Raw genomic sequence first — 72089 nt, 5'->3', positions numbered from 1 at the left:
CAGTAACATCTTAAAGAGGGGGTGAATTAGAACAACTTAGAACTATTTCGGCTCTAAAAATAATACAAGATAAATTTATATCAAATTCTATCTAGATGTGTTCTAAATTTATCTAATATGTCTACTCTACCGATTAAAGTGCTTACAACCTATCTAAGAAGGTAAATTGCAATAATGTAAATACAAAAACGTAAATAAGGTAGAGAGAGCGAACTCGGCATAAAAAAAAATTTGTGGTATCAATGGCATGAATGCCACCCTAGTCCATGTTGGAACCTCACAAAAGATATGCTCCCAGTCACGGCTCTTGAGCCACCAAGTCACAAAGATAAGGCCTCCACCCGGATGAGCCACCAAGCCACCAAGGCAAGATCTCACCACTAGCCTCTCTTCTGGTTCGTTGCCGCCGTGATCATTTCGGAGCTTAAGCCACCAAGGCAAATATCTCCACGTCCCTACACAATCGCCTTGCCGCCGCTCCACACCAAGTCGAAAGGTCAATAAGCTTGCTGACGTGTCACTAAGACTCTAAGGTACTGGCGTACCACTTGGTACAAGGTTGGATCACTCCTTAATCCACTCTTTAGATATTAATCACCTAGCAACACTCTCTCTAGGCCTATAAGCACTAAACACTCTCTAATCTTATGCTTAATCGCCATGGATAATCACTTTAAGCATTTTGATGGCTTGGATACCTTCTCAGGTTTATATGAACTTCTCTGGACTCCAGTAGCATGCCACACCTTCAAATGACTAGGTGAAAGGGTATTTATAGCCTCAAACCCGTGCACTAGCTATTAACCCAATGACTCAGAAAAGTTGTTAACACCGGATGATCCGGTGAGAACACTAGTACTAACACCGGATCATCTGGTGAGTACACTCTCACAAGCTAGCCGTTGGAACCCCACTTAAGCCTATGTGAACTCCAGATATTTTGGTGTATACTTTATCTCTATCACCAGACTATCCAGTGAGTTATCCTGAGCCATCTAAGTCTTTCCTTCTTCTCTGTGTAAATTACTCTGGTGAAAGTATCTGGTGCACATCACTTCATTACCGAACTATCTGGTGAGTTGACTTCAGTCAATCGAGTCAATGCAACCCTCTCTAGAAATAATGCTCCGGTGTGCATAGCCTTCATCACCAGACCTTTCAATGCGTTGAACTTTGTTCTACCTCTTTTTACTGTTCATTATCCGGTGTGTGCAACACACTGATCTCCAGACCATCCGGTGCTTTCATCTTCAACTTCAATTCTCTGGACAAAATGCTCTAGTTTGTATCTTCTCTTATCACTAGACCTTCCGGTGATGTTTTCAGCCCTTTTTCCTCTTTGTCAAATATGCTCCGGTGAGTACAACATCCAGGACACCGAACCATCCGGGAGGCAAATGTTTCTGTGACTTCTCCAATTCAGTCCAACTTTGTCCCAGCTGCGGTGACTTCTTCATGTATTGCAGCTATGAGACCTACTAATATATATTCTTGACAAATATATTAGTCTCATTGACTATATTGTCATTAATCACCAAAATCATAATCATGATCTAATAGGATCATTTTCGCTACAATCTCCCTAATTTTTGTGATTGATGACAACACAACCAAAGCAATTGGTAAATAATAGATTATACCAAATATAAAGATCATAAGTAAGCACAAAGTCTTACCACATTCCTTGGATGCATGTTCTTACCACTTAGCCCTTCTTTGTTGTTCAACATGTGTTTATAGCCTTTGTTGCATAAGAAGCTCATCATTCTCTTTGTGCAATACGGTTGTTAGATGATTCTACAACAATATTCTAAACACAAATCTCATTGCAAAAAGATGAGCATGATATATCAATTAAATCATTGCAAGAAGTAGAGGTAGATTGAAATTAAATAGAGAGGTAGATTGCTTCAAAGGGACCTTAGTTCGAGATTTAATGCACTCAAATTTAGCTTTAACTTCTTCATGCTCCTTATTTAGTAAATTGAATTTGCACAATAATTGTTCATAATTAGAAACAAAGGTAGGATGAATGTCATTAAGTGCATTGAATTTCTTAAGCGCTTTAGATTGTTTCTCAAGGGCTCTTTGTTGGTTATTGATCAAATGAAGGAGTTTATTATAGAAAAGAGAATCCTTATCAGATTCATCATCACTTATATTGCTATCCACATCTTTGGCCATAAGGCACTTGTGAGATGACTTACGCGATGACAACTTGTGTGATGACGACTTTGAGAAAGAGCTTCTCTTGGAGAAATGGATGATAATACTCTCATAACTTGAGCTTGAATCTTCATTATCACTCACCTATCTTCCTATGCTAGTAAGTTCCTTAGCTCTCCCCCTTATATCACTCTTCTTGATCTTAGTCTTCTTCTCCTTCTTGATGTGATCAATTGTGTTGACCAAATCTTCAATGAAGATAGGATGATCAACCTTGGTATTGATCATTTTCATGTTCTTCTATAACTTTGAGAAGAGCTTGACCATCTTATGATCAATTTCTTCATCACTTTATGTGCTTTGATCATCCTCTTTATAGCCCTCTTCATCTTCATCTCTATCATCTTCACTTAAGCTTGACTCTTGCTCTTGTCTCCTCATCTTTGTCTTCATGTGCTGGCATTGAGCTTGCTTGCTTTTGAGATCAAGGTTCTTGGTGTCGGATGAGAAGAAGCTTCTACCCCCATGTTCATTGTCATCTTATGGGCGGTGATCTTATCAAGCACTTGTTTTGGAGTCATTTTCTTGATGTCATTGTTGTCGTAGATGATGGAGACTGTCAACTTGTATTTTGGAAGAAGAGCTTGAAGTATTCTTCTCACCACTTGATCATCTTCAATTGGCGTTAAACCTAACCCATTGATATCATTGACAAGAATATTCAAACGTAAGTACATGTCATTAGCATTTTAACGGGGTAATTGCTTAATGCCATTGAGCTTAGTAACAAACACATAATATTTCTCATTGCGCATATCCTTTGTACCTTCATGTATTTCAATGAAACTAGTCCAAATATCATGTACATTGGTAAGAGAATAAACACGATTAAATATATCAACACATATAGATAATAAAATGATACTCTTTGCTAATGCATCCAATTGCCTCTCCTTATTGGTGATGTGAGGTCTCATCCCATCCTTGGTAACTCTCTAAACATCCAACTCTCGAGCTTATAAATAACAAGTTATTAGAATTTTTCACGGGGGGAAGTTTGTACCATCAAAAGGTGGAGCACTATAGGAATTCATCCTAACCCCCACATCACAACTCACTAGACGGTGAAGCCTAACCGATCACAATAAGACTAAGGCTCAAATTTCACTTGAATTGGCGAAACCTTATAAAAGGTGTGAAGTTCTAATACAAATTGTTGAGCTAGATTTGAGACCTAGCTCTGATACTAATTGAAGGGATCGGTGACATCATAAGAAGGGGTGAATTATGACACTTAGAACTATTTTGGCTCCAAAAACAACACAAGATAAATCTATATCAAATTCTATCTAGATGTGCTCTATATTTATCTAGTGTGTCTATTCTACCGATCAAAACGCTTGCAACCTATCTAAGAAGGTAAATTGTAATAATGTAAATACGGAAATGTAGGTAGAGAGAGCAAACTCGGCATAAGGATTTTTTCTGTTATATCGATGGCATGAATACCACCCCTAGTCCACATTAAAGCTTCACAAAGGATATGCTCCCGGTCGGCACCCGGTCATGACTTTTGGGCCACCAAGTTACAAAGACAAAGCCTCCACCCAGATGAGCCACCAAGTCACCAAGATAAAGTCTCACCACTAGCCTCTCTTCCGGTTACTTGCCGCCATGATCACTTCGGAGCTTGAGCCACCAAGACAATGGTCTCCGTGTCCCCACACAATCACTTTGTTGCCGCTCCACACCAAGTCGGAAGGTCAATAAGCTTGCCGGCGAGTCACTAAAACTCCAAGGTGCTGGCATACCACTTAGTGCAATGTTGGATAACTCTTTAATCCACTCTCTAGGCAGCAATCATCTAGCAACACTCTCTCTAGGCCTATAAGCACTAAACACTCTCTAATCTTATGCTTAATCACCTTGAATAATCACTTTAAACACTTTGGTGGCTTGGATGTCTTCTCAGGTGTACATGAACTTCTTTGGACTCCAGCAGCATGCCACACCTTCAAATAACCGAGTGGAGGGGTATTTATAGTCTCAAACCCGCGCACTAGTCGTTAACCAAACGGCTCAAAAAAGTTGTTAACACCGGATGATCTAATGAGAACACTAGTACTAACACCGGTTTATCCGGTGAGTACACTCTCACAAACTATCCATTAGAATCCTACTCAAGTCTCTCTGAACACCAGGCATCCCGTTGTACACTTTATCTCCATCATCGAACTATCCAGTGAATTATCGTGAGCCATCCGAGTCTTTCCTTTTTCTCTGTGTAAATTGCTACGGTAAAAGCATCGGATGCACATCACTTCATCACCAGACTATCTGGTGAGTTGACTTTAGTCAATCAAGCCAATGTAACCCTCCCTAGAAATAATGCTCCAGTGTGCACAGCATTCATCACCGGACCATTCAATATGTTGAACTTCGTTCTGCCTCTTTACACTGTTCATTATCCGATATGTGCAACACATTGATCACCGGACCATCCGATGCTTTGATTTTCAATTTAAGTGGCTACAACCTTCTCTGGACAAAATATTTCGATGTGTATCTTCTCTGATCATCGGACCTTCTGGTGAGGTCTTTAGGCCTCTTTCCTCTTTCTCAAATATACTCCAGTGAGTTTAACATTCAAAGCACTGGACTATCCAGTAAGGCAAATCTTTCTGAGACTTGTTCAATTTAGTCCAACTTTATCCCGACTACGATGACTTCTACATATATTGTATCCATAAGACCTACTAACATATATTCTTAATAAATATGTTAGTCCCATTGAATATGTTATTATTAATCACTAAAATCACAATTATAACCTAATAAGACTATTTTCGCTACACACTAATATCAATTGTTGGTCATGTTGTTCTTAAGTACACAGTGTTGCATAGGAATAATATTATTTGAAATCTGAGATCTGTGAGAAGCGTCTGAGCTTAATCTGAGCTGATTTTATCATTGGGGATTAAAACACAAATGCCATATACATTTGATAATCGCTGGGACCAGTAGGAAATTATTGTGCAATGCTCTTTTGAAAAATTGTGCCCGTAACTGTCGTTTCTATAGCCTCCTCTGAGTCCTCTATCCTTATTGCAGGCCTATCGCAATTTGCGACTGAAGACAGCCTAGCAGAAGCTTTCTCACTGTACGGCCAAGAAATCGAAGGTCTATCTTATTACTTGCCGGAATAAACTTTGATACTTGATGTGCCTGACGTGATTACCCAAGTTGGAGCTTCTTGTTTGAGTGCAGCTACGGCTATCATGGATAAGGCGACCAGCACACCAAAAGGATTCGGCTTTGTGAAATTTGCCTCCGAGGAAGAAGCCAATAGCGCAAGGGAAGAGATGAACGGCTCTGCAGGTATTGTTGGTGCAAAGTGCCGTTCCTATGATGAATTCAGTTTATGAAATCAAAGTTGAGAGACTATGTACTTTTGCTCTTGAAAGCAAGAAAAAGAATAGAACAGCATTTGGTCATGTGCATGTGGGAAGCACCCTGGACAGAGGTAGAGTTAGTTATAATTTCCAAATTAAAATAATGTGAATTTAGGACTCTTGACATCATCATAAAAGTGCTGTGATTGTTCTAAAATAATAGAAACTGGAAATCATAGCAAAAATCCCTATTATATGTTTTCTATTTAGAGAGTTACTGCATCTACCATCCCACCATATATAATTGCATCTACCATCTCACCATACTTAATTAGATAAGAATAGATCTTTAGTTTATTTTTTTAGTTTTGGATCAATCCAATAATAAAAATACAAAATTTACATCCTACCTACAACCGCCACTGTGAAAATGCGTGTCACCATCTGCAGCGGTGCGGCACGGTGGGCGCATCTATCTTTCTTTCACCCTTTGACATGCAGATGAGAAACTCGAAGGCTCACCTCACCTCACCACCCTCACGGGCTCTTGCACGGTTGCGTTGCACCGTGACCTTGCACGTCGCGTTCCGGCCACCGGGCAAAGAGCCGGCCGGCCCGGAGGAAGTCAGCTGCTGCGCGTTCCGCGGTGGTGCAGCCGGACGAATCTCCCGTCCCGATAGGGATATATCTGGGCGCGGTTCTGGGGCGGCGGCGACGTGCCAGCGAGCTGCACCGCTGTTGACGCATAAAGCAAAGCTGCCGAAAGTTGGCATGGTAGTAGCATTGCGATTTCACGTCTGAAGCGATGCAAGGACGTAAATGGAGGTTCTTCGAGTCGATCGGTATTCTTTCTCTGTGCAGATGAAACACCATTTCGCTTTCGCGAGTCTGACTGTGCTTATTAGGCATGATCAGAGAAAGAACCAACTACGGTCCTCAGTACTTTGTGTAGTCGTTGTATTGTGCCGACCTTGGTATGCTTCTGCTCTATATCATCTGACAATATTTACATATTTATTTTTTATTATCTTATATTTATATCTTTTATGTGCACTTACGCTTCATATCATCTGATAATCCTTATATATTTATATCTTACTATCTCACACTTGTCTCTCATACTTATATATCTCACGTTTTGTATTAGAAAGATAAAAAGATAAATACGAAAAATAGTCATACAAATTATATTATATCATTTTCGTGTTGTACGGGTACACCCACCGTATCAAAATCCTAGATATGGTATGACTGTCGTATTCATATCGTACCGATCCAGTTAAAAATATTTTATACCGTGCCGTGTTTTACGACGTACCAAAACTTATACCATAGGCGATCCAAAAACTACATGTATGCGGACAAAGGGATCGAGCATCGATCGTCCCGAGGATGGTTCTTTCCCTCTAAGAAAAAAAGGAGAAAATTCTCTCGCACGAACCTTGATCTATGTACCTTTAGTCACTGAATTATCATAGATTTCGATTACATCAACTAGCAATACCTCTGCGGTTTTCATGGGCATGTTTGGTACGGAGAGAATGCTGGTTGCTGAAATTCTGACGAGCAGTAGTTCACTCTGCCATCTGAAAGGTGGGGTACGCAGCTAGCCCATGCGTGTGCGTGGAGTGCGTGGTCTGCGGACGTTGAATAGTCGCGGGTAACTCTTGGCGAGAGGGTCGCCGGCCGGCCGGCAAGCCGTGCCTAGCCTGGCCCAGTGGCGCTCGATGACCCTTGCATCATGAAAAATGTGTTTTGTTGGTAGAATCTCTTTAGGCTCGTTCGTTAGATATTTATAATCTTATTAAGAAACGAGAAACATATTTTGTTGTTCATATCTACTATTCTAATATGATTCGGTGAATGTAAATATACAGTCTTATTCTGATCCGAGAGTGGAACTTGATTCGAGTTTCATTCTCTAGCATGACTCGACGGATGCAAACTCTGCATCTGCTCATATAGGTGAGTCTACTTATCGGTATCACAAAATTATCTTTATACGAGTAATCAATCACAATCTCAACTCTTATATTTGCCCATACAGATTCAAATTCAATCAATCAAACAGAAATCTAGCTCAACTCATACAGACTCAAATTCAGTCATTCAAACAGAAATCTAGCTCAACTTATCTAGACAGATACTACCAACCAGACACTATTCTTTTTAACCAATATAACTTCACTTAATATGCTTATACAATACAACTCTATAAAACTCCGTTCAAAGAACCAAAAACACCCTAACTGATTTGATGCCAGATCTGCGGGCTGGGCTCAGGCCTTGCATGCCCTACATATCAAACTAATTGGAGGGTGTTTTTTTAGGAGCTTTACACCGATCCTTAACGAGACGCGCTAAGAAGAAGAAAATCCTAAAAAAACACAAACACACCCTAACCGATTTGATGCCAGATCTGCGGGCTGGGCTCAGGCCTTGCATGCCCTACATATCAAACTAATTGGAGGGGTTTTTTAGGAGCTTTACACCGATCCTTAACGAGACGCGCTAAGAAGAAGCAAATCCTAAAAAAACAAAACATCTGACCCTTAATTTTGAAGGTCCAATTAGATCTATGGCTGATATTCCTCATCCGTATACTATCTCTGGCTGTAGATTATTCAAACTCCAATACTCCATGTGCTACAAGTTATACGTATCCTTTTACATGTATATTTCTGATCCGTATCAATCCAATCTCGGACGGCCGCGCTCACCAGGATCAGTTACGATGCATTCTAAGTTTGCTATCAACACGGACCTCTCGCTCATGATGTCAGCGCAGTAAGGTCGCGGGCTTGCTTTGCATGTAGCAACAATAAAGACGATAATTCCTGGGATTATTGGTCGAAACTCAAACGGGTCAAGGCCATGCTCATGCATCATGATTTGTTTTTCTTTTCCGGTGCAAAATAGTATCATGCAAAAAACCGACAAGCCATGCAAACATGGCCGCGGTTGTCTTGCCGGCAGCCGGGGCGGTGCTCCCGCGTACATGCTCCTTTCATCTATCTCACCTCGGATACGTTCGCTTGCCCTCACCACGGCAAATGCAGCGTCGTCACCTGTGCGTCCAGCGCCACGGGCTCCATGTCGTTGGCGAGCTCCGCGAACACAGGGCTGAACCGCAGCAGGCAGGGCTCGCGGCACATCGTGCCCTCAGGGCAGACCGCGAGGTCGTCGTGCACCAGCAGCCGTGACATCATCTCGGCATCCCGCGCGCGGTCGCACGTCAGCCGCGCTGTCTTGATGGGCGCGATGATCTGGGACAGCAGGCTGAGGCTGTACGTCACCGCCGCTGCCGCCGTACCATCCAGTCCAGTCGTCAGCCATACGCACAGATTCTACATCGCCATGACGTACTCATGCCCCGACTATGATTAACAGTTTTAACGTCATTGATTAGTTCGTCTTTCAACCTCATTAGTGGTGTGACTAATTATGCGATCTGCCGGGGAGAAAGATCGAATGCAGGAACGAATGCATGATCGAGGATCAATGTAGTTGTACATCTATGAACTTGCAAAGAGCTACCGCTAAGATCAACAATCTTGAGTCCCTTTCAAAAAGCAGTGAGTAATTCCATCTCTTTAAGGTCATTTTGTCAAATGTCACAGTTGTTAATTGTTGAGGCCTATAGACATCACTAACGAGACGTTATAAAGAGTCTATCCAGAGCCCTTGGCTCTGGACTCTCTGAAGAAGTTAAAAATTTTCGGAGGCTGTGGACCTCTCCAGACACCGTCTCTCGAGACAGGAGAAGTAGCTAGCCTCCGAGGGATATCTGCAAAAGAGAACACCAACTGCAATTGGCCTGACACAAAGTGACTGATAGTTAAGACTGGCGCAAGTGGTGGCTGCCCTAACATCCCGATGCAAGTGGATGTCACTCTGACACGGGACCGTTTGGCGCCGCAATTTACGACCGGCCAAGCCCCACTCTTTGGACCAGTTTACACTACTGTATTTTGCCATGTTAGATAATATCTTTAGGTTAGGAGTAAAAGTATTCTACCTAGACCCACACTGTGTGATTCAACAAGTCTAGGTCTTTGTGATATAGTGATGGCTTATGTTACTATCTCTGTAAGGGGCATACTTATATACTTACAGCCGATATAGCACTATAAATACAAACCCGTGACCATCAGACCTAGAGACCAATCTTTTGGTGATGAACACATCGGTATTTTTTCTCTCCACTTCTTCTCCAAGCTTGAGTCTCCTCTCTAGGGGAGACTTTCACCGCACTTATTCGTGGAAGAGATTTTCTTTCGCCAACAGCATACCCTCCGTGGGGACTCAAACATAGAAATACAAAGAGAGGTAGGATGCCAGCAAAAAAAAAAGACTATTAAAGTCGTAGCACAGGCGGCCGACTCCCAGACCATGCCTGTGCGAGGGTCCGCATGACCACCACAACCATACAAGCTATGTACACCCACTAGTTCTGCCACTGGATGGAATAGTAACGCTCCAGCCACCACCGACTCGGCGGTGGCCCGGGCACGAACTAGCGTGGAGGCCTTCCAATAATGATGTAGCGAGGACCTCACAACACCCTAAGGGGTTACGGCCGAGGCCGCGAGCGTGCAGGCTGCCCTTCAGTGGTTCTGGGCGCTCGAGCCTAGGGGCACTTATGCTTGGGCCCACCCTTTGCGGCGTCTCTTGTGAAAGTGCCCAGGATACCTTTGTCGAGCCGACGTCTTCTGAGAATTTGGCTGTTGGGTAGTCTCCTCTACCTCCCTTAATGGAGGGGGGCTCTGGAGAGACCACATGCTCTGGTGCACGTAGATCCCCCAACACCTTCAATGCCTACCACAGGCTCTGGTACCATAGGAAGGGTGCTGGTGCATCCTGCACGGAGCCGGGCGTGGCCATAATACCGAGAATTGCCAAAACCTTATAGCCTTTCGAACGGAGTACCTCGAGAGGTAGACGGGACGTCTAGCAGGGGAAAGAGCTGGCGATAGGCGGTCCAGGGGTCATAAAACCAGAACAGGCTGCTGGGTAGGTCTCGGGACCTTACCGAGCCCCCTTCGGCCTGCCCTACCTCCTCCTACTCCACCACCAATGGTACAACACCCCAACAACAAGATTGAGTCACACCAACAACCGTAGCCATAAATGGAGTCTAGCATGCCCTCGGCGTAGGGGGCCCCGCCTGAACCATTGAAATAGTTGGGGCCTTTGGAGTGCGTCCCACGTCAAGTTCAATACTAGGTGAGTTGCTCATGACAAAAGATGAGGGCTCCAATAGGAGGGCCCTAGATGTCCAGAAGGCCCGCGAGGTCAAGACCCTTCGGTGGATGACACTGGCCAACCTGATCACTGCCCATGCATATATTTGACCAGTGCCGGTTCGTAACCTAGTATCAGTACCGGCATTGATGACCCGGCTCAAATGACCATTTTTGTTGTAGTGCATATATTTGATGCTAATCTTTCAGTTTGCACCGTGTTTAAGGATTGGGCCTTTGAAATGTGCTCACGTGTCGAGCAGCTCTATGGATTCAACTAGGAGGGTGAACTATTATTTTCAACCCAAGTTTTCTTCCTCTTGGTTCATTTTTCATTGCATGCTTCCTATTTGGTCTCAAATTGTTAGAGTCGTCTCTCCATATCGGGCATCTGAAGTCCAAATGCCACCGCTCACAGACTTCATCATCTACTTCTATTCCTCACTGATGTTGCCACCTCAAGTTGCTGCTTGCACGACTACTCCTCTTCAGCCATGTCTACCTTGTCGATGCCACTCCTCAAGTCACCACCTGCACCGGACAACCCTAGCCATGTCTACCTCACCACAGGGCCGACGCCTATCTTCGCAATGCTAGAGAACATGTAATCATAGGGTTAGATTACATATAGGATGTTGACCTTTTGGATCATCAGCAACAACATAAACTTGATACTATCCTACGCGATATGGAAAGGTGGCCACTACCACAGGAAGGGTCATCTGCGCCCCCTCTTCACTACCAGTTCGAAAGCTTCAGTTTCATATCAAAAGCCAAGACAACAAGAATCGATAGTGATGGTGATTAACTCTACCAGTTAATAACACGAACCGACAGTGATATTATCTCATCAAAAGATGTGCCTTTTATAACCGATAGTTATAATGGCTAGCACTGCTAGTTGTGTATACGAACCGGTAGTGATACATAAAAATCCGTACGTCTTCACGCGCGTGACTGCTCAGCTTCACGCGCCCTGCTACTCAACTTCCCAACAATTTTAATGCCATTGCTCTCTCTCTCTCTCTCTCTCTCTCTCTCTCTCTCTCTCTCTCTCTCGCGCGCGCGCGCGCCCACCACCGGCCGCCTCCACCTCCACGCGATCCATGGATCCACTACCGCTAAGAAGGTAATGGAGGTGGCAGCGGATCCATGGATTGCACGGAGGTGGAGGCGGCTATAAGGCAAGATCGGTAGTCTGTGGCTTTAATCAAACACCAGGTGTTGATGATGATGAAACATTCAATCTTGTGGTCAAGCAAATGACAATATGAGTTGTTCCGATGTTGGTAGTTTCTTATTCATGGTCCATTCATCAGCTCGACGTTAAAAACACATTTCTTCATGGCGTGAACGAGATTGTTTACTGTGAGGAACTCTCTGGGTTTTGAGATGCCACTTATCCAGATCATGTTTGTCGCTTGCATAAAGCTTTCTATGGACTTAAACAGACACCTCGCGTCCGGTTTCAACATTTTGCTTTCTATATCCACTTACTTGGCTTCCTCAACCCTAGGGGCGGACTCTTCATTATTTGTATATAGACGTGGTGCATACACAACATATTTATTATTGTACTTCTATGATATTATCCCAACTGCCTCGTCCCCTGGTTTGCTACGTTATATCATCTCCATGCTCAATGTTGAGTTTGTCATGACAGATCTTGGTCCACTTCAATACTTTTTTGGTATCAAAGTTGCCAAATTGGCCGCCGGTATCTCTCTGACACAACATAAATATATTACAGAAAATCTGGATTGTGCAGGGATGAATGAGCTCATGTAATCCATGTGTTATTCCGATCAACACCAAGTCTAAGGTCTCGGCTAATGATGAACCACCTGTACTAGATCCAACCTTATATGATAGTCTAGTTGGTGCCCTTCAGTACATCATCATCACTTGTCAGGAGATCACCTACATTATTCAATAGGCATGACTTTACATGCATGATCCCTAGATATCACACATGAATATTATCAAGCACATTCTACGATATTTGAAAGGTACTAGCACTTCACTTGTCGCATATTCTGATGCCGACTGGGCAGGTTGCCTTGATTCTCGGTGATCCACGTTTGGCTATTATATTTTTTTTGGACGACAAGTTGTTGTCTTGGTTCTCCAAGCGGCAACCAACTGTGTCTCGCTCCAGTGCTGAAACCGAGTACAGAGGGGTTGTTAATGCTGTATCAGAGGCATGTTGGATCTGCAGCCCTAGGAGTTGCACCATTCTCTTCAGACCATGATCATAGTCTACTATGACAACATGAATGCAATCTATAAGTCATCCAACCTAGTGCATCATCGATGTATGAAGTATATTAAGATTGATATGCATTTTGTCCGCGAGAAGGTGGCTATTGGTCATGTCCATGATCTTCACATACCATCAAGTTTGCAGTATGCTAATATCTTCGCCAAGGGTCTGTCGACGCAAATATTTCAGGAGTTTCAATCCAGTACGTGTGTTCGCTCTGCTGCCGCTACGGTTGCCGGAGGGTGATAACATAAGATCCCGTTTGGATACAAACTGGCGGAGTGCTCTCTTTACTAAAAGGATAGCATCTTGCTGTATACTGCTGTGACTAGTAGTTGAATTCGGATTGTAATACGAGTCCAGCCTTCTCTGTTTGTTCTATATAAAGAAATACAAACCAACCGAACAAGGTACAGTGATCAAAATCAGATCTTTATGATTTTATAATAAATAATTAGTCTACACATCATCGCTTACGTTTCTCGCCCAACTTGGTTGTCCCTGACTGCCAGGACAATCAAGCCAAGCACGTCATTTCGATCAGATCGGGAGAGTGACTCGGCACCACTAGGCCAATCGAAGCCACCAAACAAGATGATAACTGAAAGACATGGAGGAGCACCAGGAGGCAGCAGCTGAACACAAGTGCAGAAATCTTGTCGAGAGCCTGCAAAAAGCAGGATTGCTTTGAGTTACATTTGTTCTTATAAAAAATAAATTCTGCACAGGAGACTCGATCGCGCTACAGGTAAGGGCTGGCTGAGCTGTGTCAGTACGTGAGTCTGGAGAAGAAGAAAGTGAAGAGAGTTGCAAAATGGATGACGGAGTTCAGTTTGTGGACGTTCACGTCCACATCTGGACGTCCTACAAACTCACGGTGAAAGCCGATGCATGAACCCAACCAGCACGGCGGAGGATAGCTGTGGCTAAGGAGGTCATGTCCCTTATGTCAATAAATTTTATATATTTATATTGTATTTTGAGTCTTATTTCTTATATTTTATTGATTCAGCTCGCCTATGATTTAGTTGAAACTCATTTGACTTCACCGATCTTAATTTAGATCTAAGCTCCACTACTGATAACCCAACCAGTAGTCATTCTTCAGAGTTCAAGCTAGGAGGTACGGGAACACGTAATGTACTGATAATAATTGAAGTGTACAGTTTATCGTTTTCTTCGTAAGCCCTCGGCAACTACCGCAAACACATGGCTGCGGATCGCCCATCCCGGCCGTCGTAGCCAGGTTTGTTTGTCCCACACGCGAGGTGTCATCGGGGACCAATCGATGATAAGCCACTAGGATAAGTAAGCAATCGATGCTTCTAGAATGGACAGTCATCTTATCATACTGCAGACACACTGAGAGCAAAATAAAGGTGCTTGCTCTTGCATTAACTTCCTGAAATTTTGCTTCTGAAAACTGATCAAAATTTCAAACACACGGAAGACGAGCGAGAGTGGTTCATATATGGTACGGCATCTAATCTAAATTGCTAAAGGAAAGAGTAGAGAAGTCAGCTGATATTTTGGGAGAAATTTGTTCACTTGCTGAACCAGGAGGTCGTGAGCAACTTCCCTTGCGGCACATGTAGCTAGTCCGCCAGTTTTGCCAGGCCAGGATGAGCAGCACCGTTCATTCATGCAGACCCGTGAACGGTTCGTCCATGACACCCACCCACAGGCCACAGCACATGGTGTTGATTCTACTGCATGGGACAGAGGTGCTAGTTGGCAGTAGCCAATGCTGAAACGCACCAACCACACGGACAACCTAGGATTGACTCGTCGGCCATTGTTTCTCCGAGCTGAACTGGCTATGTGATCTGCGGAACACTGATGTAACCAGGATGTAGTAGTAGATTGAGCATCTCTCTTTCTCTTCCTCTTCTTCTCATACTTTTCTTCCACGCTACTCCTTCCATTTCGTAATATTTATCTACGTTCACCATTACGTACAAACTAAGAAATACTGAAATCGAATAAAAAAATATAGTTAGATGATCATGTTACTCCTAATTAATATAAAGATGAGAGTAAATAACTCATTAACGTTGGAGTAAATGCATGCATACACTTAAGAACATAGTAGAAAAATAGATCATAAAATATCATTAGTTACCGTAATAGATAAATAATTTGAGACAGATACTCTGAAATTATAAATAAATATTACGAAACGGAGAGAATAAAAAATTAGATGCACTCGAGGTAGGAGGCTTGCCCTCTCCGTTCCTTGGATCCGCCTCTGCTAAGATGATAAGTATACCCTATGCGTCTATTGATGTGACTTGTTGATAATTTGTCCAAGGATCAAAAAAATAAATGTATAAGAAATAGTTTTACTATTTTCCAGTGTTTAAAACCAACTTGTTTTTTCCGTCACTATTTTAGGCCCTTGATCAACATCCAACTTTTCTTTTCAAACCATGGCATTTATTTTTCAATCAGCGTCCTATATATATGTCATTGGATCAACACCAACCCCCGCTCTACCTCCTCTATATAGGACTGTGATGGTGTGAAATAGAGGCGCGCAAGAGTCAGGTAACCTTGGGAAGCAATAGTTAGGAGTGATGGACTGGAGGAGGCACGTATAAGCGAAGAGAGAGATCGGAGAAACTTAGTGGCTTATTGAATGGTTACCTTTTGACGGAAATTATTTAATAGTTACTTAGCGATTTAGTATCATTTGTGCGTAGTTGTTGCAAATGTCCTACCAACTGGAGAGTTCGAATTCCTCCTTTTTTTTATCTCCTTTATGGTTGTATGTACTACATACACGATCGGACTTACGAGTGATAGATAATTGATCAAAAACTTTACAAAAATGAGGCTGAATGCAATATTCCCAAAACTTCAAAATATGTATTAGAATGCATGCTCAAACACATAAACTTTTCTTTAACTTGCTAATTATCTGTGCGTTGCAATAAAAATATAAATATTTGGCATAGTACAATCTCAATGTACGATAACATGGATGCGCCATAGAAATACTGCTAAACAAATATGTCAAGAGTAATACTGTAGTTTGATTTCAGACGAGATTCGAAAAGAAAAAAAATGAGACTATCCGCTAACTTTTTTCTATTTTCTATTTATTTTTATTAGTAAAATAGATCATTTATCTGTAATCGGTAACGAGATGGAGAGACTGAAGGACGATAGTGGATAATAAAAATAGATAAATTATTTAAATTTTAGAAGTTTTTATTAGATACGAAGAGAACAGAGAGAAGGGTGACTATCAGCTGAAATTGAACTGTTTGTCGTGAAACACCCGAAAAATCCATGGGAAGCGAACGTGCGCGTAAAATTTTCTTTTCGGTGGGCTTCCCCGGATAATACCCCGCCACCACACCAAACAAACCCGCGCCGAGAGAGATGAGGGAAGGGCAAACTCGTCATTTACACACCGTCGTCCTCCCTCGTCCCACTCCCACCTCCAAGGTCCAAACCCATCTATTTATAGGCGTCGCCCCGAGAATGCAGTAACCAGCTCACATACACGCGCCGCTACGGGAGCCCCCACCAGCAGAGAGAGAACCAGAGCCGGACATGCAGCGCCTCGCCTCCTCCCGGAGGCTCCTCCAGGCCGCGCTCGCCCCCGGCCGGGCCAACTCTAGCCTATCCGCCGCCGCAGCCTCCGTCGCCGCGCCCGCGCCGGAGAATGACGCCGCCCCGAAGATGCCGCGCTTCGACTACACGCCGCCGCCGTACGACGGGCCGCGGGCGGAGGAGATCTTCCGGAAGCGGGCCGAGTTCCTCAGCCCTTCCCTCTTCCACTTCTACGACCGCCCGGTACGTTTGCCACCCTCCTCACCACCACCACTCCAGTTTCTTGGGAAGGAACCAGATTGATAGAAAAAAAAAAGGGGGGAAGACTGTGATTTCACCTTCGATTTCCGTCTTTTTCGCGGGGAAACTGCACCGATTGGACAGTGGATCAGTTAGATGAACTATCGAACTGCAACATTTTTCGGAACTGCTGCAGTTTTGTGCTAATTCTGCAACAACCATTAATTTTTTAAATGATCAAGGCATACGCATCTTTAATTTTTTTAAAATTCGTAAAGTTTGCTGCTTTTGCTATCGATCTCTTGCTGGTCGCTTTTAGTCGTCTTTTCATTAGTCATTTTGCACAGTACTGTAGCGATTTCTGTCGTTTTCCGGTAGGTTTGGTAGGAATGCTGCCATATGCTCAAACCTGACCTTATCGGAAGTCAGGTGAGATCTGATAATCACGAAGCTAAAGCTCTGTCTCAAGGTATCATTCAGAATCTTCAAGATGCTACTAGCCACAAATTCTGCATTGCTGGCAGTACCACTAGAATTCGGATCATCTAACCTCCCTACTACACACTATGCTGCCATGGGACTTGAGTGTGAATCAAGCACAGAAATTTTAGTTGATAGTCCCTGTCTCTAGAGGACCATGATTTTTTTATGTGTAATAGCAGAATGTTTCCAGTCTGATAAGTATAGATGATAAGTGATCTTGCATTTCTGAAAAGAAATGAGAAGTGATAGGTGACCTTTGGAAATAGGCTTTCCTGGGTTGTTGCAAGTTCGAGGCTTTCTGATGGTTTGTGAAAATACAGAGCTTGAAAATACAGAGCTGCACAGCTGTGCCTGCAAACATGTAATGAAGTAAATCAGGGTTTTATATGCCTCTACAGACTAATTTGCGCAACTACATCTTGTGTCAGATCTCACACATCTGTGTCGGCGCCACTTGTTTCTCTGTTTCTAAAAATACATTGTTACTGACAGCACAGCATTATAAAACTGCACACGCATTGCCAAAGTACATAAACAAGGTTTACGGTTGGATTCCTGACCAAACAGTGTACCTAACTTGCTGACTCCGATCGCACGGGAGCTCATGTGCCGTACTCAGAGAAACACGTTTGTCATGCATCAAATACTTTCAAAGTGGATACTTTTCTTATTTGATATAGTTGGACGAAAAGGAAGAGAAAACAATCAGCTAGCTCTTTGAGATCCACTTGCATCCCTGAAAAGAAGGAAACAGCAAAGTTAGCACTGCATGTTGTCATTCTGCCATTAGTTATTAATATGTGAAACTGTCTGAGTGCTTCTTGTAGGATTTGATGTGATAATCCGATCAGGTATAGCATTTTGCCAGTTAAGCAATACAAGCTGATGTTGTGGGAAGTGGTATAACATTATTGCATTTTTTGAGAAGTTCCGGTCCTGAAATTTGACCATTTTAGCATGCAATAATTATTGCAGTTGAACATAGTCGATGGAAAGATGCAGTACCTGTTCGACGAGGATGGCCGCCGTTACCTGGATTCTTTCGGTGGCATCGCAACAGTTTGTTGTGGGCACTGCCATCCTGATGTGGTGGAAGCCATAATCAAGCAGTCAAAGAGGATACAGCATTCCACAGTTCTATATCTCAATCATGCCATTGCGGATTTTGCCGAGGCATTGGCATCCAAAATGCCTGGTGATCTGAAGGTATTCTTAGCCTTGGAAAAAGTTTGCATATTTCTGTATCCGAAGTTAATTTAGAAATACACATTCTTTTGGGTGATTGAGCCTCACGTGAAGCTGTTGTTGTTCTTTTCAGGTTGTTTTCTTTACAAATTCTGGCACGGAGGCAAATGAGCTTGCACTGATGATTGCACGGCTTTACACTGGCTGCAATGACATCATCTCGCTTAGGAATGGATACCACGGGAATGCTAGTGGAACAATGGGTGTTACCGCTCAATCCAACTGGAAATTCAATGTTGTTCAGGTACGTGCCTGTTTCGTTTCCAGCACTGCACATCAGGTAGCCCACAAGATTTTACCTATTGATCACTACATGCAAGCTAATGAAGTTCTGTAGCTACATGCATCGGTCCCTTGTTCTTTACGCTCTTGTATTTTAGAAACGTCATTTAGTATCTTGTTTGTGGCAAAGCACCACCATGATGAATTGATGATTGTTCATTGATGACGTGTCCAGACGGGAGTGCACCATGCGCTTAACCCAGACCCCTACAGAGGTGCTTTTGGTTCAGATGGAGAAAAGTACGCCAGAGATGTTCAGGAAATCATTGACTTTGGGACTTCAGGGAGCGTCGGTGGTTTCATTTCAGAAGCCATACAGGCATGTCAATACCAAGGCATCTTTAAACATTTCAATGGAAATTGATTTTCCACCCTGAACACAAAAGTTCTTTTCTGAAGGGGGTTGGCGGAATAGTGGAGTTGGCACCGGGATACTTGCCTGCGGCGTACAATATAGTAAGGAAAGCCGGTGGCCTCTGCATCGCGGACGAGGTCCAGGCGGGAGTTGCAAGAACTGGAAGCCACTTCTGGGGATTTGAAGGCCACGGTGTCATCCCAGACATAGTTACCATGGCAAAGGTAAAGTTTGGAAACCTTCCAAGTCGTCAAAATGCACCTCCAGTGCATAGGCCAGTGGCTCACATGTTCCTGCTGTTGATCTTCAGGGTATCGGAAACGGCATACCGGTAGGAGCCGTTGTGACAACGCCTGAGATCGCTAAGGTGTTGACCCGAAGAAGTTACTTCAACACCTTCGGCGGTAACCCTGTCAGCACCGCAGGCGGGCACGCCGTTCTCAAAGTGCTGGAGAAGGAGAAGCTCCAGGAGAATGCGTTTGTTGTAGGCTCCTATCTGAAGGAACGGCTGAACATGCTGAAAGAGAAGCATGACAGTAAGTAGGCCAATGAAACAAATCACCTCGCGCCGCATACGCTTACATCAGGCCACTGCAACTCGTTACTTACATTTGGCTCACCTGTTCTTCAGTCATCGGTGATGTTAGAGGGAGAGGCTTCCTTCTTGGAGTTGAGCTGGTGACGGATCGCCAAGCGAAAACCCCGGCCAAAGCTGAGATCTCGCGTGTCATGAACCACATGAAAGGTGCGTGCGTTGAGCTTCGACTCCCTCTTCCGGGTTTGCAGCTGGATGTAGAACTCGTCTCTGATCTGAGTTCCCTTTCTTCTTGATGAACAGATATGGGCGTGTTGGTTGGGAAGGGTGGGTTCCATGGGAACGTGTTCAGGATCACACCGCCGTTGTGCTTCACCAAAGAGGACGCCGGTAAGGATCTGCTTCCCTGCTGAAGCATTCCTCTTACATCTTAACCTGTGCTCCGTAACTATGCCACGCACGGAATGATGGACAACTTCGCTTGCAGATTTCTTCATTGAGGTGATGGACATTGCGCTCTCGAAGCTGTGAGGCAGCTGGGCGAAGCTGGTGCCATGTACATTCGTCGGTCCCTTGGCTTGGGATTGTTATACATAAATAAGAGGCGATTAGTGAGACAGCACCTCGTTGTCTCATAATCTGTCTTGCAGACCCATGACGCCAAGATGCTCACCAGCTCCAGCTGTCATCTAGTCTGCTGTACTTTAATATTTCAGCTTGTCATTCTGAACAGCGACTGTTCGTGACCAATAATCTCTTCTTCCTAATCGGGTGTCGTATGTGCCAGTTCTTAGACATTTTCCTACCAATGTCAATGCTCAAGAAATTCAAAACTATGACTAGGCAATACCAGTGATTTCGCCAGTGAAGTTACAAAGAAGTTGTATGCAGAGAATTTTACGCACCAAATGAATATAAGCAAATGCTTAGCTACATGGCAATGATGCAACAGACTCAACGGGGAAGAAACAGTCAATGGTTATGTTCTATTAACAAGCCACCCTCACGAGAATGTCATTGGTGATCCTTAGCAGTGACGCTCTACCATCTCTACTAAAATACACACGCGGCAACGCCGAAATTAACCAATGTAACCAACAGGCGAACTGAACGGATATATAGCAAATTTACATCAAGCCAAATGACAGTACCAAGTAAATTATGGCCATCTAAATTTGGGCTTGGGAGACCTATTTCTTTCCACCAATCATAGGCTGACCAGCACCCTTCGGACTGGGAATGCTGGTCGATCTATTCATCTTGCTTCCACCAAAACTCTTCGAGTCAATCAAATCACCAAATAAATTGTCGGGTATGTAATACGGTCTGGTTACCGCCGCCGAAGTTTCTTTTGGCTGTTGATTCCCATTCATCCGAGCATCTGAAGCCATGCTCGGGCCATTGCTCGTTTGAGAACCAAAGGAATTGTACTTTTGCATCGGCTTGGGGGCTGGAGATGATACATGTTGTATCAACGGAGCAGCATACGATTGTGATGGAGCTGGATATATTGCAGGCTGGATTAGTTGAGTTGGATATGTTGTAGGGGCAACAGAAGCAACATGAGGGTTTGGCATTTGATATGTTGCAGGATGAAAAGGGTTAGTTGAGTTGGCACTTGCAGGCATAGCCCATGGCGGTGCCGGATAGCTAGATCCATATTGTGGGGGTTGAGTTGGGTATGCTACAGGCTGTGCACCCTGTCCAGTTTGGGCCCAAGGTGCAACATAGTTGTTGTACGGAGCATATCCCTTATTTGTTGGATAAGCTTGGTTGTTGGAAGGGTAATTTGCCCCATTCGCCGCAGTAGGCTGATAGTTCGGCAGTACTTCTGGCCCATTTGACATGACACTCTGCTGAGTTCCATTTTGGTTCTGTGTTGAAGAATCTGCAGATTCTTCAGGAGGACTGTATAAGGTGAGGCTGAGAAGGTCAATCATGTCCTGCTCTTTGGTCCTAGTACCACTAACAGGAGTTGAGTCAAGAGGAACCAGTGCATTGCTCGCGACGGAAGATGAGACTACAGAAAGTACTGGATCAACAGGTACAAGAGCCTGATCACCAGCACTGGATGATGCCTCATAGCTGCTTACCACAGATTTGTTTTTTCTGCAAATACATAAAAAAAATATAACAGATTAATTGCTAATTCCTTGAAAAAATGCTACTCGGGATTGCCTGACGCCTCTTACAGGCTACTACGTACCTTTTAGCTATCTGAGCGAACTCATCATCTTCATCCTCTTCATCAGGAGCCTTGGTATGTGCAGTTGCAGGCGCAGATGGCTGTGGAGTTGGATCCTCTCTGCGTATGTCTTCTCTACTTGGTGTTTCAACTGGTAACGGAGAACCAGAAGCAATGGTATCATGTTTTGCGAGTACACTCTGTATGCGATCATTTATTTCTAGGCCTTGCTTTAGTAGTTCCTCATCCCTAAACAACAGGAACCACAAAATTTCACATTATCATATTTTTTATGCACTACATGTCTACACCATTTAGCAGTAGATGTCATAAAATTGCAAAATGTGAATCATGCTTATGATTAACCTACGGTACCATACATTAACAAAGACGAAAGGCAGCTCTGTATAATCTGAGATCGATCAGCTTACCCTGTGGAACTGACAAACCGCATGAGCTTTTCTTGATTTGAGCAACATTGGCGTACAAGATCTGTAATTATTTCATCTTTAACAGCCATGCGATCAGCAGGATTCAAAGCGTTCACCATATCACACAGTAGTTCTGTTGCATTTCTAATATTATTCAAGCCCTCCAAACTGAACAAAAAAGAGAGAAAGGTATAGCCATAACATGCAGTAATAAAGCAGAAAGATAGAATTAGACGAATTAAATAACTCGATGATATAGAAGATAGCAACCTCAATGTTTCAACATCAGATGACATTCTCTCATTTAGACTTCCAGTAGGATATCTAGGTGAACCATAGGCCTGAGAATGATGTGTTGCAGGAGGAGTAAATATTGGAGGAGCATCTACAGGACGTCGTGGGAACATTACTCCTGACCTCTGTAAAAGATTTCGACATAAGAAAATATGATCAAATTCTGGTACTATAATTCCCTCAAATGTAAAAAGTAAATAATTATCCATCACTGATGCACTTGTGCTTTGAATATTTCTTTCAGGGTGAAGGAAGATTTGAGAGAAAATCCACACACATTCTCATTCATGCCGTGCCATGTTTATATACACACAAGGCAGGCTGGATTACAGGGAGAGCCTAATCGTGTACAGCTAGGCGATTTACAAAATAATCCTATGGTTAATGCTAGGATCCTGCCACCTGTTATCCAAGGAAGGCCAGCTGCTATTGCCATGAATAGCAGCAGCCAAGATAATATTCCAACAGCCCCCTGCAGTGTCAACCAGGAGTGGAGCGGATGTTGAGACTGGACCAGAATTCGGAGAATATTGTGGTACTATAATTCCCTCAAATGTAAAAAGTAAATAATTATCCATCACTGATGCACTTGTGCTTTGAATATTTCTTTCAGGGTGAAGGAAGATTTGAGAGAAAATCCACACACATTCTCATTCATGCCGTGCCATGTTTATATACACACAAGGCAGGCTGGATTACAGGGAGAGCCTAATCGTGTACAGCTAGGCGATTTACAAAATAATCCTATGGTTAATGCTAGGATCCTGCCACCTGTTATCCAAGGAAGGCCAGCTGCTATTGCCATGAATAGCAGCAGCCAAGATAATATTCCAACAGCCCCCTGCAGTGTCAACCAGGAGTGGAGCGGATGTTGAGACTGGACCAGAATTCGGAGAATATTGTGGTCAGCAGTCCCTTTGTGAAGATATCCGCATACTGTAGGGAGGTCGGAACATGAAGGATATGAACATCACCAAGTGCGACCCATTCTCGAACGAAATGTAAGTCGATCTCCACGTGTTTGGTGCATTGATGTTGCACCGGATTAGTGGAGAGGTAGACTGCACTGATGTTGTCGCAGTAGACGATGGTAGCCTTCTGAAGAGGGCGATGGAGCTCGGTGAGAAGTTGACGAAGATAGCAAGCCTCAGCCACAGCGTTGGCTACGCCACGGTACTCGGCCTCAACACTAGAGCGAGACACAATGTGTTAGCGCTTTGAGGACCATGAAATGAGGTTATCTCCAGGAAGACAGTACACGAAAGTGGAACATTGTGTATCGGGGTAGCCGGCCCAGTCAGCATCGGAGTAGACAATGAGGTTGTTGGCAAAGCCGTGGAACAGTTGAAGACTATGTTCCAATGTGCCTTTGATGTACCTCAAAATCCGTATGATGAGGGAGAGATGTTGTTCCCGAGGATCATGCATATGTAGGCACACCTGCTGCACTGTATGGCTGATGTCTGGGCAGGTCAGGGTGAGGTATTGGAGGGCACTAGCGAGACTCCTTATAGAGTGTTGGATCATATACGGGATCACCAGCAGCAGCAGGTAGCTTGGACCTGACTTCAATAGGTGTGGTGCAGGGGTTGCATTTGGACATCTTAGCACGCTCAAGGATCTCGGCGGCTTACTTATCTTGAGAGAGGAAGATGCCACAGGGAGAGCAATGAGCTGTAACGCCAAGGAAGTAGTGGAGGGCGCCAAGATCAGTCATGGCGAATTCTTGCCGAAGAGCTGCAATCACCCGTTGAAGTAGAGGTATGTTGGAAGTTGTGAGGACGATGTCGTCGACGTACAACAGTAGGTAGGCGAGCTCGGAGCCGTTGCTGTAGATGAAGAGTGATGTGTCAGACTTGGACTCCTGAAAGCCGATGGAGAGGAATGGTTGTACCAAGCGTGTGGCACTTGTTTGAGCCCATAGAGGGACTTGTTGAGGCGGCACACGTGGTCGGGTCGCGTGGAGTCAACGAAGCCAGATGGCTGCTGGCAGTACACGGTCTCAGTAAGTGTGCCATGCAAAGAAGCATTTTTTATGTCCAGTTGATGGATGGGCCAGTTGATACAGACCGTGAGGGAGAGGACGGTGCAGATGGTGGCCGGTTTGACGATGGAGCTGAATATTTTGTCGTAGTCAAGGCCAGACTGTTGCGAGAAACCCCGCATATACCGAGCTAAGGACCCATCAGAGTTGTGCTTGTGGCGGTACACCCACTTGTCGGAGACGATGTTCACGTTCGGAGGGGCAAGAACGAGATCCCACGTCCGATTGGTTGTGAGAGCATTGAATTCATCAACCATGGCTGCACGCTAATGCGGGTCAATGAGGGCACCACGGTACGTCTTCGGTAAGGGAGAGGGGGTGTCCATTGTTGAAGCCTGGAACGTGGGGAAGACCCGGGGCACTCGAATGCCATCCTTGCTGCGGGTGCGCATAGGATGGTCGTTTGTCGTCGCTAGGACGCGGACCACAAGGAAGCGAAGTTGCACGGTAGCCAGTGCTTTGTGGGTCACCGCAGGTGTTGGAGAGGGCACAGGCGGCACTGCAGGAGAAGGCCAGCGCACGTAGACCTAGGTCACCGGCCGCAACTGTGCATCACGCAGGACGCCAGGCGAGAGGCCGAGTGAGGGTGCACCGGAGGAAGCCGCTGCGCACGTCGCTTTGCTTGATGGAGCACCGAGGTAGGCCGCGCGTGAAGAGGGGGGGCCAGGCATGGGCGGCGCGGCGCTAGACGTTGCACCACTAGACGCTGGTCGTAGCGCTGGAGCCGCATGGGGAGAAGGGCTAGGGACGGTGGGGGCGTTGGATACCCCAAGCGGTGTAGGTGTGGAGCTTGGCAGAGTGTCAGCTGCGGACACGCCAGACGCATCGTGGGGTTCCAGTGCATCACCTGTGCCGGACTGGTTGGGTTCAGTCCATGCGCTGGCCATGGGTGGTGCCATGACTGGAAAGACAGGTCCATCTACATCAAAAAAAGAATATGTGAAGGGGGTGAGATGCAATTCACTGGCAAAGGGAAATGTTAGTTCATAAAAAATCACATGTCGAGATATGATGATGCGATTTGTGGCGAGGTTGAGACATTTGTAACCCTTATGATCCGTAGGATAACCAAGAAAAATGCACTCGGCGGAGCGTGGTGCAAGTTTGTGTGGGATGGTAGCGGACATATTGGGATAACAGCGGCAGTCGAAAGTGCGAAGATGATCATATTTGGGGGTTAACCGAACAGGGATCGATGAGGAGTGGAATGTTGTAAGGTTTTGGTAGGGTGAAGATTAAAGAGGTGTGTGGCTGTTTGGAGGGCTTCAACCCAGAATGAGGCAGAGATGCTTGAAAAAGAAGGATGCGCATGATGTTGTTTGTAGAGCGTATGACTTGTTTGGCCTTGCCATTTTGCTGGGACATGTGTGGACAGGAAGCACGAAGCGTGATTCCATGCGCTAAAAGGAAGTCGCGGGCTGCAACATTGTCAAACTCGCGGCCATTGTTGCATTGGATGGACTGAATGTGAGAGTTGAATTGAGCGTGGTCATATGCGCAAAAAAAATTGAGTGTAGAGAAGGTGTCTGATTTTAATCTGAGGGGGAGTGTCCATAGATAATGGGTAAAATCATCAAGACAGACTATTTAAAACCAGAAACACTCAAAATAAGCGATGTCCACAAATCACAATGAAGCAACTCAAACGGTTTAGTTGTTCTTGACATAGAATGTGAAAAAGGAAGACGAACATGACGTCCTAATTGGCATGCGTGACAGAGTGGTGTGACAGATTTATTTTTGTCTATGGAGATAGCATTTGAAGATTGCAACAGGGAGATAGCTTGTGTGCCAGGGTGGCCGAGATGACAATGCCAGGTGGTTACGGACACTGTAGGTGTGGCAAGAGCATGGTGCGTGGATGCAGGCAGGAATGGGTAGAGACCGCCTGAGCTATTGCACCTGTCGATCACCTCCTTGGTTTGAAAATCCTTCACAGACAAACCAAAGGGGTCAAATTCAATAGAGCACATATTATCAGTTGTGAATTTGCAGATGGAAATGAGATTTGTTATGAGCTGTGGGGAAACTAGGACATTGGACAGACAAAGGGGACGAGTTGATTCAAAATGGACGTTGCTGGTAGCGGTGATTGGAAGGGTGGAGCCATTGCCGACAATGACACGTGCTGGTGTGGGGGGAAGGAGATCGGACAGAGGAGAGATTACCAGAGTGTGATGAAAGGTGCGATGAGGCACCTGAGTCCATGTACCAGGTGTCATCTGGTGCTTGTAGGGGCATGGCGTTCAGCGCCTGGATTAGGGACGCCTGGTCCCATGAAGGAGTCGACGCCATACTTGGAGGAGGGGCACCAAAGTCGGGCAGCTGCACATTCTGCGGCAAGTACTGCATTGCCTGCAGGCACGAACGTCACGCCGGACATGCTGCCAGCAGGCGCGCCATGGGCCAAAAACGCCTGGTGAGGAGGACGTCGGTCCACCAGGGCCGCCAGGAGGGGCACCAGGGGTGCTAAGTGCCGCCGACAAGATCTGAATTGTCTCGTTCCAAGGATTAACCCGGAAACCAGGACGATTTGGTGTGTTGGAGTTGTTGCCACCCTTGTTCTTGTTGTGCTTGCACTTGGATTTGCCTTTGCCGGAAGAAGACCTGGACGTTACGGATGGCGGCTTGGATGGAGTCCTAGTGACGAGGGCAATGGCAAGCACATGCTTGCTGATCTTCAGATCAGCCTCCCCAAGGGTGAGACCGAGCCTCAAGGAAAGATGGCAGGGGCGTTCTTGTCTTGATGATAGATGTCATGTGCCTAAAATTTTCACTAAGCCAACGGAGTAATGTGAGGACAAGAGTGTTGGGGGAGACAGGTTGGCCGACGTCGTCGAGAGCGTTAGTAAAAGACTTGACGTGCTGAGAGTAGGCGAGGATCGTCATGTCGCCTTGCGCCAGGTTACGAAAGTCGGCCTCCAAGGCGAGTGCACGCGACGCCTTGTTCTCACAAAACAAGCCTTTGATTTCGCACCATATGGCGTAGGTCGTGGCGCCAGACTTGATGACGGTCTACAAGATCTCGTCGGAGATGGCGGCATAGAGGAGCGCACGGCATAGTCGACCGTCTGCCAAGCCGTCGACGGGGTCGGGTGATGTCGTGCCGTCGATGTGACGAGAAGCACCGAACTTGCCCGCTAGTGTGACGAAGAGTTCACGCCAGCGGGTGTAGTTTGGAGGGTGAAGCTCCAAGGAGAAGGGGATGTGCGCGCGCACATTGATCATGGAGAGAGCGGAAATGGTAGGTGGGGGCTGCGACTACAGTAAGGCTGCAACGATGGCGGCGGCCAGAGCTGCTGCGAGATCCATGGGTGAGCATGGGTGAGTTGTCAGCCATGGCAGATAGGTGGAGGAGGGCAGGATTGTGTGTTAGGCTGATACCATGTGAGAAGGAAGATTTTAGAGAAAATCCACACACATTCTCATTCATGCCGTGCCATGTTTATATTCACACAAGGCAGGCTGGATTACAGGAGGGCAGGATTACAGGGAGAGCCTAATCGTGTACAGCTAGGAGATTTACAAAATAATCCTATGGTTAATGCTATTAATCCTATAGTTAATGCTAGGATCCTGCCACCTGCTATCCAAGGAAGGCCAGCTGCTATTGCCATGAATAGCAGCAGCCAAGATACTATTCCAACACAGGGTATGTTTTAAATACAAATCAATTTAAGAGAACAATATTCAATCTCCATGGCATAGCTCAAGGTTTTATATTGGAAAATATAGTTGCACACCAGACCGACAAGGGGAGTTAGCTGCATACCTTTAGTTCAACGTATGCCCAGTAATACTGTGGATATTTGCCTCCAGGTCCACCAAATGCCTCTTGCCATGAATCCAGAAGTAGTAATGCCTTATCTCTCACTTGCATATCGTGCTGAAAGGATATTCCGAAAATCAATATTTCCTGATATTTAGCATCATGTTATCCATTGATAAGAGAATAGAAGACGCAAATGAATAATAAACCACAGCCTACACAGATCCACAAAGTGCAAGTGGTCTACTGCAAAAATAATGGTTTGCATGAATACAAACTACAAATACGAGCTGCTCATAAAGGAGTAACAGTTAGAAAGTTACTGTAAACAAGAATTATAGTTCGACTAAAACACAAATTGAACAAGTGACTGGTGATTAATGAGTGAGTTATTAGTGAGAAGGAAATAAATACCCTTACTGAACCCAACAGAAATTAAGGAAAATGTGGCTTCAAATAGCCAAACTGATTTTGTGACTGTAAAGACTGATCAACCAACTTTTAACAATACTAGGATAATGAACTTTTAGCAGCTCTGCTACTCGATCTATCGTTAGCAAACACACAAGTAGTCAGTGGATGATATTATAACACTTTAGGCCAATTTGACAACTGGTGACTGTTAGAAGTGCAAAACTAAAATGCAGAGCTGTGCTTCCATGTTCAAACAACATGTGAAAAACTAGCAAAACAAATATGATAGTAAAAACAAAAAAAGAACTTCAAAATATATGCTTAATCATTACGGTAAAAACTTACCTAGTCAATGATTTTTTGTTGTCCTACCTATTATACTCAAGAAAGTAGGAAGCATGCCCCACCAGAGAACTAATATTATTCATAAAGATCTAAAAATATCCAGAAAAAATGTTTATATATACTCTATACTTCTAAAAACATTTAAATTATTGTTGCTGAAACTTCTTAAGGTTGATACTTCTCTCAGAAAACTTAAGCAACATGTGAATAGTAATAAGAGGAGAGGAGGGGTCAGGAAAGTACCCTCTTCTGGACAATTTTGACCATTTCTTGTAAAACATGCTGCTCAACAACTTCAAAACGAACGTATTCACCACAGTTCTTCATCATTGTCTCCAACAACTGCAAAGATTTGGCAAACAGTACAAACAATAAAAACAATTCTCAAGCTAACAGTCAAAGGTCAGTGTAGCAGTAGCTGAGATTGTTCTAAAAAAGTGAAGGTTGTAGAAAATAGTATTTCCACAGAAAAATATTACAGAAATATTATTGATCATGACATAAATTATAGTACGCACCGTCAAAGTAAAAAATTGTACTTTTGGGTCCTTATTCTGCAATCGCTTCTTCACTGCTTTTACCACATCCTTGGTTTGCCTGATTCAGATTGAAAATACATTTGTGCTCAGCAAGGAAAATCGTAACTGAAAATATGTAGGTCAATCTGCATATGTCTCCCATCTGTAAGTTACTAAGCTTTAAACCAACCGGTATAGCTCAACAATTCAGATGCTGTAGTCTTCTAGTGAAATAAAAGATAATAATACTCTGTGCAGCAATGCAACCTCACGCAACATACAACTGCAAATAAATGCCTGGCTGCAACATGGTTAACCAATACCCCAACAGAATACAAATTCAAATGCATTTTTTTTCAAGAACAGCAACTACAATGCAATTGCGACCAAAAGTTACAGAGAGCACTGTTGACAACTGCCAAGATACCAACATCAAACCAGAAGTTTCTAAGGGTAGAATCATGGCCTAAAAGCCATCATATTTCTTCATCACTAATCAAAACTACCTCCAGACTTCATATTTTCAATTTGCTGGAATGAAAAGCGAACGCTTGCACTGACCGCTAAAATTACTCCACATCATTAAGGACACCTATGCAGCTGAGCCCCTTTGCGCTTTGCACCATAGCCACACCATCACCCTCTATGACGATTCCATGAACATTGATAGATACATCTCGGTGGACGCTGACGGGGACTCCACCGGACTCAAGCTACAGTTCCTCATTCACCTTTAAGCTAAAGCCTTTTTCAATACTTGCCACCCCATGCTAAAGTTGACATGCAAACTGCAAAGTCGTTTGCCTGGTGCTTACTGCTCAGTACCCTTTCAGTAACACAGCAACCACAAGAAAAGCAATCTAAAAGACTAAAACTACAGACTGGAGGCTACTTCCTAGAAATCATCTTATCCCGACTTCACCTAGCAGCAGCAACCCCCAAATAGCTCCAAAATTTAAGCCAACCCCGCTTAGCCAATAGGGTCAACGCCCCCAAACCAAAACCACAAGCAGCGTCGCCGCTCCAGCAACGAGAAACAACAGCAAAAAAATCCCCAAGCTTGCTAGCTCCAACCTCCCGTCGCAATTCCCCGCACAAGCATCGAAACAACCACGGCGCCGCGGGCCGCAAGCGAGAAGGGCGGCAGCAGAATAGAGGTAGGAGGGAAGGAGGATGGCGATCGGTCACCAGCGGTCAGCGTTGAGGGTGTCGCAGATTTCGAGGTTGACGGCCCAGTCAGGCCCCTGCAGCAGGTGGCTCGTGGCCTTGTCCACCCGCGACGCCGCCGGCAGCCGCGCCGGCGGCGGGCCCGCCGCCATCGGGTACATCTCCGACCGTCCACCGCCGCCTCTCGCCGCGAAGCGAGGCTGGCTGCCAATTCCAGTGCGGTGCGGAGCTCTGGAAATTCTTCGTTTCCGCACGCGAAGAGGAGGGGCAGGTGGACTTGGGAAGTTGGAGAGAAGAAGCAAAGAAAGCGAGGGCGAGGCTTGGGTGCGCTTTTCTACTTCGGACTCGGCGAGGTACTCCAATGACGCGTGGGCCCTGGACCTACGTGGCAGCGAGGAGCTTGTGTGGGGTTGTTGGAAGGAAATGAGAGGTCCACTGACGGCTGGCCGTTAGTACTTCGTCACCTTTGTACAGAGATTTCTCTCTTTTTCCTTGTCATCTGCTTCTCCGATTTATGTAAAGCATATTTTTATTTAAAAAATCAAACTTGTAATGGTTAACCAAGAATTAGTTAAATTATATGAATATTTAGTTTATAAAAGTTATACCAATAGATTTGTACTTCAAAGTTTTTTAATATTACGTTAATTTTGTAGTAATTGATAATATATCGTAAGAGAATTTAAGGATCAAAATTTATTTTTTAAATTTTTTTAATATAAAATACATCTTTTATAGATGGACTGAGGGAGTACTCCGGATCATGGCTAAATATGTCTACAAAGTCAGGAAAAGATTATTAACCTGTTTTTATTAGGACGAGGAGGCTTCTCCTTGCATCCAATCCAAGGCCTGTTAGGAAGAGGGGATTCCTCATATGAATTATTAGCACTTATTTAAAAATTGAATAAAAAATTTGAAGATTTGGATTTCAATCCTTATTTTCCAAATTCTGAAGTATTGGTCAAAAAGTAAGCCTGGTACTTTTTCTTCCACGTGAGCCAGACCCAAGTCGGACTCACTGTAGTGCTTAGCCAGTTAGCACAAACACATAGAGTCGAAATTAAGGTCTCGTTTGGTAAGCTTCAGGAGCTGATTTTGTGCTGGAATCGCTCTCAGCGCTGTCAAACGAATTGGTTGGAGAGTGATTCCGTACGAGAATCACTTCCCGTTTTGTATAACAGATGGGAGCTGAAAAAACTAGCTTCCACCTAATTCCTGACTGATTCTCCTCGTTTTCAACATAATATTTTCTCAGTAATCACTTCCACTACTAGCATACTAAACAATTTTACAAATAAAATCACTTCCACCACAGAATCACTTCCACCACAAAATCACCCTCACCACAAAATTAGAGCTCTACCAAACGGCCCCTAACTAATTCTATTCAAGGCCATGGTGAGCGTAGCTTAGCCTTAAGTGCCTGTTTGGCAATCCTCTAGTTTCAAGATTTTTAAACTTATTTATTTCTAGCTTTAGAAATTTATACAATTACAGTTATGAATACATTAAAAATGTTTAGATGAGTTATTTTATTTCTATTTAATTTTAAAATAAAACTTAAACTATTTTATATTAACCTATAAATTCAAGATCTAACATGTAGCTATGAGTTAAAGCCCTGCATGATATCAGAGGAAGCAGCTCCGATTCCTGTAGCATATGTTAGAGCAGACTCTTGTTGTGGCCCATTTGAAATTATTAGGATGATCTCGCACATAATATGTTTCTTGCGTCGTTAAACGTACTTAGATGGCAGGCGCGCTACTTGATTTGCTGGGTGCGTTGCGTCAAGAACTGTCCTGTCATGGAGGTTCTGGAAGATAGACTGTTGTACATGTTATTGTGATTTTGGCTGAGGTATTCCCTATAAAATTTGAATAACCTCCAAAGGAACAAAGCAAATTGGAAATCATATAAATCGGTTATGGATATTGAGTGACTTCGTACAGGAAAGACGTAGTCTGCTCTGCAAAAAAGTGAATGAATAGACGATGTGGACACGAACTCGAAAACGTACATTGGGCTGGCCTTGTACAAATGGATGATAAAAGTATAGCACCAAGGATCGCACATCCTTTTTCAAGAACACATGGATCATACATCTTGACAAAAGCACCTTTCATCTTGAAAAGCCAGATTTCTGAACTTTCCTGCCGCCTGGACCACCAACTCATTCCTTCCACCTGCAAGCTGCAGAGTAAACTAATGAAATAAAAAAAAAGGAATATTTTTTTGAAAGAATACAAAAGGAATGCTGAATGAATAGACATTATAAAGACTGCGATAGGAGTAGGAAAAGCTTTGTTAGAACAGATAGTGTAATTCCATCTCAAGGTTGGCTAGTGTAATTCCATCTCAAGGTTGGCAATCACCTTATAGCTTTAAAGTAGCACAAAGACGTGCAGTTCTGAACAATTTGCGGTAAGGTGGCTTCGGCATTCGCAAGGCACGATAAAATCTGTTAAGTGTTGTTTCAGCATGACGTGACCCTGCTAGTGCTATATAGCCGTGTAGGTGGAGAATTCCTATTCAAATACGTATATATAAGAAAGGTCATTCATGGCAGTATGTTTTCACTGCCACCGACGGTCACCGCGTCGTGTCCCTTGTCCGCCAGTTAAATTAGGCGGCAACAAGCCCCAAATCCTAGTGGTTTGGTTCTCCGATGTCGCTGGCCACCAGCTACGCCCCCCATTTAAGCGGGGGAGCACGTTGCCTGTCACGTCATAGGGGGCTCCTCTACGGGCTCTCCGCATCACTAACCACCAGCTCTGCTCTCCTCCTATCAAATCTAGGTGGGGGAGCACGTTGCCGACCATGCCATAGAGGGGCTCCTCCATGTGTGACGGGCCTCTCTGTGTCACCCACCCTAATGGTCGCCACACATGCTCCTTTCGTCGCTCTCCCGTTGCTTTATCACGTCGTCCCCTCCGCTACACCTCAATGATGCCCCGCAGCTGTTTTCGCTCCCTACTCCACTGCCCTTCCACATGTCATCGCCATCGCAGCATGTACAACCCATGCTCCCCCGTTGCTCCCCTATGCCACCACCAGACACGAGCAGCTACCTCATCGATTCATTGCCACCGTCACCTAGTCCTAGCTGCCAGCTCAAGATGAGGTCGAGGTGGTGCATTCAACGCTTGAGCAACACACCCTCAATGATATTCCACCTCAAATACATCTTCACATTGCCAAATTAGCCTAAAAAAAGTGATGGCACTTCCTCTAGCTCCTCTGCTCTACACTAGCACCACACGTCCAACTGATACATCACCAAGTCACCCACAATAGCCTCGGCCAGAGGGACCCTGCGCAAGCACCCTCCCCGTGAAGCAATCCATCAAGAACCAGGATGGGTCCAAGTGAAAGGCAGATATTGGCGGCAGCATGACACTCATACAAGCGAGGAAATAGATGGATCCGAAAGCAAGAAGACTCTTTAGCACTCTAGCTCTTTCGTGGAAGAAGCCAAGGGTGGTGTTTCACTTGCCTCACCTCCAGCCATCGTGCCTCTGCTTGCAAAGACCCGGTCAAGTACTTCCACTACTACCACTCTGACCACCACGAGCGGTGCTATCACCGTAGCACACCTTCAACTGACTGCACCATCATCGTGCTAACGATAGCAACGACACAGACGGTCATGGTCATCGTACACATGATGACCACAGGTAGCACTATGAAGTGTCTTTCTTGGTGTTTGGCCATGATGAGGTGTGCTCAGAGCGCAAATGCTCTCCATGACAATGCATCAGGGTGCAAACCATCAGAAGGGTGCCCAACACCGCATGATCCCTCCTCTGCAAGGTACGTCGGTTGCGGTTGACAGCCTCCAACCCCACTCACCGTCCTAGTATGGACATAGGACAAAGTCCAACAATGACATTTAGGATCTCTTTGCATCCTACACAACCACTATTCGATGCGAGCTCAGGAACCTTCTTCGTGAGCAAGTGCATGAAGCAATCAGTCCTCTTCATGCGAAGATGCAAGAGCTCCAAGATGTAACCATGCAGTGTATGTCCATCGATGGGGACTACATGCTCCAAGTCAGGGCCTTGGCTTGCAGACTACGTATGTGTTATGCCTCTCTCAAATTGGTCAACCCATATCTAGGAGGATGAGGTGTCACAACATGGCGCTCACCGTTCATTGAGTGCAATGACATGACACATATGCCTCCTCAATTGTCAGCCATGATGAATTTTCCAACTACAAACCGTGTCAACACATGTACAACCATGTACAATGACATGATATCTACCTCATCAGAGGCAACTCATGACAAGGTCATGGCGACCCTTGATGAGATGGTAAAGTTGGTGGCATCCCTGACTGGATCGGCAAATGTTGTTCTGGCAAGCAAATCAATGCTTCAACAAACCCAGCTTGCCTGAAAACACAGCATGCCTAATTGCTTCATCGCATGTGTGCTAGCGAGGAGTGTCCCCAAGCAGCAGTGACACTGAGCAACTCCTTGATGCCAACTTCAATGGTGGTGCTAGGATTGGGCTCCCAACATGCCACTTTTCAAGTGCCATAATACCCTCTCGTTATCAAACCGAGGTGATTACTCCCATAGGCCCGTCTTTTGTGTGTCGTAGGTCGAGGACCTCTTCATTGCCCCGACGCGTCCAATCCTATAACGCATGTGAGACGAAGATGTCGAACCTTCTACATATCTGCATAAGTGTCCACCTCACCAATAGGTGACCTATGTCAACCATGAAACACATCCAGCACAACTTGTGGTGCAAGCTCGGGCTCCTTTGTGATGAACACGAGCCTTTGGAAGCCATTCTCCAAGAGTAATTGGCTATGTTTGATGGTCCACTCTGGACTGACGTAATTGCAGTTCTAACAACATTATTCAACCTCAACAATAATGATATGGCCCAAATGGACAATGCAATTCTCGAGTATGTGGGCGAAGAAATCACCAACTTATAGCACGGGTTGCTCCAGTGATGGCCTAGAAGATCCAAGATGACTCAATGAGCCCTCATGGAGGAGAAGCAATGCGGTGTGGATCTCGGAACATGGCAGTGCCTAGCCTTAAAATCACACACTGGTGAATGAGTGCAGTGGATGACATGCAAATCTTTAATGTGGTAGAAGCTCAGCTTCGTGCTACAGAATGCTCCCAAAGAGCTTTTTTTTTTGGAAATAGTTCTACCACTAAGAGTCACGTCGACAAGATTTGAGAGGATGGAGGGTGTGAGCAGAGTGAGGCGTGGTTTCTTTCATGTAGTTTGTGTTGTCTAGTGATTGTAGCTTTCAGTGGTTTCGTGTTTCTAATCCTTTTGGTAGTCTAGTTGTTGTCCGATGTCCCCCTAGATGTTTCTTGGGGTGCTATTGTGTGTGGTCATTTCCCCCCTCAGGTGCGGTGTCCTGTCAAGACTTACCTCCTTTTGAACATAACAGGATGATCTCTTGTCTATTATTGTTTAAAGAAAAGTCATTCATCTATAGTAAATTAGAATATAACAAAGGGGAATAGCTTGTGCATAGAAATCAGAACATGGTAAGTAATAAATTAATAAACATCTAATCACGTTATGAAAAGAGAACCACAAATCACTCTAAGGACTTAAAAGCAACACTGAGTATCAGTTTGTAAGAAAAATCGAGGAGCATAAAGAAAAATCTAGTGTAGGATTTTAAACAAAGAGGTTTAAAGTCCATATCAAAATAAAAGAAAATTGTTGATGATTGATAAAGTCGATTATGCAAATATTTATTTAAAATAATGATGTTTAGTAATCAATTGTACGCATCAGAAGGGGAGATATAATATTTTTATACATGTTCAGACCTCTTTTAAGATAATAGTTTTATGTTATATTTTGTCTTGATTAATCTCACGAAAAGACAGTTACGATATGATGTATCTAGATCTAATCCTAAAAGTCTCAATGAATTCTCTTGTGTTTGAAATCCTAAAACTATCAGCAAATAAATCAATATCCTAAAAGAATGAGGCGCAAGAACCTCACTTGACTTTCGTTATTACTTTATCAGCCGGCCCTGCCCATTCTATGGGAGCACTGCAGCAGGGTCAGACTTGGAGCAGAGCACGAGCACTCCATATCCTAAAAGAACGGAAGAAATCAAACCTAAACAAAAAGGAAAAAGAAAACAGATGAATCATAGAGAGAAGGGAAAAGATTTCACCGGGTGGCGATGTAGATCGGGGTGGGGGCGAAGGCTGGTGCGCTGATCTCCGGCGTCGTCCGGGTCATTGAACTCGTTCGTATGTAGGAAATTCCTGTGTTCCAATCAAGGTAGGGCCTCAATGTTTGTAGGTGCCAAAGCATCACGCGTTTAGGTTTGCCACAGCTCAATCGCGCTACTACCAACGCGGCACGTAACCATCCTTTCCAAGCTTCCATACAGCCAAACGATTCCCGACTCCTGTCGCTAACCCAACAAAGCTGCGCGGCACCGGTTGGATAGCAATAGCATCCAATTTTTCTTTTCTTTTTGTCGGGAAAGCATCCAATTTTTCAAATCCTCCAGCTAATGAACCAGCCGCCTGACCCTGGATGATTGACTGCTCAAACCGGGGGCATGTCATGTGTCGTTGCTTGGTTCAGAGGGCATTCAGGAGTAGGACAGCGATTGGTTTCGTTTGCTTGCGAGGCTGCTTTAGCCCACACAGCGCCATCAGAAGATTCCACCTGTGCTCTCTACTGGTAAGTAAATTTTGTAAGATTCGATTTTATAAAAGATCTTTTTACTTCTTTTTTTCTCATTATCAGTTTAGACGTTAGATCAGAAAATAAATACTATAGATAATATTTTACAAATATCTTTCTAAATATAATCATATAAAATTTGCTTTCTCCTCCTAATCGTCCAAGCTAAACCAAATATCCGTCACGACTTTACGTGGCTGGTTTCGTCGATGTCAACGTGCAAGAAAATCGAAAATCGCCTGCTTTTTGGGTCAGTCATGGCCAGGGGCTCGAGCGTTACATATCACATATGTTCAACTTTTTTTTCTTCTGGTGATTTTTTTTTGACTCTTCACCACTGAATATAGCTGTAGTATCTGAACGTGAACGCGTGCGCACTCACCTCCCACACACACGAACCCACACCACACACACCTAACGCATGTACATGCTAGCCTTATAACTACACGCAGCTTGAAAAAAACGTCCATCCGGAGATCACCAGAACCCATCGAGAATCATGTAGACGACGAGCACGCCGTAATCCTTTCTGTAGCACCACGCCGAAGAAGCTGGGAAAACTGAAATAAATCGGAGCCCCCGTGCGTCACTCAGGCTTCGAGCCCGGGTGAGTTCAGCTCACACCCGAGCCTTACCACCGTTCGCTCTTCCTGTGATTGAACTGCTGCAGAACCAAGAACCTTTTTTCCCGGTGGTTCGATCCGGCCCGGCCTGCACAGAACCAAGCCCATCAAATCGTCCATATGACAGAAGCCCAGGAGTCAAGAGTCCATATCGTGGCTCGGCCTTTCTTTGCGTGGTCTCGTCCCGTCATCGTCAGTTCATAAACCAAAGCAAAATGCTTAGAGACAATTTTCAAGTAAAAAAATATCAAGTCAGAAAATTTTAAGCCAAAAAACTTTCAAAACTTTCAAGTCACGTTCGTTACAAATTTCAAAGAAAAAGTTTCAATCCAGGTTAAAATAAGATTTCCAACTCAAATGTTCAACTCACATTTAAAAAAAAACAACTTGAAATCGGAATTTTTAACTCGATTTGGGAGTATTTTTTTTACTCGTTTGGAGGGTCTACAACTTGATTCTAAAAAAAACTAGGGTTTTGATACACATGTCCCGGGCAGGGGCAGATCTTCTAATATGGCGAGGTAGGGCGGCCGCCAGAGGTTGCCTCCGGCAGGAAAACCCCCTTATGCGTATCCTCCGAGGCAGATCTGAGCTCCTGGCAGTCTGGCACCATGATCTGAGGACCGAGTCTGAAAGGTTGAAGACGAGCTCATGAGCAGGAGGAGCAGATGGGCCAGCCGGCCCGGCAGGCAACAGGCCTGGCCACAGTGGCACAACCGCACCAGTCACCGGCACCACACAAATTGTGAAAGAGAAACGAACATGTACGGCGCTACGTAGGGCCGGCAGGCCGGAAGGCGGCAGCAGCGACGCAGTGTTCGGGCTGGGCGGCGGGCGAAGGGCGCCGGGGGGATGACGGCGCGGAGCAGTGAAGCGAAGCCCGCAACAGCCCGGATCTGTCGACAGCAGACAGCAGAGCACGCTGAGGCTGCGTCGGCACCTCGGCCAACGAACTGGAGTGGAGCGGAACTGCGGATTGCGGAAGCCGGTGACGCCGTGACGGTGAGTCGGTGAGTCTTCTACAGTTATACTCTTCGTGATCTTTCATCTACGTGCTACCTCTCTTCGGCTCTTCCTTGCCTTGATCTGTCTGTGAAGCGGTGAATGTGAATATGTGACTCCGTCATTCAGGTTTCAGTTTCAGGCATTCAGCCGTTCAGATTCTGGTGCTCGTGATCCCACGACCGCGGTCCAAGCATATATGTATACCACTTATGACCTAATCGAATGAGACCGTAGTTGTATGATTATCCATGAGTTTTGGCCTTTAACCGGTCTAAAAGAAACAATTTCACTGCTTTGGTTCCTTCACAGCAGGTTAGTAGCAGTCTAAATTAGTAATCCTTTTGTACGCAGAGAAGTCAATGAAATCGCTTCCTCTCGTGTAGTCCAACCTGCTTCATTCGACAATGATCGGATTCAGCGACATCAGCGTAAGCCATAAGGGCCCTAATTAGAAATAATTTTTTTAATGTACCGAATATTATCATTACAATTTATATATTAATTATTTTTTTATATTTCAATTAAGTGGGGGCTCATTTTAGTTTCGTCTTGGACCACCAAAATCACATGACTAGGTTTGGTCTCATGGCACATCATCAACAACATCATCATCATCATCATCATCATCAATGCCTAAGTTGTTAATGTAATAGCAAATCATATATATGATCTTGAAAAGATAGAAAGGCATCGGATGCTTAAAGCAAAGAATTGTTTCTGGTTGCCATATTGACCACAAAGTACAACAATTTCAGCTACAACTAACAGTCTAATGGTGTTTTTAAGCTTTTCAGCCAATCCCCAAATAAATACTGAACATTCCTAGAATGGCACTCCATATATATGTGGCCAAAGGGCACTAAAATATTGTGACATGATTTCATCATATGCACAAAACATATAGTTCTTATTTTTTAACCCCATGCCAACCTCTACTAAGCAATGAAAGTATCCTTTGTCAGAAGAAGAGGACAATTTTATTTTTCAATAGGGTCATGGTCTTATTATAAAACACATGTGGCTGAGATTTACGTACAGAATAACACGAATTTATAGAAAAATTAGAGAAAGCAGAGAATTAATTAGTCTGACCAGATAATACAATATTTGAAGCACATATGAGGATACTAACACGAGCTAAATGTATTGCAAACAACTCTTATTGAGCAACGTACTATCCTAATAATTTTACAATTGTATCCTTTTACACATCCTTTTACAAAAATTAAATAACACAAATTAGAATAGCATTCAACTATCGACATTTCTCAGCTTCGTTGTTCCCGTTTTTACCATCCTTGCCCCGTGCAAAATGTCACGTAACAGAAACAGAAATGGGAGCAACAAACGGGGATAGGGAACATGAAACGGGAACAAGAAGTCCACTCCTTTTTTTTTGACTAAATATCTTTCCAGAATCTGTTTTTGTCAACGTTAGTTAACATCCTTTTGAAATAAGAAAAGAAAACATATCTCACAGTCATTAGGCATGTCCTCATTTTACTTTCACTACACTAATGGTTTGATAGTTCAAATATTTGCGAAAACCCTTCCTCAGTTTCAGCACCCCGAGACAATGAAATCTTTGAGTTGGCACTGTTTTCCCAACCGCCCTGCTTAGCTACCGTCCATTTTTGCCATTGTAAAGGTGGTGGCGGTACCACAGATCTACCAGCTCATACCAAATTTCCCACCTCTCTTCAGTGGCCACCGTCATCCTCATTTCCATACGCAGACTCACTATTACGCAAGAGTACACACATGGATGGCCTTTACTCTTACACCCTTTCTTTGTTACGTTGTTCTCCATCTTCAACCGTTTCCTGTCTTGCTCAGTCTCCCCACAATGCCCTCTTGCTTTGTCATGGCCGGAGCAAGTCTCTCCTTATATAGGCACTCATGACCATTAGATGTCTCGTTCTCACTAACACTATAAAATCAATCATATGTGGGTCTTATGCATATGAGGGTTCATCCGTATTTACAGCATGCCATGTGACGTTGTACTATATTTAGCTCCCTTATTTTCTCACCCATAAACGTTATCAACTCATCCATCGATTTCATTGTTGGTTATGCCAAGTGTCATGTTTGTAAAAAAGTGCATAATCTCATATGCATAAGACCAGGTCCCATAAAATTATTTTTCCAGATATATCTAAGTACTAGATGGTTATAATATTACATGACACATAGCTCCATCCGGTAGCTTCTCTGACAATATTAAGATTCTTGCAACGCGTGGGGAGACAAAGTGTTACATGTTTTTTTGAGCAACATACATCTGCAAACCGGAACATACTATCATATCATATCATATATACTAATACTATGCATGATCCGTTCAATGACTATATAGAGAGTCTTTGTACTCTACGCTGAGGTATATACTACACACGGGCGTGGTATCATCAGTGCAGCTAGCGCTGCTCCAGGTGTATGCTCTGAGCAGCACATGCTTGTGTCTAGCATCGACCGGCAGGCGCCACAGGTGCCCCCGTACTCGACCAGGATTCGTTGTGCGAGAATGTATACGCACCTTGCTGCACGAGTGAGCCAGCCGAATATAATCCCTCGCAGTATACGTTCCTCACCGGGACAATGGCAGCAGGCTGAATTATTGTCGCTCGACATTCTTTTTCTTTTCGAGGATGTAATCATGTCAAATCTTTACTTTTTTGGGGCGAGCTGATCGATCGGTCGAAGTAACACGGCTTATATATCACGCAACTAGCTTAGTTGGCTATTGGATTCTTAAGCTCCGTCTATTAAACTGACTGTTTGACTAAATCTCTGCTAGTACTTCAACTTTGTTTAAGATACTTCTGATTCTACGATAACAACCTTCAAAGTTCGATGGTTGGTTGGACAGACGAGCTGTATACGCGGACTACTCCATTGTGCTACGTACGGTAATACAGACCAAGTATCGCCATGCAAACGAACAGAAATGCAAGTTGTTTGACACACACATAGCGAACACTATGTATAGCATAGATCTCTAGGCAACGTATACGTAACATTGTAACAGTAAGATGGCATTTGACAAACCTGTTTATTGTGAAACATCATGCAGACCTAATAGACATGGGTAAATCCAGAGTCCGGACAAAAGAAGAAGAAGAAAAATGAGATTGCCTAGCTAGCCAAATATCACGGACAGTAATTATTAATCACTCAAAAACATTCAAATTAAACCTGGTTTTTTGTGAGATAGATATGAGAATGTAACTGAAATTTAGTGTACTTTCAAGAAAAACGTGATAGTGTGTGATCCCAAATTGACAAAAGTGGGCCAAATAAAATTTAATTTGGACAAAAAATCTGGTTAATTACCATCAGTAACTGGCTCGAGATTTTCAATACGTACGGCTGGGTGTTGGTAGATCATGCGGTGTAATAGAAAATCGAATGGCGTAGCGGTAACTATGGTCTGGTGCCTGTTCACACATGCTGTTTGTCCACACCAAATAATAGACACATATATGTGTGGTACTTCCAAATTACCTCTCCGTTGTTTTACTACCTTTCCTATGCTTGGTGCTGTCTCTAGATTCTGCAACCACTTTGGTGTCTGCAACTGCAACTTTCGTTCACTCACCAAAGACGAAAGCATTTGAAAGAAGACTTGCTACTTGTAGCTCAAGCATTATTGCATGGTATGGTAACCTGTTGTGCCAATGGAAATCTTTTTTCTTCTTCTCATTTTTCATGTTATTGTGAAGAAGTTCTATAGCTTGCCATAGCCAATTTAGCAATATGCATGTTGTGCTAGCTGCAGAATAGAATTCGATGAAGCTAATTATTAGAATCCCCACAATAAATGGCATTTTTACCCTTCGCTATTTGGAAGCCACTTTATCATATATGCAATTTTTTGGGACTTTTTTTCTTTCAGAAATGATATTTTTGGACAAGATGAAAAGAAACTCAGTTTTGACTCGACATCACTTTAAACCGTCCATATTCAAAGTTTTTTTTTTGTTTAAAACAACATATTCAAAGATCAGCCGTATATATTTCCAGGGTTATATATCACTCATGCTTACAAATTGAACAGGTAAAATGTACTTGCCTTAATCGTAGGTCATATATACCTTACTATTGCTTTATTGGCACAAAAGTGGACAACAGAAAGGGCACACGGAAACGGGGACAACAGATGAATCGAATTCCATCAAACTTATCTAGTCTAAAAAAGCACCAATCTTATAATTAGATAGACAAAAGGCTAACGAAATCAGATATTAAAACTTGCACAGTTGAAGGGTTGCAGTGTGAACTCTGAGTCTGCGACTCTTCCTCTGTGTCATGAAATCATCAAAAGAATGTTGAGCAAATAAAAGAGAATCAATGATATGATCAAGCCAAAAATATCACTCACATGCATATAATTGCTGCTGCTTCCAAAAACCCCTGGAGAGCGTGCACACCGTTAGAAATGCAAAAGGCATCTTACTTCCATGCACTGGCACAAGATCCGCAGGCGAGGCGTTCACGGTGGAGAAGATGGGCACATGCACGCATCAGCTGCTTCAGGAATTAGCTAGCCGGCCGGCCGGCCGGCGGCGAACAGCCCTCTCGCGCCGGCCGGAATGCCAAACCGGCGAGAGGAAAGAATGCATGCACGTGCCCTGCTTCTCCACCTCGCGCACCTCGCCATCCACCATATCGGAGCTGCCATGCCGGAGAAGGTGACCAACTGACCATATGTACCTCTCCCTCCTCCTCCTCCTCCTCCTCCTCCTCCTCCTCCTCCTCCTCCTCCCTGTCATATAAGGCTTTGAAGACCAGTTAATTGAAGTCCACGCGTACGCTGTAGTGCTAAGTAGTTTACTGCTACTACTCGACAGAAATACTCATGTCCCAACAGTACCAGTTAGCTTTCCTCGAGGTCATGTGGAGACTAACAGGTTAATAATCCAACAACCTCGCTCGAAGGTAGGGTCCAGGACAGCAAGAACGGCTGAACCCTATAGGGACCAGGAATTGGCAGCTGAGTGATATGTGTGACACGGGCCGGCCGGCCTTTCGATCTCCCTTTCCTTCCCTTCGCCCCAGCGAAAGGTACGTATGGTGTGCATATGCCCCCGTGATTTCTCCCTGATATTCCAAGTGGTGAACCGGCGGTGGGCAAGCTGATGGCATGAGGCCTGGTACCGCCGTCACATCAGAAAGCGCTGCGCGTTGCGTCATTGCAGGATGAGCCGGCCAGCGCTAATGGAGCAGCGCCCATGTGTCTTGGGAGCATAGGGCGACGTGCCTCGCGGAAGGAAGCAGAAGCAGGAGTATCGCTTTGGCTCCGACCGAAAGCAGAGAGCTATCGCTGAAGCGAGACATTCCGCTTGCCATTGGTGCAAGCAGAATTGCTTTTGTTAGAGGCTTCAAAAATAACTGCTTTTGTTACCGGGACGGCAACGGCGGTGCCCACAAATTGTGGCCGCGATGCTCCAACAACATTTGTATATCGGAGCTTCGATTCGATGGTGATCGATCACCAACTGATGTGGTCAAGTATAAAATATTTGAGCAAGTTCGCTTGACGAGCGTTAATATTTGGTCTGTTAATATTTCAAATCAGATAAATTCTAATCCTAGTCAGATACGAATCTAAAAAACGCCTATAAATATGTGCTATTCATATACATCTAATCATATACCAACCAGTTAAAATTATCTTTCGTAATTTTTTCCTTTCATATTGGAGGATTTTTTTTCACGTTAAAACCGTACCTTGGTGCCCATTAAATCCAGTCAAAACAGATCGAGAATATGTTCTTCCTTGTGAACTAGTACACGTCATGTCACGTGTGATGAACTGATGATGCTCATCTCCTGTGCAGCTAAGGCGCAGCGGTACAGCCGTGTTTTTTGGCCATTAAAACCGTGACAGTAGGCTGCCGAACCAGCGGTACAGACAGGACTCGTACGGGAGCAATTGAGTGCTGCGGAGGCAGCGGGGCTTGCCTCCCACACCGTCGTCAGTACATGCAAAATGGACGGACAACGGAGTAGTGCTTCCTGGCGGTAGCTTTTGCTATAGCCTCCACAGTAATCTCACTTCCTGGCTACCTCTAGTGGAGCTAGGGTATTCCTTGAATATCTATTTTTTTATTAAAAAAATCCAATATATAGAAGATATATATAGTATATAGCTCAGTTGTGCCGGATTTTCTTTGTATATTTTGTAATTTAGACAATTTATACCCTAATATAAGCTATTATGGATCATTTCTATTTTGGATGGAACATTTTTTTTTGGCTTGAATACCAGCCATTAAATCTGGCTCCGTGAGCTACGTATCCCGGCACGCGTACGATCCGCGCAGCGTTGGTGCGTTTGGCCTCGGCACCAAGCGCCCTGCCGGCCGGTGCGGAGGACTGAAGCCACGAAAGGATTGGGCAGGGCTCCCCGTCCGTCGTCGTCCGGCCAGGGCGGGGCCCTGCAGCCGCGCGCGCTGGCAATCGTACGTGCGCGCGCTGTGCGAGGTGTCGGGCGGCCAGGCAGGCACACGCAACGGATCTACGAGCCTGCGCGCGGCAGCAGTGCCACTGCCTCACTGCCACAATTATGTGCGCGTGCGTAGGCCCCCGAACCAGGCGGGCGGCGCCACCGGCGCACACCGCTACGGGTTCGTGTGCAGTGCGGCACACAGGAGCAGTACAGCGAAGCAACAGTCCCCTGCCGAGCTGACGCGCCTGGACGGCGACCAGCTACCTGAGCCCGGAAGGAATTCACCGTACCGGTCTCCATGGTTATTGCGATTGGGACGAGGGATCGGCCGAGTTGTAGCGTTCCACTGCAGATGGCACCGGCACAAAACAACCATTAATTCTCTGCCGTCCAGCTGCTACACGAGCCGTTGGTCCATGCCGTTATAATTAACCAGTCGACCACCGACAGATGGCCGGCCGGTGCAGCCGCCGCGCAGGACGGATGGGGCATCCATGTTCCCTTCTCCGCAAGGGACGTGCTTGTTGGCTAACCTTCCAGATGTGCCACACACAACTTTCACGTTCGGACAACCCCATGTTTACCCGACGTTCGCTAGCTACTACTTTCAGCGGGCCCATACACACTTTTTCCTCAGTGGACAACTAGTCAAGGGCAGAGATGTACTCTGTATATGGCGACACGACACGACACAGTTGTGAAGGATAAAAAGAGCTGGATGGAACAACAACTTCATCAGTATTACAACTTGGGTGCAGTGTGCTTTTCAAAGGCTGTCATCTTGAAGAAAAAGGTACTCCTTGATATTTTTCACCAAGAAATTAATAGTTATCTGCTAAGTCTGAAAACTCACATCGATCACAATGTTTGTAAAATCACAGTGACAAAGAGGTGAAAACAAAATGGCATATCTATGGGAGCCAATTGGCTTCAAGTAGAGTACTGTATTTGAATGCATGTCACCGGTGGCCTACAGGAGAAAACAGGACGCCAACTCAGATCTCCTACGGTCAGAAAAAAGATTCTCTGCAACAGTGCTGCACACTACTACTAGCCTTGAGGCCCCATGCCGTGTCAATCTCAAAGCATTCCCTCAACTGCTTCCCTTCCGCGACTCCTTCCGAGCGAGCGAGGAGACGCGGCTCAGCGAACGTATAAGCTTCATACTAACATGCAAGGACCGATCGATGAAAAATTGGGAGCAGAAACACACTACCGGAGACAGCTTCTTTGCCGAGTGCCTCAGGCACTCGGCAAAGGACGATATACACTCGGCAACGGCTTTGCCGAGTGTTACACTCGGCAAAGGGCGCTCGGTAAAAAATTTGTCGGTAAAGACCTCTTTACCGAGTGCACTTTATCGGGTACTCGGCAAATGCTTTGCCGAGTGCTAAGCTGACACTCGGCAAAGGCCTCCGCTTTGCCGAGCGCCAATGAATCAAACACTCGGCAAAGGGGGCGTCTGTGCCGAGTGCCACCTGGACCATGGCTCTCGGCAAAGCGGAGGCCTCTTTGCCGAGTGTCATGGCCATTGCACTCGGCAAAGTGACTGAAAACAGCCAGCCTTTTTTATTTGTTTTTGACATCCCATCCAAACAAACAGATATATATATATATATATAACAAACATCACCAACATCACATATATATCATCAACAGCACATACATATCACCAACACCACATATATATCACAAACATCACATGTCTCACAATATATCACAAATAAGTTCACAAGTAATCCAAGTGCTCCATCATCTACAACCATAATTGCAAATAGAAGTACCATTAACAACTACAAGTATCATCACCAAGATGGTCAATGAAACTGATTTGGTGAATGATTCGCTGAAGCATGAGGATCGTTCGATGCCGCCGATTGATTCTGCACAAAGGAGAAGAGATTGCATTTGTGAGACAAGATAAATATATACCATACATGAATAAAATTTTCATACTCCACTAGGTTTGACCGTAAGCATGAACATACAAACTAAAACATTTATACTCACAGGAGTAGAATAGTGAGGAGGTGGAGGTGGAGGTGGAGCGAATAGCGAAGGTGACGGAGTCACACACGTAGCGGCGCCAATACTTTGCATGTACTGAAGAATCTCCACCATCCTCCGCTGCTCGGCCTCCATCGTCGCCTGCATTTGCTCCCGTATCCTCCTCTCTTGTTCCAGCTGGGCCTACAATATATTCACCCTAATGTTACAATAATGCAAAGGAAAGGTATGAAAAAACCAATGAACGACGAATAAACCAGGAATAACCTCGAGTGCCTCCACCCGGTGGTGTGAAGTGTCCTTCCGAGGTCGTATGGTCGGGCTCGTGCTCGTGCTGCTTGCTCGAATCTGGGAGAGACTGGGAGTAGCGGCCGAGTCGATTGCGCCGTCGTCAATCCAGTATCGCCCATGCTTCTTGCCTCCTCCCACCCTCATGACGACTTCTCCATCAAGGTCCTCGGTGCTCGGATCGTACTCTGGCCCATGGACCTCCCTTGCCATCGATGTGTACTCACTAAGGCGGTTGTGGACGGTCGCATTGCTGTACGCCTCGGGCCCGTCCTCCGGGTTGTAGTCGACGTTGGACGTCGCCTTGCCCTTGTGGGCCATAGCAAATGCCTTGAAGATGGAGCAAGGCTGGCCACCATGTGACGCCGACTGCGAGAAAAACAGCAAGATGATTAGAAATCATGCAGAATTGAGCGTTAGAATAAATAAATGAATTCGCGTACCCATGTTTCTGCGTATCCGCTGAGGTTGCGGCTGCCTTGATGGTGTGCTACACCTGGCATCATCAAACGCCGCTCCCGGCACAAGTTGTGCGTCTCCTCCCACTCGCGTGAGCACCACTTGTCCACCATCTGTTCCCAGCACTGGGGATGCGCGGCGCACCAATAAGGAATCATCTACAGGCCATCAAGTACATGACATATCAGAAGATGAAATTAAGCCTACTTAATCTCAAAAGGAATCAGTATTAATGTTCTGTATTTACCTGCAGGTACTGGTCCCGGGTCAGCGTCATGGTTCTTGCGTCCCTTTTGGTGACCTTCGTTCCAACGACGGTCCCGTGGTAAGTTACGACGGCCTGGATGCGCGCCTCGTAATGCATGTCCACGACGAGTTTTTTGCAGCATTTGGTAGCCACCGCATCCGCCCTGGCCTCATGTCCGTCCTGGCATCTAAAGAAATCCTGCATACAAACACGATGTATCCATAGATGAGGTTAGGTCCTAATCCCACACGAGGATCCGTAGATGAGGTTAGTTTCCATTCTCTACTCCTATTCGAGACAGAATTTCGGCAGCACCTCCCCGCTGTTCTCCAAATACACGTCCTGCTAGGGAGAGTGTGTATCCGGAGAACAACAGGGAGATGATGCCGAAACTCTGTCTCCGATCGGAGCAGATCATGAAAACTAACCCCACCTACGCATCCGCGTGCTGTCCAAAAAACGTGGACAATTCGAAATAGATACGGTTTTAGATATGCAAATATCTGCATATTTCCAACCGTATCTCTTTCGAACGGGAGACGCCTAACTGGGTTACGTGATCTACAACATGATACGGAAAGAGGGGTTATACCTAGGGTGGCGGTGGAGTCAGGCGACGTGGTGCAGGCAGTCTCGCAGCGCCAAGGAAGGCGATCGGGGTCGCCGAGGTACTCCGGCGCCGCTCCGACTGGCTCTTCTCTGCCAAAAAAGAAATATAAAACTGTTAATACAAAATTTCGGCAGCACCTCCCCTGCACGGTGAGGTTTCCAAAACCTGCAACAAAACCAACGGCACGATAGCCGACATGCACATATATATGAACGGCACGATGGCCGACATCCACAAGATTATATCCAACCGCATATATATAACAATATCACAACCACTCCTACGACTACTTTGACTACCACCACAACTACTTTACCACTACTACTACCGCAACCATTAGTAATACTACGACGACGACGGTATGGCATACCTAGTGATACGGAAACGTCGGGAACGTGACAACGACGACCGGAGCGCCTCCTCCTCCTCCTTCTTCTTCCTCCTTCCTCCTTCTTCTTCCTCCTTCTTCTCTTCCTCCTTCTTCCTCCTCCTCCTTCTCTCCCTCCTTCTTCCTCCTCTCCTTCCCTTCCTCCTTCTTCCTCCTCTCCTCCTCCTCCTCTCTTTCCTCCTTCTTCTTCCTCCTTCTTCCTCCTCTCCTTCCCTTCCTCTCTTTCTCCTCCTCCACCGGCGGCGCGTGGCGGCGGGCGCGGCGGCGCTGGCGCGGGCGCAGGGGCCGGCGGCGGCGGGGGCCGGCGGCGCAGGGGCCGGCGGCTGCGGGCGCAGGGGCCGGCGGCGGCAGGCGCGGGAGCGGGCGCGGGCGGCGGCGGCGGCGGGTGCGCATGTGTGCGTGCGTGCGGGCCGGCTGGGCCGGGTACTTAAATCCCTGCTTTGCCGAGTGCCCCCGATCTGGCACTCGGCAAAGAGGGGTTTTTTAAAAACATGTGCAAATTCTTTGCCGAGTGCCCCCGATCTGGCGCTCGGCAAAGAAAACCGGGATTTTTTTTAAAAAAAATTCAGGGACTTTGCCGAGTGCCGGAAGTCTGGCACTCGGCAAATTTGCCGAGTGCCAGACTTCCGGCACTCGGCAAAGTCCCTGAATTTTTTTTAAAAAAAATCCCGGTTTTCTTTGCCGAGCGCCAGATCGGGGGCACTCGGCAAAGAATTTGCACATATTTTTAAAAAACCCCTCTTTGCCGAGTGCCAGACTTATGGCACTCGGCAAAGAGGGTATTTGCCGAGTGTAATTTTTTAACACTCGGCAAACCCTAATTTTTTTCCCCTTTTGGCCTCCAAATTTTTCCTACAGTCCTCATACAGTACCTGGTACTCCATGTTCCAATGTGGCACATTTCTCGGACTTTTTCTATATTTCTTTAATTCATTTCAATTAATTGAATTTTCTTGGATAATTCAAATTATAACTGCTAGTCATTCGAATAATGAAAAAAAATGAATGAAAAAATGATATTCATGTTATTTAGTATATTGTGAGACCGTATCCAGGAACATACCACCAATTTCGAATATCAAGGTCACGAAACATGACCACGAACTTGCGATCGAGTTGTTTTTAAATTGTATAAAAAGCAAACAAAGTCCGAAAATCTTGAAACTTGTCAAGATATCATGATATCATATGTGGAGGCTGTCATAAAAATTTGAGAAGATTTTAAGCAAGTTATCACGTACGATGCTTGCAAACCGAAGAATCTCCGAAGAAGTTGCTTAAAACCTTGCTGAGATTCTTCGGTTTGCAAGCATCGTACGTGATAACTTGCTTAAAACCTTCTCAAAATTTTATGACAGCCTCCACATATGATATCATGATATCTTGACAAGTTTCAAGATTTTCGAACTTTGTTTGCTTTTTATACAATTTAAAAACAACTCGATCGCAAGTTCGTGGTCATGTTTCGTGACCTTGATATTCAAAATTGGTGGTATGTTCCTGGATACGGTCTCACAATATACTAAATAACATGAATATCATTTTTCCATTCATTTTTTTTTATTATTCGAATGACTAGCAGTTATAATTTGAATTATCCAAGAAAATTCAATTAATTGAAATGAATTAAAGAAATATAGAAAAAGTCCGAGAAATGTGCCACATTGGAACATGGAGTACCAGGTACTGTATGAGGACTGTATAAAAAATTTGGGGGTCAAAAGGGGGGAAAAAATTAGGGTTTGCCGAGTGTTAAAAATTACACTCGGCAAAGACCCTCTTTGCCGAGTGCCAGATGTTTGCCGAGCGCTTGCTCTCTGGCACTCGGCAAAGATACTCCTTTGCCGAGTGTCCTATTTCTGGCACTCGGCAAAGAGGGTCTTTGCCGAGTGCCAGATGTTTGCCGAGTGCCAGATGTTTGCCGATAAAAAGCACTCGGCAAAGTATGGGACACTCGGCAAAGACGCCGTCTCCGGTAGTGACAAGTCAAAGTCAAACCACTCATCGATGGCAACTAGAGGTCGACGAGGCCGCCGTCTTCGCCGCTGGAGAGCCTCACCTCCACCGGCCCGACTAGCTCCACACTCCTCACGCCGTGCTCAAACCCCACCGCGCTGTCTCCGTGAACGACGTCGATCACGTCTGTCCCGTCCACCTCCTCCACTACGGGCGTGGCGGGGCGCCTCCATGTATACTCCACCGCCTCGTCGGCTAACCGTGCCAACGCCACCACACCCTACTGCCCTGGCAGCGGAACTCGTACCATTGCACAGCACTGACCCGGACAGAGTCAGCGTCGAGCGGCCAGACCCCGACCTCGACGTCCAAAGTCCCGATCGTACTTCTCCAAGATGGTATGGATGACCTCCTCGGGGAAGAGCGAGGCGCAACAGGGACGCTCCGGCTCTGTTCTTTTTCCTGGACAGAACCAACTCAGTAAGAAGTCGGTTCATTTCTGATCCACGCCTCGCTCGCTCGGAAGGAGTCATGGGAGAGAGCGGTCGAGGGAATGCTTCGAGATCGACGCGGGACAGATGGTGTCCATCCGGTATTGGCCTCACGCGTTGGGCTTGTGGCACTGTTGTGGAGATTTTTTTTTCTTAAATTTGTTTGGCAGAGTTCTTAAGTAGCTTCTTGGTTGTAATAAAAGAGATCTCTGTCGAATAATAATTTTTAGCTTTTAACTTTTTAAGTAGAATTTATAAGAGTGATTCTCTAAAATAAGTTAGAAACCCATAAATTGAAAAAATAGCTTTCTCTAATTTACTTTCTGTACAGAATCACTTCCTCTATATAATTTATTTTAAAAAATCATAAGAAATCGCTTTCAACCACAAAATTATTTCTCATAAAAAATTACTCTTCACAAAAAAATTTAAATCAGAAAAAACTTTACTAAACAGACCCTACTATCTGCCACAAGAACGACACAACAAACACACCTCTAAAAAACACCACTAACCATTTAGGTACGTCTATACTCCCGCTTCATTTGTATAGCGACCGCGACATGACAGGCGCGAGGACCACTCTGAATTATGAGGCTTCGAAGGTTTGTCGCAATGGCGCCCTTCACAATCATGTTTCCTACTTGCCTTTTCCGACGACTCATTGTGATAGGGACAACGTCAAGAGTACAATGAGAATTGTTCGTTCCGCTTTAGGGCTTGTTTGGATAAGCAGGGATCAGGTCGGATACTCAGGTGGTTTTAGATTGGCATGGAAATTAGTCCATTTTCTTCGCAGTCCGAAGCGAGTGAGCCTCGAATCTCAATTATCAACATCCATCCAGACAAGCCTTTAGGTCGATACTTTTGATTACATCATGGGTGGTTTATGTATACGTTTTAGTAAAAGAAACAAGACAGCTATTGCGCCCATGTTATAGGTTGATGATAGAAATTGATATCTTGTGAAGTTTGGATCTAAAAATTTTAATAGATTAGAACTTCCGATTCAACACATTGGAACTTCTGATTAAATATTTTGGTCTAATCCGAGAGGTCTATGTTTAAAAAAATCGAACATTTTGACATAATCGGAACATCCGATCGAGGGTATCAAAACATCCGATCCAAATAAGATTGGGATTTTTGGAAAGAAATTGAGTCAGATTTAAAGACGTGTTTTGATGGATTTCGACTCAAAACGGGGCAAGATCAGCACCCTATAAATATAGAGGGCCACAACCGATTGAGAGGATCCAACAACCAATCAATCAAATACAATTTACTATATCTTTCGTTTTTACCTCTTTTTTCATTAATTCTCTTTTTCAATCTATATTGCTTCACGTTCTTAATCTCGACGACCAAGGACAAGCCGCCAGCCACCTATGCTCTGACGGGGTCGCTCCTGAGTGTAGGTGATGATGAAGGTCCAATAGCATAACGCCACGACTAAAGTTTTCTAGGTGCAGCCTGTCAGATACATAGCTCAGAATATCCAATTGGAGCATCAGAATGTTCGATCCTGACATGAAGTTTCGGTCCAGTTTTGCACATAAGATGCTCAATGTTTGGCATGTGGCACTTTTACACATCAACATATTTTTTGGTGACTCCGCTGGGGAAGAAGATTTCAGCTATCTTCTAGCCAAATTATAAAACCCTAGACATACTGGCAGTTGATATTTTCAAAACCATACCCTCTGCATGACCAGACGGGGTTTGCATGACCAGTCTCTTGGTCACAGATGGAAACCCCGCGACCAACCCTTACTGATCGCGGGACAGGTACTCACCTAACCAGTCTAATCGCATTTAATGACATCTACTCATGCATCTTTCCCCATGCAACCTTTCGACGAGCAAAGTAGTGGGCTGGTGTAGATACAGTGAGACATATCCTGTAGATGGTCTGGTGAAGCATCTAGACCTCTAATTCGTGTTTTGGTAATTAATAATAATATATCTTTGTGGACTGACATGTTTGAATGAGTTATGAAAATATTAGTCATAAAGGTGTTACGGGGCTAGTAGTTGCATGAGTGGAAAGCATGAAGAATGGCTAGCTCAAGGTAAAGGTATAATTGTAGGGCATTCCCTTTTACCGGTCAACGAAGATTAGCGAAGAAAAGTTGACCGAATTAATAGGATAAGTGTCGTACTATTAAGAGGGATTGAAGTGTTTACTTAAGGTTTCTATGGTACCAAATTGCTCAAACTTGCATTTCATATAAAGTTGAAAATTATAGTTTGAGAAAAACTGTCGAAAAGACTGCATTTGGGTGCTCTTGTGTGCTGGCGGTCTGACCGAGCCAGACGGCGGTCTGACCGTTGTATAACAAACCAGGGCAGTCTTGTATCTTTGACTTGTATCTTTGAGAGTGGCGGCCTGGTCAGACCGCTGTATAAAGTCTTCTCAAATCCTGAGTAAATCTAAGTCTCGGTCTGACCGTGGGCCTTGCCGTTCTGACTGAGAATCACACAGAGAGTTTTTGGGCCTACGGTCTGACCACAGGGTCTGTCGGTCTGACCGCCAAGGCTGTGCCGATCTGACCGAGGAGGATGGCGGTCTGACCGCCAGGCTGTGTCAGAATTTATTTCGACCGTTGTTTGTAGCCGTTGTACGGCGGCGGTCTGACCACCACTGGTGCTGCGGTCTGACCGCCACTTGTGCATAGTTGTCAGAATGACAGTAACGGTTAGATTTTGGGAAGAAGGGTATAAATAAGGGTATGGCTGGCTCATTGAAGGCACCTCTTGACTCAAGCACATAAATATAACACTTTGAGCTCTAGCCCTTCACTCTCCCTCTTCATTAGCTCGGTGATTGTATCTTTGAGAGGTTGAGAGCAACTAGTGCATAATTTCAAAGAGTTTGAGCAATTTGTCACTTGTGATCTTTCAAGCAAGCATCGTCAACTTATTACTCTTGGAGGTTACCGCCTACTAGACGGCTTGGAGGTTGTGGCACCATTGAGCCCTTCAAGGAAGATTGTGAATGAGTCGCAGTGGTAATTGTGAGAAGTTTGAGCACGTCTTGCCGGAGTGGTAAAGTGATTCACTAGTAAAATCGAGGTTTTGAGTAGTTCCTGTTCATTTTCGGCTTAAGGTCAAGTTGCTCGAATGAGGTTTTTCTCGTGTGAGAATTGAATACTTGATAGAGAAGTAATTTGAAGCTTGAACTCACCTCAACATGGATTAGGGGTGATTGGTAAATCACCTATACCATGGAAAAAAATCTCTTGTGTCATCTTTGAGCAATTTACCTTATCATTGAGCTATTTACTTTCTTACAATTTACTTCAAGTAATTTATCTTCCTAGATTATAAATTATTGCATGTCACCCTAGGTTTGCAAACCTCAACTTAGCTCTTAGTTGCTCTACATATTGCTCTAGTGATCCTTAGTTTATTTTCGAAAGTTTCCTTGTTCGCTTAGCAATTAGTTTTAAAATCGCCTATTTACCCCCTCTAGTCGGTATTCTTGATCCTAAAAGTGGTATCAGAGTCTATGACTCATTTTTGTTGCGGATTTAACCATCCCGGAGTAGAATTATGGTTAGTGACGCTCATGTCAATGTGAAAAAAACTCCGTTCTTTGAGTGGTCAAACTACGCCTATTGGAAGGCTAGAATGACCGTGTATCTTAAGGCTATGGGCGGTAAGTTTTGGAAAATTGTGGATAAAGATTATGTTATTCTTGATCCTATTAATCTTACCAATGTTGATAAGAAAAATTCTCTTGCTAATGCTTAAGCTATGAATGTTCTTTATAGTGCTTTAGATCTTAATGAGTTCAGTCGCATTTGCAAGCTTGAGACCACTCATGAAATATGGGACAGGTTTAAAAAGATTCATGAAGGTTCAACCATGGTTAAAGATACCAAGCTTTTTGTTTACAAAGGGAAACTTGAGAAATTTGCTATGTTACTAAACGAAAGCATTGAAGAAATGTTCAATCGTTTTAAGGAGCTTTCCCTCAAAGCACTATATGGGAAGTGGGAGGAAAGTTTTGATAGTCTATGGAGCATAAAGGCTAAGATTGATAAGAAGAGCCCTGGTAGTCATTTCATTATTGATCATCATACTATTGGAGAGAAGATTAGATTTAGAAGGCTGTTTTTCTATCTGAAACCATGTATTGATGGCTTTTTGAAGGGATGCATACCATATTTGGCTGTACATAGTACATTTCTTACAGGAAAATTCAGGGGTCAGCTAGCAGTTGTAGTTGCAGTTGATGGACATAATTGAATGTATGCAGCGGCATGGGGAGTGATGGACTCAGAGAGTAATGAAAACTGAGAGTGGTTTATGCAAAGCCAAGGGTTTGGCAATCTGCATAGATGCTGGTAAAGGAGTGTTATGGTGTTGAAGTAGCTTTTCCTTGTGCTGAACACAGAGAATGCATGTGGTATTTGGTCCAGAATTTCTAGAAGAAATATCATGGACCTATCTTTGAGGAACACATGTGGCCATCAGCTTATTCATGGACACTAGAAGAACTTGATGGCCATATGGAAGCTATTAGGGCCTCTGAACCAGAAGCCTTTAACTACCTGCAGAAGTGGCACAACATGCAATGGTCAAGAGGCAAGTTCTCAACATTGTGCAAAGTGGACTATGTGACCAACAACCTGGTAGAATCATTCAACAAGTGGGTGAAGGAGTACAAGGCATTACATTTGCCATAATTCATGGATACACTTAGGCAAAAGCTTATGATGAAACATGACCAGAGGAGAAGGATTGGAAAGAAGATGAAGGGAACCATTCTGCCACACATTATAGATGAATTGAAAGCTAAAAGCCATAACCTCAGGTATGATATTAGAAGGAATGGAAACAACTCAGCAGAGGTGACTTGTCGGGGAACACCACACATACATGTGGTGGACTTGAAGGAAAGAACATGCACTTGTAGGGAGTGGCAGGTTTCAGGAAAGCCATACCTGCATTCCATAGCATTCATCACTTCTATGAGAGGTGTCAAAGAGGAGGACTATGTGGACAACTACTTCTCTGTTGATAAATTTAACACAACTTATAAAGGTTTGATTCCTGCATTACCACACAGCTCCAAGTGGCCCAAAAGTGACCATGGCTTCTTCACGCACCCCCTTTGCTGAGAAGTACAGCTGGAAAGAAGAAGGGTGAATAGGTATAAGGTATCCACTGACAAGAGAAAAGTCAAAAAAGGAGGAAGAAGCCACCAATGCCCAATATGTGACCAGTTGGTCATCACTGGCACACATGCAAGGAAGGGGATCCAGAGGACATTGAAGCAGCACTTGAAGCAAGATAAATAACTAAAGAGTACATCATAACTAAAGATTTTTCCTCATTTTCACAAACATCACATTCTTGCATGCCTAAACCTGTGAGGAGGCCAAGAAGGAAAAAGACCGATATCCTAGCAATTGTTCCAATTCCAACTGAAAACAGTGTGGCCCTTTGTCCAGCAAATGAGCCTACCAGCCAGACACATTGTCAATGATCATCCAACTGCTGGCTCCAGGTGAAAAGACACCTCCATCAGCAATTTCCAAGAAAAGGAAGACATCTGATTCATCAGACAGTCCAGCCATGCATATTTGAAGCAAGAGGCCAATCTTGCAGTGATAGAATCATGATGACCTTGATGTAATATTGTTGCTTTTGCTGCTATTGGAACTACGAAATTGTAAGATGGATGCTTTATGCACTATGGATCTGTATGAATATTTTGTGCACTATGCAGTCATGTTTATGTGCAGAAGGCATCTGCACTTTCAAAAGTTGCTTTCATTCATTCCTAATTTGAGCACATTCTTCACTTTATACAAGATAATAAAGTACTCTAAGATAACATTATTGCCTACTTAGTAGCGGGAACATTTGATGCCATAAGGTTTTCGGTCGCAGGACTCAGACACGGGGGCAAATACGACTTTTCCGTGGCCATTTAACAGCTCCAGAATGGCAACCTTGCCGGGAGTGGCATATTTGGGCTAAAGTTATTTGGGCAATGGCAGATGTAGAAGTTGGCATTTTTTGATGGCAAAACAAGGAAACGAATAACTTCTAGTGGTAAATAAGGAATCAAGTAAATATACTATCGAGCGAAAAATCTATGGTCTCTTAGACCCTCTGCTACTGTAGTTTACTGAAGCAGTGGGTCCTACTGGTTATACATGTATATGCATACGTGTAATTTTCATTTTTAGGAATTTTTATGAGGATGTTGAAATAAATATTAGTTATATTAATAAATTGATTGGAAAAAAATATAAAAATGCATAGAAAAATATCTAAAACTCAAAAAAATATGAAACAAAATTTTTAGTTAGTATTACTTTTATTTACATGCTAAAACTACATTCATGCATAAAAGTACCACTGTTTTCTCTATAATTAATTGAATATGTTAAGTATTGATAAATTTATAAATAAATATTGAAATGTACAAATTTTATGAACCTAATTTTTTGAATCTTTTTTTTATGCTCTGTATAGCAAAATAAAAACAGCGCCAATCAAACTAGTTTACTCTATGTTGTTCGATGCCCCCTTCTGGCTGATGCAGCCTTGCCAATCGATTGCTTGGGCCGTGGGCTTGGGCCGGTTGGCACCATGCCCCGTGTTGGTCCTAATAAATTCGTGCCTCCGCTGCTTTCCCACTGGGCCCGGCGCAGTCAGGGCGGGCGAGCGACCGATCGGCATCGCGTGCCCACAACCGAGGGAGGAGCTGGCGGAATCTGACTTTCCCCACTGCCACGTTGACTCCACCCGCCCTCCCCCGCTCACCAGCGGTTCCAAGTTCCAACCCAACAAATGCCTCTGCGGCCGAATCCTTCCGCTCCGCTTCCCCCATTCCGCCTTTCGTTGTCCCAAGTAGCGGCAGCGGCAAGGCAGGAATCTCGGCCTTTGCTTGCGCGGCGGCCGCTTCAGCTCGCAGGTGAGCGCTCCCTCGCCCCCCTCCCCTCGCGCGCTGCTTGCTCCTGGTGGATAATGAATAGATCTCTTCGTCGCCTTTTGCTTCCCTGGATGGTTAAATGCGTCGTTTACTTGGTTGCCTCCGCTTCTTCGGTCTCTTGTACAAGAACTTCCCATTCGTTGGTTGTTGAGGTGGATTGGGTTGATTAGCGCTCGTCTAGTAGCAGAAGCGCTTGGGATTTTTAGAGGAAAACACGCCGAGTGCCAGTCGTGCGCATTGCAGGTTCAAATTCCACCGTATCCAATGCGTTGTTCATCATTGAATTGTTTCTTGAGTCTGATACTCCGATGGTGGATGGAGGAGCGCTGCATACTAGAATTCGTAGTTGATTGTGCACTGCTAGGCCCTAGCTGCACTATCATGTACAACAAGAATAGGGCTCGTTAGTTAATACTTGCATGATTAATAACTTGCTCTTCTTGCTGACTAAAATATATTGGTCAATCAGTGCAGTAAATGGGTTTTTAATATTTGCTGTCCTTGTTTGCTGTTTGCACCCGACATTTTACATTAGGAGCAGTACATAAATCTGTTGGGAAAGCTGCTTGGATTTCTTGGGGGTGTTTGGTGTTGATTCAAAACTGTAGAACGAGAGAGAGCTGGAGAGAATTGAGAGGCAACTCGTACAGTTGTATTGATAATCTCCTAGTCTATTTATACAAATGTGTACAGGTGTTGAGTCACTAACTGAATCAGCTATATTCGTGCTGAACTACCAGCGAGAGGAGGAGGCGGTAGACTAGGACTAAGCTAACATAAATGAATCGGTCGGCTAACTGTGTTACAACCCCCCCCCCCCTCAGTTGTTGCGTTGCCATTGCTGACGCAGACCCTTTGTCATGATATCAGCAAACTGCTGACTTGTAGGAATATGAAGAATCAGAACATTCCCGAGCGCCACTTGATCATGAACAAAGTGAATTTCAAGATCAACATGCTTGGTGCGACAATGATGAACCGGGTTCTCAGTGAGATAAACAGCAGATATATTGTCACAATACACAATAGTTGCTTTGTTGATCCTATCGTTGAGCTCACTCAGAATGTGTCGTAACCAGCAACACTTAGCAGTAACATTCGCAACGGCTCGATACTCGGCTTCGGCGCTGGATCGAGAGAACATCGGTTGGCGTTGTGATGACCATGAGACAAGGGAATCACCTAAGAAAAAACAGAAGCTCGAGGTTGATCGTCGTGTATTAGGGCACCCCGCCCAATCAGCGTCTGAATAGGCCACCATATCTGAAGTCTTGGAGCATGATATCCCTTCGCTAGACTAGGACTAAGCTAACAGAAATGAATTGGTCTGCTAACTGTGTTACAACAAAAACAGTCAACCTAGTTAAATAACGTCACAAACAGCCTTAGAGAAAGACAGCTAACTCCCTCCCTAATCCCGTACCTGTGTAAACTCTCTTTTTTTAATCAAAATATATATAATCTGTAGGGGCCTAGTCCCTCCAGTTTCCCTAAAAAAAAGACAGTCAACGCCATTTTCATCTACGTGAGTTGGAATATCTGGAATGAGAGAAACAAGAAGATTTTCCAAAATTCTAGTCTCCAACCAAGCCAGGTTTCAATTTTGGCAAAGGAAGACTTCATAGCAAAAATAGGAGCGTTTTGAGCATCTGTTTAGCTCTCTTTTGTGTGCATATTAGAGGTGTTTGGTGCTGTTGTGTGTTAACGCTTTTATTGTTTGATCTTGTGTAGTTACTCATCTCCTTCATTTCGAGCAAGGGGCGTGCTTTGTTGTAAAAACTCTTTTCTTTTTTAATGAATGGCAGAGCTCCTGCCCTCTTTTCGAAAAAAAAAACATCACAAACAGCAGAACATGGTTGTGCACCACCTGTGACAAGGAGTAAGAGACATAGTTGTTTGTAGGGCATGAACTCTTTCTCTAGAGAATATGTGTAAACATTTTTAGTTTTGTATGCCCATGATTGACTGTTGTAAGTCTTAGAAGTGGCCTGACAATAGTTTAATTAGGAGGAGGATTGGGCAGAAGTTATATAAAGCGATTGCTGAGGTAGCTGAAATGTTCAAATTGTGTAATAGCGGTGCAGATGGTGAAAGTACCACACTTACTTGGATAACAACTAATGAACATAAATGGTGCAATTCCAGAACCAGGACTGCTTTTAAATTATTACCTTGGAGATGTGCTTCTAATCATTAAAGTTTGTCTGAACTTTTGCATTAGTTCTTTATTTCTTTCCACAAGGTTTTATACATGATATACCATGCCTGGGTTTATTGCCTCAGAAGCTTCATTGTTCCTTCTTCCTTAGTACTGACATTTTGCCAAAATCAACACTTACTTTTAAATTGTTCCTGTATGTGCAAGTTATAAATTCGAAGTAATACCTTTTTGTTTCTAAATTTGAGTAATGATCGTTTCCTTTCTTTTGTACTGGTTCTTGTTTATGCAGAAATTGGTGACCTATAGTATATATGTTCATTTTTGTACACATAGAAGAGAGCCCTCACTCCTTCGGAAAATGGCACTTCGAGTTTGAAAGTTAAATATGATAGCCTTACCGTGGAAGGAGATTAGCATTGTATATGCAATCTAAGACAACCTGAACAAAATGGTCTCCAATGGTAATGAAAATCTCAAAGCTGACATTCAACAAGTAGAGTCAACAGCACTGGACAATGTTCCTGGAGCAACAGGTGCCAACACTCTTTCCAATCCAGGTGTTTCACGACAGGGAAAGAACTGGAGTGGGTTTATGAACTTCTTGAATAGCCTTTCTAGTGGCACCAGATTAAGGAAGTTTGGTCCTTCCCCTTCATTCAAGTTTCAACAGCTTGCACTTCAACGAGAGGAGTTCTCACGTTCTATCCATTCTGACAACCATGATAGTCGTGAGCACTTCCAATTTATCAGGAAGATTAATTGGGGCCATCTGTGGGTGATGTGCAAGAATTGGATAAAAGAGCCTATGAACATGGCTCTTTTTGTTTGGATTGCTTGTGTTGCTGTATCTGGTGCAATTCTCTTTCTTGTTATGACTGGAATGCTTAATCATGCTTTGCCTAGCAAAGCACAAAGGGACACCTGGTTTGAAGTGAACAACCAAATTTTGAATGCATTATTCACACTCATGTGCCTTTATCAACATCCAAAACGGATCTACAACTTTGTGCTTCTGTGTCGATGGGAACAAAAGGACATTTTAAGGCTTAGGAAGATATATTGCAAAAATGGAGCATATAAGCCTAATGAGTGGATGCACATGATGGTGGTTGTAATCCTTCTTAATCTTAACTGCTTTGCTCAGTATGCTCTGTGCGGTCTAAACCTAGGATACCGCAGATCTGAACGGCCTCCTATTGGTGTTGGCCTGACCATTTCTGTTGCAATTGGGGCTGCAGCATTCGCTGGTCTGTATAATATTATCAGCCCACTTGGGAAGGATTATGACTCAGAACGGACAGATATTGATCAAGAAGCACAGATTGAAGTCACCTCAACTGAGAGCAGCAAGCCAACAACTTCACAGTTTAAGTCAATTGAGAGGAGATATTCTTTCATTCAGAGTGACGAACGCCGTTTTGTGGAGAGCAGGCCCGAGTGGGTTGGCAGACTACTAGATTTCTGGGACCAGATATCTCTTGCGTACTTGTCAATTTTCTGCAGTTGCTGTGTTTTTGGCTGGAATATGCAGAGGCTTGGATTTGGTAACATGTATGTCCATATCGCAACATTTCTGCTCTTTTGCCTAGCTCCATTCTTTATCTTCAACCTGGCAGCTGTCAATATTAACAACGAATCCCTTCGAGAGGCATTGGGGCTCACTGGTCTTTTCCTATGCTTTTTTGGTTTACTGTATGGTGGCTTCTGGAGGATACAGATGAGGAAGAGGTTTAACCTGCCAGGAAATAACTTCTGCTGCCGCAATCCTGACGCAACGGATTGTTTCCAGTGGTTGTTCTGCTGTTCATGTTCTCTTGCTCAGGAGGTTAGAACTGCAGATTATTACGATATTGCAGAGGACAAGTCATACACAAGGCAAGTAACCGAGGAAAGTCAGCGTATAATGTCCCCATTGCCACGTGAAGATGGTTTGCCTCTTTTCAAGTCAAATCCAGGTTCGCCATACAGGAGTGGCAATGCTAGTCCGTCAATCATTATTCTGGAGAGTCCATCTGCTCCACGCAGGTCATCTGGTTCTACTCCTCAGGGTGGTTCACCGACATTTGGCGATAGGGTGATGAAGGCGCCGATTCCATCTGTTCTCCACAGAGAAGGTGAACCAGATAATTAACATGGGGGCAATCCAGTGAAGCAGTCACATGTCCAATGAGATGATATGTATATTTTTTGCAAGGGAAATATACCACGTGCCTTCCATCCGTGGCTGAAATTTTCTGTGCAATTACTTTTAAGGAAGGGAAAATTATGAAAATACTATCGCAAAAGAGCTTTGTTGCTAAATGTCATCGCAAAGTTACTGAGTTACTAAATACCATTGCAAACGTGAAAAACTCTAGAAAATACAGTTAAAATGCTATGAACAGTGATCGACAGCTCCAATTTCTCTCTATTCAAAATAGTGCTTTTTTGTTGCTTTAAAAAATTTAGACCTTTTTTACATATTCTATAATCTATGTGTAATATATTTTAATTAGATTCACTCAAAAAGATTATATAGAATTTAAACTAAAATTCTAAAAAAAAGCTACTTTTATAACTTCTAACAATTATTAAAACCTCAAATAAATTCTCAAAAATCTGAAAAATTCACTAATATTTTTAATATGTGATGGAATAATTTCTAAAATTATTTCTAGATTTTAGTTTAAATTCAGCACATGGATTATTGAATATGTATAAAAAAGTTTAAGATTTTTGAAGCAACAGAAGACTACTATTTTGAATAGAGTGAAATTAGAGCTGATGAGTTCTGTTCCACACTTCAGCTCCGTTATATCTCGTGCATTACGATTGCTTTTGAGGTGAAAGGTCCACGAGATCTCTTGTTTCCCGTTCAGTATTAGTTGATGTGGTTATGGCTAACAAAAACGTGATGCTGCTGTTAGCCTGTCCACTATCTGCAATAGTACCAGCAACCGCTCTTGTTGTGTCAGCCTTTATTTACATGTACATTCATTCCCCATTCTTCCATCGTGAAACTTAAGATTCTGGGGTAGCTTCATCTCAGTGCCCTCTTTTTTGTGACCGAAAAACTCCAGTGCCCTCTTCACACGTGATCATGGCCATCTCCTTTTACTATGGTGTGTATCTCTTCTCTCCTCTCCTGATTATCCCATTTCTTCTTCATTAATCGCAAAACTGAGAGCATGGTAATGTCAGTTCCTTGTTCAATAGCAAACTCTTCATCTGGGATGCGCAGGAGATATCAGGATATGTTTGACGACTTCAGCATCGTCAATCCGTTTCATCGTCTGACGTGTGATTTTTTTTTTCTGAGGGAAACATTGGTTACACTGACATAAATAATTCGTTTGTTGAGAAATACAAGAAATTTTAATGTTTTCTGGGTTTTTTCGTGAGTGGTTATGCTGGCCCAAGCCCAAGTGGTGAAGGTCATATGGGGCATCAGTGCTGCTAGGGTTAGAGAGATGGAGAAAATGCGTGAGAAGGGAGTGTGAGGGCTGGCGGCATATGGGCAGCGGTGGCGCAACCACTCTCCGTTTATTTAGGTTCGTCGGGTTGGAAGGTGGCGTTGCATATATTTGGAGGCCAACTCCTCCTCCTTGTAATGCACACAAAAAAATTCCCTTCCTCTTTGGTTCCCAACTCCTTCTGGGTTTTGGTTGTCATCTCTGATCTAGAGTTGAGGGAAGCTCGAATCTAGTCTCTGATGCTTCGGTGCATGAAGTGATTGAGTGGAGGATTTTCTGTGTTGGTGTTGGTTGGAGCTGTGAACACCGAGGCTCGCCTGCACGTGCCGACCCGGTGAGGTGAGGCTCTGTATCTCTGTCTTCCTCGCCGGTGACAACGACCGCGAATAGAATTTCTGGAACAACGGCTTCTTTGTCGTGCATAGCCTCAATTATTGATTCATTTGAGTGCATAGCACAGTGAGTATTTCAGTTTACTCCTCTCTCTCTATCTCTGTTAAGCTAGATGGTTTGGTTGAGTGTGAAATGCTCTGTGATGATTGGTGACATTGGGTTTGACATCTAAGTACATTAGCTTCAGACCTGTGTAGTCCTCTAGTTGTATGATTATGCTTTGTTGATTTGCTGGACTAGTGGCTGCTGTTTGTTCAGTTTATTCAGTTGCGATTGATGTTAAGAAAGCCTTCATTGTTTTGTCTTTGTCAGTGAATGTGTTGAAGGGCTACTGCTCTGTTGTTGTTCTGATTATAGCTATAATCTGATTTTGTCCACTAAATTTATGTACCTGAAAAAGAACAGCAGCACTGTCCACCTATATCTTTGTTCTAGAGTTTTTATACAGGTTCTGAATCTTTTTGAAGGCTTAGTTTCAACCCAATTTATTATGTGTAGCTAGCAATATTTAGGGGGCAGGACTCCAATTGTTGCAAATAATCTGAGAGCCTTTTCATTTAACTTATTTTCTTGTTGTTCAGATTTGTCAGTACACATGACTACTCTTATTATCTCTTGTGAACTGTTGTTGATCACCCATGAAACCATGTGTAACGGAGATTTAGTGTTCTGCTCTTGTACTTTCTTTTTTTTGATATTGGTATCCATGCTTTTATTGTCGAATCACCACACAAAGAAGCATAAGAACCATTAAACCAAAAATGCATATCCTCAATTTATTGCAACGATTAATTTAGAAATTAACCTAGTGATATTTGGAATACTTAACCAAAATAATATATTTAAATATATATATACGAGTATATATACATCAAATATATACTTCCTTGATTTTATATTAGTTTAATAATTACAATTTTTTTTAATATGGAGTGAATTTTGTTATTTTTCTAAAATATTAAAACTCAGGGTGTTACAATAATGACCACTTATAAATAGCCCGTCTTCAAGGAGAATGCATATGGGTAATTAGCAAAGACTCGGTCACAAAGGTCAAGTAACTTCATATGCAAAAGCGATTTGGACTCAAGTGTAAGCATCTACACCTAACCAAACACCCTTGTATCCTAAGACCATCAACATAACAAAGCTGTAACTTATACCATATCTACTCTTCATCAACATCACTAGCTTTGTCCCAACATTCCATCATAACATCCCAATAATGAAACTCTATGATTGATGTAAATAGACAGAAGCATACTCATAATTGAGAGCGCAACAATTCAAATTTATCTTACTCTCTGCAGGGGGTATATCTTTACTCACACGACATGAGGATCATTGGGCTTGTATCACCTACTAAAGTGCACACAAGAGGTACCTGTGTCAACCTTTTCCAGTTGAGTCCTGACCATTTGAACATGCACCTATAGGTGCGGAGGCCTACAAGGGCTACTCCTGAAGCACCCTAGTTACTCCTAAAGGCGTGGTGGTAGCTAGAACTACTCTCCGAACAAACTAGATACCTCTGCAAGCCTATTATTATTACAACACATTTACAACATTACCTCTACAAGACTATTATACCCATGACACTATAGGCCAACAAGCCAAAAGGTAATAGCTACAAAAGGTATTCGGCTTATCTACCATTATATCGACATGCGGTAAGTACGAGAAGTGGTAAAGCTAACTACAACAACTGATGGTGCTTAATCGATTCAAGTGAGCCTATAGCATCCGAAATTCCCTTCTTGAGCCATCCTTATTGCCCGCCCAAATCTCGTCTCATCCTCAAAGACTTACACATCCCATTATCATCATTGTATTTGTGAAATAAGAGTAAGCACTAAGCTCGCGAACGATGGTCGAACCACTGCTCAACTTCTACCAATGACCTAAGCATGATGTATTCATTTTTAAGTTAGACCATTGAGTGCTATACCTAGGATTACAATTTATCAAGAGACAATAATACCAAGTAAGTGTAATGCAACAATTAAGATCTACTCCCAAAAACCCGACCTCGACTAACTAATATGCGTGACATACATATAGCATACTTTATCAAATTAAAAACAATTTATGATCCAAAATAATGGGTGTAACATACTTAGATGCTTGCCTTGGTGCATAGTTGCTTCACACACAAAATCACAATTAGGTTCCACCTCAAGAATACCCCCGTCGCTCTTCGGTTCGTCGATCGCTAAAAGAAAGAACGATGCATCACAATGAGAAATGCATCAAATGCTATGAAAATTTAATGAGGGATGTGGTATTGAGTAGAGATCAAAATACAACAAGATTCACTCAGATTGAAGTACATATGTTCATGGTATAAATGATTTATTTAAGGTCCATCCAAAAAGGACCTTAATTAAGCTAGGTATCAAGTTTAAATGAGCTTCAACAATTTAAATAACACTTTCATACTAAAGTTTATTTTTCCTAGGTAGCGCTGATCATAACATGAATTATCTACGTAGTTTCATAATTTAGAATATGGTATTAATTAACTGTGATTTAATTAAACTAAAAGCATTTAATTAATTAATTAATTGTCAGAAAGTATTTCAGGAGTTCTAATATTTTTAACATGTAGTTCATACTCATACGGAGCTAACGTAATCAGTTTCATGATTTTTGGAGTTCGTATGAATTAATTACGAAATATACAAGTTATCAGCGAAGGAAAAAAATTGACTGATGAACAGCAACTTTGGAAGTTCCGATCCTCAGTCCTAACATCCGATGTGGCCGGAACATTTGTTGTTTTACAAAAAACGGGGTTCTCAGGTTGTAACTCTATTCAATCGGAAGTTCCAGTATAAAAGTCGGAACTTCCGATCGGTCAGACATTTCGGATTTATATGAAAACGAGACTCTCGGTTGGGTTAACTCGAGGTTAACTGGAAGTTCAAATCCAAAATTTGGAGCTTCTAATGCTTCTAGTTTGTCTAATTTCGTGAAGAGCCCAAGGTCAATTCGATTGCATATCTCACTAACCCAAAGAAAAGGTGGTATTGCACTAATACATGGGTTCTATTCTTCATCAAACAATGAAATACACATGAATTCCTAGCTCTAACTCATCTATTCTCCTCCTACTATCTCCATTTCATCAAGAACAAAAAGTACTTTGCAACCTCAAGAACACAACTGCAAATCATATCCAAAGCCAAACGAATTCGTGCATTCCCACCATAGGAGCCTAAGGAAATTACCCAACGTTCTTAGTTGCGATTGGTGACATGCGGTTGGGGAAGAAATGGAGGAAATGGCTTGAAGAAGAGAAACCAAGGTGCTAAAATTTCAGAAAAAGAGGGGTGATAAAAATTGATTATGAAACCTCCAAATCTCTATGCATGCAAGAATTTCTTGGATGGATGTTGAGCTAGAGAGGTGGGGAACTCGATGGTGTGACATGCAAACCTTGCTTTAGCTTCTAGAAGACAGATGTTTGGGTTGGAGAAGGAGAGCTTGGGAGAGAGGAGGAAGAAGGAGTTGCTGCCTTGCTTTCTTGGGCAGCTCTGGTGGGAGGGGAGAGAGTGAGGGAGGGGTGGGCTATTGGTGGAGCCAAGTGGGAGAGGGAGAAAAGGGGTGGGGCGGGCTAGGGGTTCCACTCGCTAGAGAGAAGCTAATTTCAGCTGTGATCTTTTATAAAAGAAACATGAGCAGTGATTATAACTTCTAAGCAAGACTTAACTAAGCGAAAATTCTAACATCGGGTATTTTCAAAAATACAAAACCATTATCAAACCACTATTTTAATTAACAAGCAAATCCAAAATGCTTAACAATTAAATATGATGCTTATGTTGCTTATGATGTATGATTATGATTAATAATATGATTAAGGAATTGGGACGTGACATGTGGGTTATTTGTAGGAAAAGGTTATGATTGCGGAGGCATGTTCCACATTTCTATTCTTGATAGTACCGTAAACATTTTCTACTCTTCATATTCTAATAAGAACATTGATCTATGGCATTCTCGCTTGTGTCATGTTAATAATGAAGTAATTGTGCGTTTGAGGTAGATGGATCTTATTCCCTCATACAATTATGATAAGAGCCATAAGTACGATGTGTGTGTGCAAGCAAAACAACCCCACAAACCATTTCACTCAGTTGAGAGGAGAAGCACATCGCCACTTGAGTTGATCCATTCTGATCTTTGTGAGATGAATGAAATATTAACTAAGGGTGGCAAAAGATACTTCTTTACTCTTATAGATGATACTACTAGGTTTTGCTATGTCTACCTGCTTAGAACAAAATATTAGAGTGAAATATAAGATCGAGGTGGAAAACCAGCTAGGGAAGATAATAAAGAGATTGAGGTCTGACAGAGGTGGGGAATATATTCCTAGAGATTTCTCTGAGTTCTGCGAAGAAAGTGGCATAATCCATGAATTTACACAACCATACTCACCATAGGCCAACGGAGTAGCCGAGAGAAAGAACCGAACGATTTGTGACTTGGTTAACACCTTGTTACAAAGTTCTAGTATGGCTAACTCATGGTAGGGTGAGGCTGTTCTCACAGTTAACTTTGTCTAGAATAGGGTTGCTCCTTGAAACTGTGAGGCAACAGCTTATGAAGGATGGAAGGGGAGAAAACCGAATATGTCCTTTCTTCACACCTTGGGTTGTTTAGCCAAAGTACATGTTCCCCTACCGAAGAAAAGGAAATTATGATCAAAGACTATCGATTATGTCTTTCTAGGTACGCACACCAGAGTACCACATATAGATTCCTAGTTGTTAGTTATAAGGCCTTGTATATTACTATCAACTCAATAATGGAATCTCGGGATGCGACATTCTTTGAGCACATCTTTCCCATGTGAATGAAGGAGGCTGATCTCCATAATCTTTTAGTTGATGACCCTGCTCCTCAGAGTGTCAATGACACAGTTCCTGAATTGGAACTTAGGAGGAGCAAGAGGAAAAAAACTAAAAAATCACTGGGAGATGACTTTGTCCCGTTTGTCGTAAATGATGAACCACAAAATCTTTTAGAGGCATACGCTTCTCTAGAAGCAGAGTACTGGAAGAAACCAGTCTGTAGTGAGATGGATTCAATCATCACTAACGAAACCTAAGAGTTAGCAGACCTCACAGTTGGCTGCAAGCCGGTCGATTGCAAATGGCTCTTCAAGAGAAAATGCATACCTGATGGTACTATAGAAAAGTATAAGAACCGATTAGTGGCTAAGAGTTTTACACAAAAGGAATGCAAGAACTATTTTTATACGTATTCTCCTGTTGATAGACTGCCCACTATCTATGTGCTCTTAGCACTGGCAGCTTTGCATAATCTCCTTGTGCATCAGATGGATGTCAAGACCGTTTTCCTTAATGGAGAGTTGGATGAGAAGATTTATATGCAGCAGCCAGATGGATTTATGGTAACAAGATAGGAGGGTAAAGTATGCAGGCTAATCAATCCCTGTATGGTCTCAAATAGGCCCCTAAGCAGTGGCATGAAAAGTTTGATACTACACTAACCTCGGTCAGCTTCTGCGTTAATGACACCGATAAGTGTGTATATTAAAGCCATGGTGGTGGGTGAGGTGTCATTCTATGTTTATATGTGGATGACATACTACTGTTTGGAACAGAGTTGCAAATGACTAGCCAGACCAAATCTTTCCTATCTCAGAACTTCTATATGAAGGATTTGGAAGAGACTGATGCCATTTTAAACATCAAGCTACTAAAAGGTGAGAATGGAATAACTTTAAGTCAATCCCATGATGTGTACAAGGTGCTTACATGTTTTGGTATGGTAGACTATAAACCGGTAGCCACGCCCTATGATCCAAATGCTAAGCTAAAGAAAAATGTAGGCTATGAGAAAGACCAGTTAAAATATTCACAGGTGATAGGTTCCTTCATGTACTTGGCTAGTGCAATTAGGCCTGCCATCTCGAATGCGGTATGTAGGTTGAGTCGTTATTTTAACGTAGGAGATGATCATTGGATAGCACTGGAGAGGATTATTAAGTACCTAAAGGGGACAAAGAACCTAGATATCCACTATTTTGTCCATCCTGCAGTCATAGAGGGATTCAGTGATTCCAACTGGATTAGTGACTCTGATGATATGAAGGCTATGAGTAGATTTGTTTTCACTCTAGCGAGAGGAGCTGTGTCTTAGAGGTCATTTAAACAGACCATTCTTACTCACTCCATAATGGAAGTTGAGCTAGTGGCGCTAGACTCAACAGCCATAGAGGCAAAATGGATTCGAGAGTTTCTTTCTGACTTGCCAATATTAGATAAGCCAATTTTGGCTATTTTCACCTACTGCGATAACCAAACTGTTCTAGTTAATGTGAAGAGTAGGAATGACAATATGAAGACCTCGAAGCATATAAAACGACGACTCAAGTCACTCAGGCATGCAATAGAGACGGGTATAATCGTTGTGGATTATATTCAGTCTGAAAGGAACATTGTAGATCCTTTCACAAAAGGAATAGCTAGAAAGGTCATTTAGGCAACATCTAAAGGAATAGGATTACTACCCACTGAGAAGGCTCACATCGGCAGTAACCTATCTTAGGAGATTGGAGATCCCATGAACTAGGCTCTAGGAAAACATGCTATGTGGACACAAGAGCAATTCAATCTCATTTTCTGCATTGCTCTTCTGTAAGAGAGGGTGAGATATTAGCTCTAAATGAATTCAGTGTCGTATGGCAATAGATATCTTCCTACAGGACATCTAGGAGAATTCACCTATATGAGTGTTATTGTGAGGTCGCAATCATAGAGAAGTTGGGTACTTCTCTAGGTGGCACTCATGAACCAATGTACATGAATATGACCGTAACATCCAATCCATGAGCTAAGGCAAAAATAGCCTAATACATATCATTGTATATGAGGAGGCTCTGGCACCAAGGCTGAGGATCAAGGTGCAATCCTCCTCATCCTAT

General features: G+C 43.7%; 4 protein-coding genes across 5 annotated transcripts; 2 read left to right on the top strand and 2 right to left on the bottom strand.

Moving 5' to 3' along the window:
* Positions 1–8602: 8602 nt before the first annotated feature.
* On the bottom strand, positions 8603–14006 carry LOC133928133 (glycerol-3-phosphate acyltransferase RAM2-like). Its single transcript, XM_062374396.1, has 3 exons — positions 13944–14006; positions 13678–13734; positions 8603–8908 (listed from the first exon to the last, which is right to left on the bottom strand). The coding sequence occupies exons 1-3, from the start codon at positions 14004–14006 to the stop codon at positions 8603–8605; spliced, it is 426 nt and encodes a 141-aa protein (XP_062230380.1).
* Positions 14007–16548: 2542 nt separating this feature from the next.
* LOC133929075 (alanine--glyoxylate aminotransferase 2 homolog 3, mitochondrial-like) lies at positions 16549–20535 on the top strand. The gene is made up of 9 exons (XM_062375668.1): positions 16549–16871; positions 18327–18557; positions 18670–18840; positions 19054–19197; positions 19278–19457; positions 19544–19769; positions 19865–19978; positions 20072–20158; positions 20256–20535. The coding sequence occupies exons 1-9, from the start codon at positions 16629–16631 to the stop codon at positions 20297–20299; spliced, it is 1440 nt and encodes a 479-aa protein (XP_062231652.1). The 5' UTR covers positions 16549–16628; the 3' UTR covers positions 20300–20535.
* Positions 20536–20728: 193 nt separating this feature from the next.
* Positions 20729–31220, bottom strand: LOC133929074 (TOM1-like protein 6). Of its 2 annotated transcripts, none has more exons than XM_062375666.1 (8): positions 30957–31220; positions 29769–29847; positions 29494–29592; positions 28495–28638; positions 22655–22803; positions 22385–22552; positions 21975–22202; positions 20729–21877 (listed from the first exon to the last, which is right to left on the bottom strand). In XM_062375666.1, exons 1-8 carry the CDS (start codon positions 31094–31096, stop codon positions 20959–20961), a joined length of 1926 nt encoding a protein of 641 aa, XP_062231650.1. In that variant the 5' UTR covers positions 31097–31220; the 3' UTR covers positions 20729–20958. The 2 variants fall into 2 exon arrangements, with proteins under 2 accessions (XP_062231650.1, XP_062231651.1); XM_062375667.1 differs by having other exon boundaries at positions 28495–28608.
* Positions 31221–58908: 27688 nt separating this feature from the next.
* On the top strand, positions 58909–63587 carry LOC133929072 (uncharacterized). The gene is made up of 2 exons (XM_062375665.1): positions 58909–59107; positions 61576–63587. Exon 2 carries the CDS (start codon positions 61735–61737, stop codon positions 63415–63417), a length of 1683 nt encoding a protein of 560 aa, XP_062231649.1. The 5' UTR covers positions 58909–59107; positions 61576–61734; the 3' UTR covers positions 63418–63587.
* The last annotated feature ends 8502 nt before the right edge of the window (positions 63588–72089 follow it).

The sequence above is a fragment of the Phragmites australis genome, chromosome 9 (genome assembly GCF_958298935.1).
Source record: "Phragmites australis chromosome 9, lpPhrAust1.1, whole genome shotgun sequence".
NCBI lineage: Eukaryota > Viridiplantae > Streptophyta > Magnoliopsida > Poales > Poaceae > Phragmites > Phragmites australis.
This window is presented reverse-complemented; position numbering and strand designations above follow the sequence as displayed.

What these genes read in the sequence shown, in the direction of transcription:
- LOC133929074 (XM_062375666.1), bottom strand. Translation starts at nt 31,096, where the DNA reads ATGTACCCGATGGCGGCGGGCCCGCCGCCGGCGCGGCTGCCGGCGGCG. An exon ending in TACAATTTTTTACTTTGACG is followed by an intron (nt 29,593 to 29,768) that starts GTGCGTACTATA and finishes AAATCTTTGCAG; the next exon opens with TTGTTGGAGACAATGATGAA. An exon ending in TCAAAATTGTCCAGAAGAGG is followed by an intron (nt 28,639 to 29,493) that starts GTACTTTCCTGA and finishes GCTAAATATCAG; the next exon opens with GAAATATTGATTTTCGGAAT.
- LOC133929075 (XM_062375668.1), top strand. Translation starts at nt 16,629, where the DNA reads ATGCAGCGCCTCGCCTCCTCCCGGAGGCTCCTCCAGGCCGCGCTCGCC. An exon ending in TGTCATGAACCACATGAAAG is followed by an intron (nt 19,979 to 20,071) that starts GTGCGTGCGTTG and finishes CTTGATGAACAG; the next exon opens with ATATGGGCGTGTTGGTTGGG. An exon ending in CTTCACCAAAGAGGACGCCG is followed by an intron (nt 20,159 to 20,255) that starts GTAAGGATCTGC and finishes CTTCGCTTGCAG; the next exon opens with ATTTCTTCATTGAGGTGATG.
- LOC133928133 (XM_062374396.1), bottom strand. Translation starts at nt 14,006, where the DNA reads ATGACCTCCTTAGCCACAGCTATCCTCCGCCGTGCTGGTTGGGTTCAT. An exon ending in TTCATGCATCGGCTTTCACC is followed by an intron (nt 13,735 to 13,943) that starts GTGAGTTTGTAG and finishes TGCTTTTTGCAG; the next exon opens with GCTCTCGACAAGATTTCTGC. An exon ending in GCCTCCTGGTGCTCCTCCAT is followed by an intron (nt 8,909 to 13,677) that starts GTCTTTCAGTTA and finishes ATGGCGATGTAG; the next exon opens with AATCTGTGCGTATGGCTGAC.
- LOC133929072 (XM_062375665.1), top strand. Translation starts at nt 61,735, where the DNA reads ATGGTCTCCAATGGTAATGAAAATCTCAAAGCTGACATTCAACAAGTA.